Below are 69932 nucleotides of genomic sequence, written 5' to 3'. Positions count from 1 at the left end.
TCCTGAGAGAACTTTCAACAACAAGCAATATGAATCTCAGGTTAGGGCTACAGATTTCCACTTGTCTCTCAGATTAGATCAGAACAAGAGTTGTGCGTGTAGCACAGTGCTTACCCTACTGTACTAAAAGTAAAATAGGAAATAAAACACTGACAGAGGAATATTAGGAGGAGAAATTTTCAGTGCCAAATATCTCCGTCTGTTTTCTAGCTTAGTAGGTGATAATAACATATAGCACGTGGTAACAACATAGAAACAAACCTGGTCAACAGGCCGGATAACACGCCTAAAAGAAACTTCTGCTTCATTCCTTTGAAACTCTTGTTCTATGATAGGATCTCCTCTTTGGATCTGATTTGTCACCAGGAAGAACAATGACATTAGCACAAGAACAGGAAGTACAAAGCACATTAGTATACATTAGTTCAAAGCAAGTGATTCTTTCCTCTCTTACAATTAGTGGAACTCATAAGGTAACATTCTGGAGGTGCCTGACAAACCAGAGACTTATTCCCTTCTAGGGAGTGATTATTGAAACCCTTGTGCAAGTCAAAGTAAAATAATGTCTTCTGAGGCCTGAGTTTCAATCAGATCTCAGCCCTAATGAAACACAATTTGCTTTGCATAGCCAGGATCAGCTGTGATCTGTAAATGTCTGTCATATTTCCTAATGGTGCCAGCTCTTTAATCTGTTTATGTGTGAAACAGTTTAAAACTGATACCACTTCACTTCTTTGAGACTCCCTCAAAGTGTGCAAGCATGCTGGACAAACACCAGTGCTTCTTTTCATTGCACCTCTTCCATCCCAGTTTGATTTCCAGGATATCCTTATGTCTTAAACAAAAGACCTTAGAGTTATTTTGGACAGTGAAACTCTCAGGGACTGAAGTTTCAATTAGTTCAGGGGAAGACAGATCACTTAAAGGTCTCCAGGACACTCACTCACAGGCTGTGTAACATAGAAGCCACTTGAGTAAATGGTGACACTCAGGTAACAAACTGACATCATGGGCAAAAATATAACACTCTCAGAAAGTCACCGGGGCAACTGTGAAACCAGGCAGAGATCTCCACAGCCCCTATGGCCAACAGGTAAGGAAACAAATGTTTCTAAACAAAATTAAAATGCATCTAATTCAGTGAGACAACACTAACAATTTAACTTGTCTTTACTGACTTCCTCCTTTGTTAGTATTACTGTTTGAATTAATTCACAGTCTAATTCAGTAAGTCAAGCCTTTACCCTATCTAGAAATAACTTTACTGCCATAAACTACTCCTTGGAAGTCAGTGGTATGTCAGAAGCTACTTGAATGTCCAGGAAGCAGGATAAGAGGGACTGTCCCTGAAGGTTGTGCTGCACTGGGAGAAATACTTCCTGCCACCAAGTATTGCTGCAGTCACCTCCATGGAAGATGACTCATAGTCTGGGGTGACTGGAAGAAACCAAAGAGAGGGAGGGTGAAGGTGTAGAAGAACAACTTCATTAATTATCTCCCCATGGATCTTCATGAGAATACTGACTGGGTTTAGCTCTTTGACTGTGAGAAATTCATGGTATCAGCTCTCCAGAGAGTTTCCATATAAACAGAAGGTTGATGCAGCCATGGTGCTGACAGGATTATGCTCCAGTGTCACATTAGGATGTGGCTGGGTGGCTGGGTTCAAATCTACCAGGCTGGGCAACTGCCTCATTACACTTCCGTTTATAACTTACCCTTTCTGTCTGTCTACCTCCAAGACAAAACCAACTCAGAAACAATGCCACACAGGCAAAACAAAGATATAACTGCAGTAAGAAGTAGAGCTAGTACAAGTTTGCATTGATGTATGAAGAAAAACTGAAGACATAGAGAGGTTGATACAATTCACTAACACAATGCAGAACCTGAAAGTATACAATTGATTTTCAATTTACTAAAACACCAGCACAGACTAACCTTGTAGTGCTCTTCCTCCCTCTGTCGGTTCTCAATAACCTCTCTTTTAAATTCCACAGAGACTGGATCTTTGCCTTTATGAACTTGCCTGCATTTACAGTGGAAACAAGAAAAATGCTTTACTTAATACACAGTTTGCTTTATGTAAAGGCTTACAGACTTACTCTCCTCTTCTGAAGTTGTGTAGGGTAGAGGTCCATAATGTTCAGCATAAGGGCAGATCTGTGGATTGCAAATGAAACCACAGTGTGCTTACACACACAGCTATGTGCTTGGGTTTATGCCATATGATGTATGTGTGTAATTCTATTCAGCCCATTACACATTTCAGCCTTGGCTTATTGTCAACCATGATAAAAGCCTCCTTTGCTCTTAAGGGAAGAAGATAAGATGGCTTGAGAACAAGGTAAGGTGAACAAGGTGGTCCAGTAGGTTTAATCTGAATGCAATTGTAACATAATCAAAGACCTCATTGGGTACTACTATGGATTACTGCTGAGATTACTCTTCGGCAGAAGAGAAAAAAATGGAAGTAAACCAAGAGTAATTTGGCTGTAAAACAAACCTATTGGACATGAAGGGGCAGCAGCACACACCAGTGGTTGTTGCATACATCCTTCAGAGAGGCTTTCCTAAAGCAAACCCTAGCACTGTTAATGTGATTAACTAACACTTACCACTTCAGGTGATTTGCTTTCTCTTCCTGAATATTTTCTTTCACTTTTAGTAGAAATGCAGCTTCCTTCATCTGCCTTGTTTTCAATCCACCACTGCCTTGGCAAAGGGCTGTAGGAATATCAGAAAGCCATACCACACCTCAAACGAGACTGAGTTTTTAACTGAGAAATCTATCCATTACGATAACTGAAGTCACTGACACATAAAGCTGAGGTGAGATTTCTTACCGAAACTAGTCATATCACCTCAGCAATACTGAAGCTGACTTCTTCATCAGAAACCTACAAAGAATACTAAGACTAAGTTTATGTTGTGTAATCCCATTACCTGCTTTCAAGTCCTTACTCCTCAATTTGCCTGGTTCCTGATTCAAAACAGTAGCTACAGCATATGGATTTGACAAATCTGTAGGGAATCTGAGGTTCTGGTATTCAATTTCCTATGAGATATAAATTAATAGGAAGAAACAGAAACAAGAAATGTTTTCAGCCTGGAAAAAGTACTTGTAGTTATTATCTCTTCACACCTTTACTTTTTGAATTGGCCTTGTCTGTGCTTGGCTGAATCGGTCTCTTTTCCATATCACAGATTTTCTCAAAGATGCAGCTTTTTTCTCTGGACAACTTCTTTGTTTGTCAAAACGTTCTTTCCTAGGTGTCAGAAGGACAAATATTGCTTTTATAAGTACTCAATATGTGGCATATACATATAGTATAGGCATTTACCACCCCTTTAGATATACAAGGAGACTGGAAATTTCTCTCTCAAATTCCAACTGGAATGAAAATTTCTAATCTTCAGAGTTCAATAAAAAATAATTAAGTACAGTCCAAAAGACTTTATTGCTCAAAAGCCTCTGCATCTTGCAAGGTCTCAGCAATAAGTATAACACAGATAACAGAAGGTGTTATCAGTTATCATAACAGCTGTTATCATAACAGAGGCTGAGGATGCTCAATGCTTCCTTAAGGGTATGTAACTTCTCATTATTTTAATTCTGGTACAGTTTCACTTCATCCAGATTAAGGGCATTTTGAGAGAATGATATAAGAGAAAGGGACACATATTAACAGTTTAATTACATTAGTGCATTTTAAGTCTCCATGGATACAAATGCTAAAACTGATTACAGCAAAATGGCACAAAATCCTATTAGATAGATTTTAGTGCTGGGCACAAAGACTCAAAGATGAGTTAGTCACACCTACACTAAGCCCAGATGTGGTGCTGAGGTTCCTGTGAACACGCATACGTAGGGTTTTGAGTGAAACTGTGAAATCCGTAGCTGCATTGTCATTTGTGCTGTTCCATACTCAAGAGGGGAATATTTCACAGTCACTTCTACTTTCCCATTACCTGGAATGATTCCTGTGATTAGAAGAGAAAAACATTAAGAGTCTATCTAACGTGAGCCGATTTAAGTATGGTGAAGTTGATTCTGGACTGTTTTTTAGACAATGGTACTGTCTGAATGCATGGCAGTAGGCCTGGAAAATATTTCAGGTCTCAAAGTGTCTTTCATGAACTATTGCCAGATAATAGGATGTATTTTGCAATAGCAGAGAGATTTGACAGTAAGACTACAACATTTCCTACTGTTGTGAAAATGATTGCCTGTTTATATGTAGAAATTCTTCACTTACATCTGCCACTTAAGTCTCTGGCACCTCCTGCTTTCAGGAGCAAAGCGTTATAAACATATTCCTCTGTCCTCTTCCAAGTTGGAGGAATCATCTGGATTTTATGCATTATCTATCTCTACTTGATCTTATTTCCTTATCACCTATTCCATTATTTTTTCAATCACTTTAACCACCTTTCATATCCCTAAACATTCAGAACAAGCCCAGTATACAGGCCCTGATGCTCCTCAGCATTTCTGCCAGGAGTTTATTCAGCTTGTCAGAAATACTACTTTCCCTTCTCTGTAAAGTGACCATTGCCTGATTTTCTGCATTCTGTTAGTTTCACTGTTTTTAGCTGGTTTTGTGTGTGTGTGTAATTGGTGAATAACTGACAATGTCAGAGAACAATGGCTTGAGTGAGAGTTGAAACTTCTTAATGCTTTTCAGTTGGCCTTCAGCACCTCAGAGTTTCTAGCTGCCAAAGTTTCTGACTTAATTTTTACTGAGTTGCTGTTTTTTCTCTGTGACATTTTAGTTCCTTTCCTCCTAAGGACTAAGCCACCTTAGAAGGAATTAATTCCAGCCTCTTTGTCTATGACCATGCAAAAAACCAAAAACTTCCTGATGAATTTTACTCAATTGTAGGTCTGTTTCTTTCCTCCCTTGATATATCAAAACTTCTTTAAGCACAAAGTAAGGATATTATCCTGAAAGATTAATTCAAACTAAGACAGTAGCAGAGTTCATCTTTGTGAGGCACACATTTGATAGAATCCCATTACTATCACTGAAGAACAAAAATCCATCTGACAAGACAGAGCAAATTCATGTCATCGTACATACAGGAACTATAGTAACTTTTACTGAAGTGCACAAATAGCCAAAGTTTAAATTCCAATGTCACAAATAGCACTAAGTGCCAGGTTTATTGAAGTTTTTCTTTCTTTAGACACTTCTGTATTTTTGTGGAATTGACCAGACTGTGTAAGTGAATTATGTGTAAGCATCCAGGTCTCATCCAACTTACACGTTAAGCACTTCCACGCTTCTGCTGGCACCTGGCAAGTGTAACAGTGATAGCAACTGACCTGCAGATAGGTCCATCTGTCTCAAGGCAGAGCTCTCTCCAGCATTAGGCATGAAAATGGCTGAGCATACTGTAGCCAAAAGGCCCTACCTCCTGTAAAGCCTGTGCACAGAGGTCTAGACTGAATTTATTATCCACTGCTGTCTCATGAAACACCTGCAGCGATGTGTTTTGTGCCCATCATTGTAACAGTTCCTAAAGCAACAAAGTTCTATCAAATTCCTCCAGACCACTAGGGAAGAAAAACAGGCAGGGTTATGTTTCATAGAGCAGGGGTCACCTTTTATTTACTCTGTGTTTCCAATCAAGTAACATGATGCATATCTAGTCCCCAAAAACACACAGCTTTTCCTTTAATGGGGCAGGAGACAGACAGTCCTTAGGGAAAGGTGTGACAAGGAGGTGAAAGCTGGGCTTCCTGCCTCTCTCCTTTCCAAAGGCCAGACCGGCAAAAAGAGAAGACAAAGGCCGGATGAACTGTTAGGGATGTCCCATATTTTGCCAGAGGTCTGTAGCTGGGCAGTGACAAAAGAAATCTACCAGCCAAAGAAGGTTGTTTGCCCTGAGGCTGCATAGGATTAATATTTATCAGCCTGTGTTTACCTGGAAACACTCTGAGGCAAAGGTTTTTTCTGTACAGCATTGAATAAATTGTCAGAACGAACTACACTTAATAAATATGGATTTAACATTTAGATTTTTAAATAAGTTAAATCTACCAAACATTGGATGAACGCTGAAGGCTCTGTGAGGCTGAATAAAATCAATGTGGAATTCAAAGTCTATTGGACAGCTGCAGTGCAATGGGATAACACACTCCTTGCTGAAAAGAGAGAATGGAAGAAAGAAATTAATGAAACTGCATTTGATCATCAATTACAAGGTGGAGAAATTGTTACACACAACATGAACTGAATTTATCTGTGTTCAGAGGGATGGGTTACTTTTTAATGAGAAATAATCATTACTCATTCCAAAATATCAAAATATTTCAGATCTTTAACTCAGTGAGGAGATGGGAGCTAAATCTTGATTTGAAAGCTGGATATTTTACATCTTGACTTACTTTCTCCTGTCAGTATAGAATCTGATTAGAGAAAAAATGATAACATTTCTATTTTAGAACTTATTTATGTGTATCCTCAAATTCTTACAATATCCAACATCCAGCAATATCCAACAAGTGCAAACAATGCAAACTAGAGCAACAACAAGTACAGCACCAGAAGTCAGCCTTCTCCTGTGGCTCTCTTTGTGGAAGATAAGAAAAGACAGTGCTGTCTTCAAAAGTGTTGAAAAATCCAACATATCAGAATGACTGAACTTTAACCACTGCAGAAATAATGATGCCGTGGCCTGATTTTCATAAAAGCCCTTTATATCTCATGCAGGTTGTGTGAGGGGCAGTAGCACCCATCTCTTTGAAGCTGACTTGCTTTTCTATGCATCTATTCTCATTTATGACACTGAAGTACAAAAGTATTGGTGCAACACCATCCATCAGCCTACAAATCCAATTTACCCAGGCTTATTTCTGTTTTTTGTGAACTGTCTGGCAGAAATCCTATCCTGCTGATTAGCAAAGAACTCATGTTATACACAGTGTTCCTTTGGACAACACAGTTTCAAATGCTTAAGGAAATAAACAATAGCAAAGGCCTTTTTTTTTTTTCTCTGCCTTAATATGACCTGCTCATGAAGAAGATGTAACAGGACACTGGGAAGTAATTTGTTTTAAGGTATAGTGCAGCTTCTATAGAAATCAAAAGGTATTAGAAACAAGAAAATTACACTGCCTGTTGCCTTACAGACCTGTGCCTAAGGAGAATATAATAAGGGTGGTAGAATGTAGGTCTTATCCTACACTTACAGAAGTAAAAGGAAATCTTTCAATTGACCTCAGTGACTATGGATTAAGCCCATAGTCCCTTGAGTTCTGTATCAAGTATCTCAGTAGCAAGTATCTGTAGCAAGTATCTCAGAGAGCTTTCATCTTTAATAGCCTAATGATGAAAAATACTGGTAAAAGTTTTAAATCATCAGTTTTGTCTTCAGAAACTCTTCAAAATTCCCTCAGAGCATCCTGAGCATCCCTGCTGTGTATTTTGTGCTCTCCTCTCTGTATTCTGTGAGTATGAAACTGCTTTATACTTCAGCACTTGTTCATTGTACAATGTTGGGGTTGTTTTTACTGCAGAATTTTGCATTGCCCTTGTATGTGCTTCACCTATTCATATTTCTGTGCTTCAGTAAAATTCATGAGTTACTTCCAACTCACAGGATGAGGTAAAACCCAGCTGCTAAGACCTTAAGTTCCTAGCATTCACTCAAATCTTTACACTAACAGAAATCACCATTATTACATGTAGCATAGTCAATATACTACAGAACTACACTCTAATCAACAGGATTTCTCTCCTCCTTTTTCCCTTCCCAGTTCCTATTAACAATTGCTACCAAGTAATCTATGAGAACAGTCAGTAGAACATCTATGCAACAGACAGACTAAGATGAAGTCTATACCATTTAGAGCTCCACATCAGAAAATCACTTTAAACATCTTTAAAGCACAGAAGAAAATCTAATGATTGATCAATTTCTGGACTGAGGTTAGCTATTTGCTGTGAGTTACATCTGCCACTAGCAGCTCATACCTTCATTTCCAGAACCTTGAAAGGAAGATCCATTTACTTAGGACTTATTAATGCTAAAAAGACAAAGCACTTGGGAATGTACAGATTATGAACAGCAGCCATATTTCTTCACTAAAAGGTAAATGAAGTGAGCCAGCACCAATTTAGACTGAAATCCCAGTTCCATCTATGTATATATTTACTTTGTGCACCATTTGCCTTCCTGAGAATGTGCACTTGAAACAGCTCACACATGGAACTATTTTGCAGTCCAGGGGGTAGTTGACTTCATTAAAGCCTTCAAGACATGAAGCTGTACAAAGAAAAATGAGATTTTTTGGGTTTTGTGCATGAATCATATGTCTGTTTTTAACTCACCTCTTACCAACTGGTACATCAGACAGATTTATAAATGAAGGAAATTCTACAACATTCACAGCAGGGTAAGCATGCAGAGGAACAAGTAATGTATCTTCTCCCTGAAAAGGAGGCAAATACTTATTTCCTACAATGAATAAATGTTATGGAAAGAAAAAATAATCTGTAGCAGTTGGCCAGTAAGTGGGCATAGAACATCTCCAAAATTATCACTGTGTTGCACCTCAGGATATAGATATTCTACCCTCTTTCAGTATCCATCTGTCTTTCCATACTTTCAGCAACTATCTAGAGCTCCTCCAAGCCTGCTCAGCCAAGACATTATATCAGTGTGGCACAAAGACTGATCTACTGGCAAAGAATAACAGAATAAGGAAGATTTTGTATCCACAGCTTTAGGATGTTTACAGAGAGAAAAAAATTAAATGCTTAAAACTAAATACTCCAATCCAGACTTTCTGGGAATAAACCTATGTGGTTCTAGAAGAGTGATTGTACCTTTAGTATCATTGTACGATTTATCATTATCATCATGTCCTAAGAGTTGTTTCATTTCACTACAACTGTAAATACATTATATCATAAATCCTCACCTGACAGTGAATTCGGATGCAGTCATAGTAATATCTCCACTCATCAGGACAAAAATCAACAGTAACTGTATAGGACAAGCCAGGGACAAGCCGGTGCTAGAAAATGACCCAAAATATGACAGAACACATGAAAAGCCACTTACATGACACAAAAGCAGTGCTGTATGCAAAGAACAGGGTGAAGGCTTTCTGGTACTTACTGTTTTGTTGTATTTGATCTGAAAATACTTTGTCTGGGGTGGTATTATGTGAAGGTTGATTACATTGTCAGAAATATTTATCAGCTTCTGTAGAACAAAAGAAAACCAAAACTGCAAAATACTTTCCAATATAAGAGGTCAACTGAGCATTCCAACTGTACTTTTGATGAGTCTGTTGATAACAAAGAAGCTGTGCTAACAAAGAAGAACAAGGAAGTAGTAATTTTTACTTTAGCAGAAATAATTCTGAATATGCTCTGAAATTAAAAGAAAACTGATGCAAACCTTCCAGCCTGTGTTTCTATTCTTTGGAATTGAGTCACAATTCCTTGCCTAAGGACAAGAGTTAGTCTTGCTAAAGAGGATGCTGCTGTTGAATCAAATTCTGATTCTGTTTTGCTCATGTGCAAAATGAACAAAAAGTGAAAGAATCTATTGGCTTCACTATTACAGGAGTCTGAAACAAAAGAAGTTATGTAATATTCCATGGTTTTGCTTTGGATCTCAAAGCCATAAACCTTTGGATGGTGACAGTTCAGCCTGTAAAGCCTCCTGCATCTTTTTAACTTTCATTATATCTGGAGAATCTAGTCTACCATCATCACCCAATCTCTGCCTCAAAACACTTACCAAAAGGGTGAAGAAAAGGAAATACCCAAACTATTCACAAGGGAAGATAATAAAATCTATGCACTGAGTTTCTTTCCTTAGATTAAATTGCTCTTGGCAGAAGGCCAGAGGTGTTTTCAGAATTTTCCCACCAGTGAACACGTTTGCAAACACAGTGACAGTCCAAGAACCTTTTGAAAACAATCTCTCACACAGTCAAAGCATGAATGCTTCATTCACTATGTGCAAGTCCCACATCACTAACACTGCTCACAGACACAGCAAACAGCAAGGTAAAACGAGACTGTAAAGGACATTGATGCACACAGGATGGTACTCATCGGGTTTTTACCGCAGAGCCACTGATTTTAAGTGCTGCTTTTTAGAGCACTCCATAGAGCAAAAGGCCTTATGACCACAAGCAGTCTACTCAGCTTCTGTTATCCTTTTATGAGCCCCAAGAGGATCCCTGCCCTGACACTTACCAGCGTCTGTTGGTGATGTTTTCCAACTTCATACCCTCCATAGTGTAACACAGCAGGCTCAGCCTGTGCAACTCTGCTCCTCTGAAGTTCTGAATAAATCTCTACAGAGATAATAAAACAGGAAAAGTAGACCAGGTGAAACACACACAGTGATTGTTGCTTACATTAAGTATATTTACCTTATACCCAATGTACTATAGAGACAAAAACGAGACTGAAGTGGTTTCTCCTGTTAAGCAGGTGTGACTTTTTAAATGGAAAGCTAAGCCAGCATCTAATACCCCAGCAGATCCATGATCCCGTCACCAATTTATCTCTTCACATCGCAGCTTCAACAAGTCAACCCAAAACTTTAAGGTCAGAACCACCACTCTTTCCTTCCCCACAATCTCTCCAACGGTTTGGGGATACTGGAAGATGCGATTTAAGCAGCAGGATGGGGGTTCTGTCTGTGAGTTGTGAAAAAAAAATAAGAGTGAAGTACCTCCTAGGTTTGCTCCAAGGCTGGGGAACAGTCAGAGAACAGAAACTTACTCGATTCCAGCAGGTGATGGGGGACTTCACGTCTTTTTTGAGGTTCCTCCACTAGGCTGCCCAGAAGGACACTGGATATTCTCTGGAAGGGTTTCTCAGTGACTGTGAGTTCTGTGGGGGCCAACTGAACCACATCCATATTAGGACAGAAACAGAGTCCAAATGGGATTAAAATTCCTCAGCACCTAGGGGTGGGAAAAAAATAACACGATGATCAAAATGTCTTCCCTTGAACTGGTAGCATCTGCTCCCTAAAATGGACAAAAACATTTAGAAGAGGGGTTAATTTTTTCCTTTCCTACTGAAGTAGGTTACTGTGTGCGTGCTAAATACAAGAACAGAGTGATTCCAGGAAATCCAGGAAACCTTGCTCCAACCACAAGCCCTAGCACTTTGGACGTGTTTATCTGTTCCAGGGCTTACTGGGGACATTTGGCTCTCAGCATCATGTAAAACATCTCTCTCTTCCTTCACATCCCTCAGCACAGAGAAGGAAAGTTGTGATAATTCCACTATCCAAACTGATTCCTGCAAAGATGTTCTTCCCACCTCTCCTGAGTGTTTGAGTTGTTAACTTGCAGATTTGGTTTTAATTTTTAAATATTAATATGAGAGATAAGAAAGTTGGTATTTGAATCTTTCCTTTTTTATAGCATCATTGAGGTTATTTGTTTAGTGAAGATAACTGTAAACCCAGAAGGCCATGAGTATTATAGATCCTGTTTTAAGCACAGTCACCGGAACGTAAACTTCCCTAATGACATGTGCAAATATTACACAATAAGGACACCAGACACAATCCATCCACAGAAATTATCTTCATAAATAAAGCACACAGCACTTGGCTTTCCTATGAACCAGCGAACTGCCTGGAGAAAAAGACAAGGTACTTTTGAGAAAAGTGCAGCATTCAAAAGCCATGTTAGCTTTTTCAGTCCTCAAGAAAGGAGTTGAAACTCCTTAATTTTGTATTTTCTCTTCATTAATGTGAAGGTGATTGCACAGTTCAGGATGGTACCACATTAGTTAGTACCTGGAGGGATATTGCATTTGTTTTGTCATTTTAACACTCTCATAATAGCTTGAATGACTTTAAAGGGCTCCAAGTCAAATTTAGCACTGATCGATGAAAGTTTGAGGGGAAAAAAGGCAGAGGGTAGCACCAAAGTGATACCCAGTATACCTGGATCAGTGCTTCTGAGGACTGAAGAGGTCTACTTCCTCCATTACACTTTATGGCCTCAACTCTGGTATTTATCTGGTTTTCTAGTCTGCTTTAGATCTTTTGGGCAGGAATTGAGAGGTGCTTCAAGCTCCTAAATTGCTGTTTTGATTTATGGCTTTGTGCAGTATTGAATAATAAATAAGCAAGAAGCTTAAAATAATGTGCTACCAGAACTCTGGCCTCAGTAATATTTTCCACTCCGTGGTTCCAAATACAAATTTTCCACTTGCAACGGACAGTCTGTAAGGGGATCTATATTATTGTGCACAACAGTAAATTTCTGCCATTCTCCTTCTCTTGGTCAGCATTCCCCACAAGCAATGCAAGTTTTGAAAAACTGTAGACCAATTTTTATTAGCACAGGATCCCTGGTGTAATCTTATCAGTTATTTGAAGTGACACTATAATTATCACTCACTTCTGTGGTACTCCTCAAAGGGCTAATACAAAATGAATGTTTATGTGCCAAGGTATCACAGAATCACAGAATGGTCAGGGTTGGAAGGGACTTAGAATGTGTCTTAGAACCATAGAATGACAGAGTTGGAAGGGACCTTTAGAGATCGTCTAGTCCAACCCCCCATGCTAAAGCAGGTCCACCTCGATCAGGTCACACAGGAACACATTCATTCTGGTGGGTTCTCAAAATCTCCAGAGAAGGAAGACTCCATACCCTCCCTGGGCAGCCTGTGCCAGGGCTCCAGCACTCTGACAGTGAAACAGTTTTTCCTTACGTTTAAGTGGAACATTTTGTGTTCCAGCTTTTGTCCATTACCCCTAGTTCTATCACTGTACACTACAGAAAAAAAGTGTCACCCCACCCTCTTGACATACACCTTTTAATTGTTAAGTATTAATGAGATGCCCCCTCAGTTTCCTCTTCTCCAGGCTGAATAGACCTGGAACCTGCAGCCTTTCCTGATCATCTTGGTGGCCCTCCAATGGACTCTCTCTAGAAGTTCCCTGTCCCTCTTGAGCTGGGAAGCCCAAAACTGGACAAAGGACTCCAGCTGAGGTCTCACCAGGGCAGAGTAGAGCGGGAGAAGAATCTCCCTTGACCTGCTGCCCATGCTTTTCTTGATGCCCCCCAGGATAGGCCACGAGGGCATATTGCTAGCTCATGTTCAGTTTATTACCATCCGGGACTCCCAGGTCTCCCTCTGCTCTCCAGCATGTCACCCCCAGCCTGTACTGGTGCATGGGGTTTTCCTCCCCAGATGCAGGACTCTGCACTTGACCTTGTTGAACCTCATGAGGTTCCTCTCTGCCCAACTCTCAAGTCGGTCAATATCTCACTGAAAGGCAGCACAGCCTTCTGCTGAAGAACTCACAGGCTGTGAGATTCTGGTCTCTTGCAGGCAATGAAAGAGCGCATCCCCAGTCCCCTCAAGCCAGGAGATCCTGTCAATGTTTCTGTCAGCACTCGGGCTTCCTCATCCTTTTGCTCTCACAGAGCTCCTAGCACACAGCACCGCCTGGAAGGGATGTGGTTTAACAGTATTCCATACTGCGTGAGATTTGCAAAAGCATCGACGTACTCTGGAAGCACCGGAAAGTGCTCTTTCAAGGTCCAGTCTGTATGATGAGGCTAGCAAGAGTTTCTTAGCAGGCAGATGGGCTTATAGCTCCACAACACCTACCGCTGCCGGTGCTGCATTCCCCACAGCCTCCAGCCAGGCCAGAGGGGAGCTTTCGGCCACTGCGAACGCTGTGTTGCGATGCAGGCTGAGATAACCCCTTCCCCTCGGCCCACGCGTCCCCCCGGTCCGGAGGGAGCCCCGGCCGGCCCCGCTTCTCCGCTCACGGCAGGGCCCAGTGCTCCCGCCACCCCGCAGCGCGGCCCTGTCCGCCACTCACCTCAGCGCGGCGCGGCCCGGGCCGGTTGCTGGGCAACGGGGCAGCGCGGCTGGGCCGCACCACTCGCGGCGGGGGGGCCCGGTTCTCGGGCGGCCCGCCGTGCTGGGGCCGCGGGTTGTCCTGAGCCGCGGTTCAAGGCTCTGGCGGCACAAGTATAAAAGAGAGGAAAAAAACCCACACTTTTTTTTTCTTTCTTTCTTTCTTCTTTTTTTTTTGGTCACAAACATGCGTCGTTTTCAGTGTCCACAGGTTGGCCGCAGCCGCCGCAGAGGCCCTTTTTCCTCTTTAATAACACTGTTAACACACAAGTTGTTCTTCCTTGATAAGGCTCAAATAAAGGTTTTGCTTTGAGGTGAAATGAGGTGACGGGAAGCCAGCGTGAGCGTAGAGTGTCTCTGTACAGAGCCCGTGTTTGCTTAAAACAGATACTGAAAGTTTTATTACAGTTTTTCCAAAGAGACCACCTCCTTCACCGCTTCCTACATATTCTCACTTTCCATTATTAAAGAGCAGTCCTTTACAACACAACCCTGAAAACATTTTTCAGCTTACTGCTCCATTTTTTTCTTTTTCACTTTTACCTGCATGAATGATAGGACGAGAGGAAATGAGCTCAAGTTTCATCACGGGAGGTTTAGATCGGACATTAGGAAGAACTTTTTCACTGAGAGGGTTGTTAAGCACTGGCACAGCTGCCCAGGGAGGTGGTGGAGTCACCATCCCTGGAGATATTCAAAAGACACATAGATATGGGATATGGTTTAGTTTACTGATGGGCTTGGCAATGTTAGGTTAGTGGCTGGACTTGATGATCTTAAAGGTCTTTTCCAAACATAATGATTCTGTGTGTACAGGGCAGGAGGGAAACCACAATTTGCTGAGGGTTTTTTGTTTTGTTTAGTGTTTTTCTCCTTCAGAGTGGTGATCTGAACAGATTAATGAGACTGAGAAATGCTGAATTAAACAGAGCAGTGTTGCAGCCTTGGGTAGACACAATTTCTTTTACTGAAGAATAAACAGGCTGCCCAGGGAGATTGTGGACTCTCCTTCCTTGGAGGTCTTCAAGACCCACCTGGACATGTTCCTTTGTGACCTGATCTATGTGGACCTGCTTCTGCATAGGGAGTTGGACTAGACGATCTCTAAAGGTCCCTTCCAACTCTGTCATTCTATGGTTCTAAGACACATTGGCATCCATTGTAAGCATTGTCCCAAATCTGTAATCTGTACAGATTCCCAACAGAATCAGTGGAGGAGCCAAATAGAAAGATTAACATCTGGGAAATCGGAACTGATTTCCTGCATTAGGTATCATGAAAACACATTTGAAAGTATTGGCTGCCCCAACTCCTTCTGCCATGGGTGTATGATGTTTGTCTTGGGTGTGAATGTGTGTTTGGGACAAACTATTCATAACGTTGCTGTTTTTTTAATGATATCTTAAGTATAGGCTTAATATAGAAAGCCAGAACTTTTTTTTTTTCCTTACATATTATAAGAGTAAAATTCTTCTTTTTCAGCTTTTCTAACATAGAGGTAAAATATGACCAAAAGTAGTGCAACACTTGGTTTGAATTAAAAAAAAAAGGAAGGAAGAGAAACTTCAGATCATAAAATTTAGCTCCCTGAATGTAATTAGCATATTTGGAAAAATGTAATTGTTGATTAGGAAAGAGTGACACCTAGACCCTTGACAGGCAGGGAAGAGACAGCCAGTGATGACAGCATTCAAGCTGGATTTAGGAGAAAGCTCAGGATTAGGTCCTACACCACTTTTGTGTGAGCTTCACCAGCTCACCACTCCACCATTTCACAGAACATTTTCTGTCAGAGCTGCTCCTTGTCTCACCTCTGTATGTGCCTCAATGTGTTACATCGTTCTACATGAATGTGATGTACCTAAAACACCTCCTGCCTGCCAAACATCCTTTATTGGAGTAAACAGACTAAGGCAGACAGTTTATTCTCTCCCTGACAAGCTGGGGAGATGGTTTAAATTCATTTAAATGAAATACTTGCAGAATGGATGCTGGAGAGCCCTCACAGGGAGCTGGCCTGCTGAAATCCACTCCCCAGAGCAAGGGGAGATGTCTCTGCAAAATACTCCAATTTTTGTGTATCATGGTTTGGCACTGAAAATAAACTTGGTAGTTCCAGAGCTTAAACACAGTATCCCATACTGAACTTGTTTAGGTCTATGGGTTTGCTGAGTGTTTGTTCCTGTTTCCAAGAAAAGGGCTGTGGGAACATAGTACAGCAAATAGCATGTTAACATATTTCTCCTCCCACAGAAACTCTATTTGCATGTATATCTGTCTGTTTGGACAGTGATAGTTGAGTGTAAACCAAAATCCATCTCTGCTTCCACGTCAGAGGAGCTGAATATGAAGCACCTCTGGAAAAGCACTCTGTAAGGTTTCCTGAGAGGTAGCAAATCAATGGAAAAGGTAGGTGAAAAGAGGGGATTATCAGCCAACAAATCTGCAGGTTCCTTTGGGAAGGCTAGTATTCATAAATATTGAAAAATAGGTAATTTTCAGCTCAATTTAATCTCTGTATTCCAAATATCCGATCAACGATGCGTGGCCTGATTGTCAAGCTATATAGAGGCATCGTAAACATTTTAATTATTTAGCAAAAGAAGGCAAAAGAATGTTATTAGACTGAAGCACTAATGGAAATTTTAAGTATTATTAAATAAATATTTAACACCAAAGTCAGTTAGTGTTTGATAAATAAACAATCCTACAATCAGAGTAATATAAAGCCAAGTAATTTCTTTTATTTACTCCTAAAGTTACAATTAAAAGTCTTCCAAGATCAGATGAACAAATGCTGCTGTTTTGCTTCTGGATTAGATTATAGACTTGAAAGAAATTGCATCAGTGACAAATTTACAATGGATATCCTGAGTTGGAATGAAGGTAGATGCTCACAGCCAAGTGCAATGCTACATTCTTTAATTAAACACTTCATTCTGGGATATGTGAAGTCTTGGTAATAATTCTCTGTAGTTTGTTGCTGCTCTTGGGTTTCACAGCCCGCTCTGTCTATCCCACTGCACTGATATCTGTGTTGCAAGTCATGCAATGGTTTGCACAGGTGGGAAGTTTCCAGGTTTTATTTGGCACCTGACTTCTTTAAACACTCAGCTTGCAGATGAATCAAACAGCAGAGTTGCAAGATACTAGGCTCTTCGTTCATACCCTTGCTGTTAAATCCAATGTTGTCTCTCTGAAATTCATGGGCAACCATTTTCTATTTCAGAAAATGCCCCACAATTAGAACTATGTCCAGGAGCAAAGCTCCCTCAATTACACAAACACAAGCAAGAGTGGTGTCTTTCAGGGGAAGTTGTTACAATATGCATAGAATAATAAAATATTCCTTCAGCCAAAGGAAGAGAGAGAATGACTTGGCACCCCACTGAGATGATGCAGCATTGACAATGTGGTTTCTTCAGACTACTATATTGACACTGTCTGGCTGCCACTCAGATCTCCTTTTAACTATTTGTTTAATCCTCTGACCAACTGCAGCCAAACTGTTGGAAAAGCAGAGCTCTTCAAGAAATGAAAGTTGCTACAAATTTAGTGTAAACAGGGGTATGGAAGACTGAAACATTTGCAGATACTGCTGCTTACCCGACTTCTGCTCTGGGGATGTGGGGAGAGATGAGGATGGTGTGTAGGGAAATAGAGCGTTGCAATTCAGCTGTCCTAAGGAGCACATGGAGTTACTGTGGGAGAGTGAGCATGGGAAAGGGCAACACTCACTAGAAAACCCAGGTCCCTTCATTGTGTTGCTCAGCAGATGACCTGCTTAATGCAATAGTTGAATTTTCTGTGCATGGGTAACAAGACAAATAGTTTATTGCCGTAGTTATTGACTTTACTGGCAGATCTGGAGCACACCCACAGTAGATAGGTCAGCAAACCCTGAATTTCAGGCAGCCTCCCATCACATTTATCTGTCTGGGATGATAGGTGATAGTAAATTGGAAAATATGGTAAAAGATGTTTTGAGGCACTTTACCAAGCTGAGGACTTTGGTGCTTTGAGAAAGGGCAGTAGTGCATAATGCAAACTTTGGCTCTTTTTAGAGCCTGTATTCAATATTGTGCTACAAGTGGACTTGGCAAGAAAGGGTTTGGAGTGCCTGTCTTGGCAGCTGGGAACATTTGCCCACGGTAAGCACATAGACCATTTGCAATAGTTTTGCCACAGAAACAGAACCTGGGAAAACAAAGAATGTACATCCCACCAACAAGGTACCACAGAGATCCAAATGTAATGATATCTTGCAACATATAGTATTGGGATGAAATGCACACTGGCTGTTTCTCTGGATACTGGATGAGAGAGTGAAGTCCAGGGAGCATTTAGAGTCCTCTTTGGAGGGGATGGGAAGAGTAGATCCCCCGTCTGCCCTTTCTTGAGTACCCACCTCAGGTTTGAGGTTGCCCTCAGCTCCAGCAGCTGTGCTTTCCTAGGCATGGGGGGAGGCATGAGGTGACAGCTCTCCTGCAGCAGGCTTTGCCAGCCTCCTGATTTCTGGCTCTCAGGGATGTGTGCTCACTGCAGGAGGCATGTGCAGAGCTGTCAGGAGCAGAAGCAGTGCAGACAGCCTGCATCACATTCCTCCAACCCTGTTTCTCAGCAGGGCACTTATTCCAGGGCTGTATTTCCCCTTGATTGATTACATCTGTCATTGTAGGACAACATCTTACATGAGAGTCCTGCTTGGTCCCTTATCATGGGAGCATGAGGAATGATCATTCCTCAGCGACACCCATCGATAACAGTGAATAACAGCTGTGAGGGGAGGCAGACGATAGTAGGAACATGCTCAACAGAGGTGCTGTTATTCTTGGGACAGGAGGCTTCTGCAGAGGAGGAGGAGAACTCTCGGAGAGTGGACGGGGAAGAGTGGGGGGAGTCTGTCATTGCTGGTGCTCTCTGGGGCTCAGCAGCTGGAGAGAAACATTGGCTAAGGATGGTCAAAGCTGGGAAGGAAAAAAAGTGTGGAGTGAGAAGGATGAAGTGAAAGGAACTAGGAGCCACAGTGGAGAAGATACAGACAGCCCAGTGACCTCTGGTGTGTGAGGGATGAAGGAAACGGACTGTGATTGACTATGTGGACCATCTGGGTGATCATCTTCTGGATTTCAACCACCCTGGTAGGTGCTCAGAGCTATTTATTCACAATTGCATGGAAGCACAAGTTGTCTGAGTAGGTGCACCTCTATTCCATCAAGTCGTGGTATCTTAGTTTTAAAAAGTCTGTGTAGAAGCTGGTTTATTTAATGTTATTCTTGCTTTTGCTGCTTCCTGCACTAATTGACAGTAGCCAGGTGGCTAGATGGTAGATGCCTCGGTTTCCCCACCTATATAAAGCCAGTGGCATGCCTCACTTTCCCCATTGCTATAAAAAGACAGCAGTCTTTAGTAACCTGCTTTGGTAAACAGCGGATTCTGTGATGAAGGAGGGAAGATTTGATGCCATTTAGTGAAGCTTTACTGGTTTACACCAGCCAGCAATCCTCCTAAGAGGGAATGCCCACCACTACCAAAGCCTCCTGTGATTCAAATTGAAGGCACGCAAAGTGATGTTTGATCCACAAAGTTTGGTTTCTTTCTTTTAGTTTTCTCACTTTACTGGGAATGTACACGGCAGATTGTCGGTGCTGAGCTCCCAGAGCTCAGACAGCTCAGGAGGGACAGCTGAACCTGGGCTGCAATGAATGGGAAAATCAGTTTCTATATGGTTCAAACTTTCAGAAAACTTGAGCTCTGCCTAGACGTTTTAACTGCGGAGTGAATGCAATCTGCAAAGTTGGGTTTTTTTCTTTCTGATAATCTTCTGCAATAAAAATAATGACTATGATGATTTGCTTGTTATTTTAGTTTGTTATTCCTACATATTACCTAAAGGACTCTGTAAATAGATGTCATTGCTCAGGGTGCCACTGAGAGCACCTCCTTCCTCTTGTTTCATTTCTAATCCTTAAAAATACCTATTTTGATTTTGCCAGGCATCTTTTGTTCTTCTTTAAATCCTCTCATTAAACTAAAGCCACTTACTTTCAAATTAAATGGCTGAGAATTGTGTGGCTGCAAATATCACTTATATGAAATAGCATTTAGATTGATTCATTTCCCAGGTTAAAAATCATAGTCGGCTGTTGCTTTCGATACCACAAGCTGCAGCTTTCTGCCCGTTTTGGACATCTAGTTACCACAGCTGTTTCTGTTTGGAACGGTTTTGGGATCTTGCATTTTCTTTAAACAAAATATAAAGATGTCTTGCTCCTCTCATGAAAATCTGACATCTTGGGAGCTGTTTCAGGGAACTGGTTAGGAAGAGATGAAGAAACTGCATGTAGACAAGCCCATTTTCCTCGATTTCGTGGGGCGGGGGCGGGCTGTTTGCTTTCGGCTGTGGAGGGTGAACGCGAGTGAGCCTGAGCGCAGTCAGTAGCAGAGAGGCATTATCTGACTGTGGCGCGGGAAGTGGGAATTTATGTTGCTCGGCAGACAGCTGTGCCAGACCTGCAGTGGCCAGGTCGGATGCCAATGTTGACAAAGACAGCCAGAGCAACAGTGTTCGTGGAAAACAAGTGCTTTAAAACAGCACCCGCAGGCTCTCTGCTTTCCCTGACTTTAAAATCCTGTAACACCCATGTCTATTACTGGGCAGCGGTATCAATCTCAACAGCAGAATAAGGTGGACATAACTTAGCAGGGTAAAACAGTAATTGTCAGGCATGAACTACACCATGCTCCTGCTTGAGGAATGCATTTTATGTAAGAAAATCAGGGTAGCTTTCACAGCTGAACGTGTTAAAAGCATTCATCCTCACTCTATCCATAAAGATATTCTGCAGGCTTTAAATCTCTGAAACAAAAGCGTTCTTAGGACCTATAGTTCTTAAAAGAAACAACAAGATATATATGCTTATTCAAGATGAAGAATGCTCCTGTGTTTGAGATCATTACTAATGTTAGCATTTAGTTTTACTCACGCTCAGTGTCATCTAGAACAACCCGTGTGCAAACCAGACCGCTTCTGGTGGCCACTTCAAATGCTCAGCACCAATGTTGCTTTTGAATGTATTTTCAAGGTAACTTTTGGACAGAGGTACTACAGAAAAAGTATGTTCTAGGTCTTTACTTGTAAACTCTGAAACTGTACTAAATTGCTTTACTATTGGTAATCAAATAGGTAACAATAGAAAGTGATAAATAATTAACGGTTTAAAAACCTGACAATATTTAGAGATTATCAAATTCAACCTTCAGCTAACAACTGAAACTACTAAATCCAATTGCATTTCTTTAAGCATGTTCCTCCAGTTAGACAGTTCTATTTTTTCACAGATTAAATGGATTTTTATGGTTTTCTTTTCAAGTATTACATGAGTTAAAAAGGCATTTAAATCCTGGCATCAGAGGATCGTTTATTTCCTCTGAATTCTTTGCATGTATGGCTCCAGAAAATTAATTACATTATGCAAAATAAACAGGTTTTGGTTTATTTATTTTATGACACACAAAGAGAAAGGAGAGATGCTCGAAGTTAAACACAACATGACAATTAGATGAGGCATGCTACTTTGCTGAAAAGATCAAGCTTTATTCAGAAGTACAATACCCAGAATACTTCCAGCCAAAATGAGTGGGAATATAGTTGCTGCTATCTGTTAGGTTAAAATTTAATTGCAGAGAAGTATTACTTCTCGTTATGAGGTTTTCAGTAATCATTCTCTCTCCTAAATCTAATCTGAAAGTGATCAGCAATGCTACAAGACTGATTAGGTTGAGTAATAATATGACATTGCCATTATTTTTTTCTACACAAAGCTTATAAAAAGATCTCTGATGCTTTTCAAATAAGACAGCCTGATGATTTGCTTTTAATCTTTTAAGTATGTGTTTGTATATACATCTTTTCATATATATATGTGTATGTACATATAAGTACCATAGTGGGAATTCATAAAGATTATTGGTTTTCTTCATGAGGGTTAAATTATCTCATTTGTTACAATAACAATCCACTTATATTCAATGTTTTCATTCTTGGCATCAATAGAAACTGGCAAAACCAGTAAAAGTACAATTTTACTGCAAGGCATCACTGGGACCTTGTCCTGCAAATCATTTTGCAATGATTTTTAATACACACTGTGTGAATGGTCAGTAGCTGTTACATTCATTTTGATCAGCTACATATAACATAAACTACACGTTTAATTGCTGTGTTTGGATTGAGTTAGGACTAACATTTCTACACTGCCATGTGAGAAAGGAGAATGGGGCAAGTCAGGAAGGTGAGAAAATTATCTCAGGACAAATTTCTTCCAAAAATCTGGGTGAGACTGTGCTTCCAGGTTGGGTCCTGCAGCTTCCAGATCAGCAGCAATGAAACAGGTCATGTGAATGCAACCAGGAGAAATATTTGAATCCCTTATGCCCAGGAAAATTACCTGCCAGGTTTATGGCTTAACACTGCCAGGGACTAATAATTAATTCCCTGTTGCTCTAGGAGAGGCCAGAAGTACCCTGGATGTTTCTGTGGTCTTCTGGAACAGCATGCTGCTCATGCACTTAATTTAGCAGAATAACGTGTTCATTTTTCTCAATAATAGTAATGTCAGCAAACAGGAGAAGGCAGAAACTCAGACTGTGTTTGCCTGCTGCTCCTATTAAAAATGAGACTTAGGGAAATTGACTGTGTTTCAAGAAATTGACTGTATTTGAAGGAAATATTGCCTGCAATCAGTTGATAGGGTTGCATGGGAAATGTGAGCATAAGAAGGGTAAATCCTGTCAAGGGGACATAAGTGTTATGAGGAAAATTGATTCCATTGCTTTTAAAATTGACAGAGCAGAGCTGTCCCTCCAGTCTGTGACCTCCTGAGTGTCCTGAAAAGGGAAGAAGAAAGATGTGCTGAGGCTCTCTTCCTGGAGGCAAAGAATACAACACCTGAAAACGATCTACTCCTGAGCTCAGGTAAAGGTTGAATGAATATGCCTGATAAAAAACTGCTCTCGAGTGAGCTGAGTGGCCTCAAAATCAGATACCTCCACATTCCCTCCCACAAGATGCATGCATCACATATGCATCTCTCATTTAGGAGCAAAAAAACCAAGTAAGATCTATTATAAGGCTCCTAGAGTGAGATTTTTGACCTTGCTATCACAATAAGAGTTGAAAGAGCCTTTTAACTCAGCTGCTCAACTGCAGTCCTCACAACTAGGGAGCACATCGGCAACAAAAGCTTACAAATTGCAAAGGAATGGAATTCTTCTCACCTTGGACAAGGACATTTTTACATATTCATCCCAGTAAATGCAAATTTACTTAACTACCATTGCTATCAAAATCAATGAATATCAGCAGCCAACATTTAAATCACGTGGCTTGAAGGTCCTCATTGCTTCTTCCTTGCTTGAACTTACTGTCACATAACAGAGCTCCTGTATTTCAGAGAGAATTTATGGTTGCATATTGGTCTGGGGAACTCTTGCAGTTCTGAGTTCTCATCATGTAGACAGCTTTCACAGGTGAGCAAGTGCACTCATGTGAAAGAGGGCTCAGAGAAAAAACTGCAAGCAATTATTGAAGCTTGCCTATGAGCTGTTAGCTCCTCCAGACAGCAGCTGGGTCAAGCATCTCACAGAGCACATTGGATGGAGGCAAGAGATGCCTCTGCATTTTCTCTGCACCAGAGCACTAAAGATACACACAAGTTAAACTTCCCAGGACCGTGCAGGTGTGGATTAACACTAGTATTGCAGTGCTGTTTTATAGGTGGTCTCATTTTACCTCAATCAAATAGTAGCTCCTCAGCAGAGACTTGAAATAGTTTTAAGTTGGATCCAGATCAAAAATTCCCCTGAGGCCTTTAGTTACAGGAAATTTTAAAACAGCGTGATTCTACCCTCTGTGCCACTCGCCTCAAATCTACAGAGAGAGAATTTACAAGTAAAGGATTGTGTTAAATCTTTGAGAAAGCATTCCCAACAGTTGTCACAATTCTTGTTAACTCTACAAGTTGGATCAAACACAGCACACTGCCATGGGCTCAGGACTACTCATGTAGCAGGATGCCTTAAGCTGAAAGTGGCCAAGGTGACTAAGCCCCTCTCTGTATAACTGCAAATACAACTCCTGGCAGTGAATCTCATAAAAATAAACAAGGGTAAAATATACATCTTTCCCCAAGTATTAGTTTCTGAAGAGAGAGATCAGGAATTTCCTTCTGATGGGTCTTTACTCAAGAAGGGTTTGTTACCTCATTAAATTATGGAGTAATGATTTTTATTCTGGTAAATAATTGCTTGTATTCTGCAAACATCTCCAGCCTTTGGTTATCTGCATGTCTAAGGTCCATGTGAAGTAAATCCCATACAGGGACTTTAGTTTGAAGAACAGAGAAATAAAGCTTGGAGTATTTGGTGCTTGTCCTTGGCAGATCTCACAGGGAGAAAGGAAGCCAGCTTTTCAGGGTTTAGGTTGCCCTGCATACCACATCCTTCCTTCATCTCCTCAGAAGTTTTGTCTGGTGTGGGCAGGCAGCATCAAGTGGAGTGGCAGGAAGAGGGGCAAAGCAAGGGACAAGCGTCCACAGTGCTGTCTTCACTGCAGTGCTCACAGCCCTGTGAAAATGGTATAAACACAGAGGATTAGTTGTGGGTGAATCAGACATGAAGTACCCGAGCAGTAGGTATTTCTTATCCTCCTGCAGTATAAGTAAGAAGTGGCTCTATTTTTCCTCTGTCCTTGTGGTGCCAGTAGCTTGAAGGTACTTTAGGTAGGTAAAAGTGGGTGGCACTGGCTTTCTTCCCCCCAGACCTGGCAAGAAGGCCTCCTGTAGGAGAAAGGGCTTGGCTGGTTTTTGTGTTCTCTTCCCTAAAGGAGACCATCCCAACAGCATTTTCTGTGCATTGAGTCTGATTTGGGGGCTTTATGCCAGTAGTGTTGGCATGAAGGTTTGATAACCCAAATGTTGCAGCACAGCTAGGCATAAATATCACCCAAGGTGACATTTCATTTGCAATTAATTGCTTTGAAGTAAATGGTTACCAAGTCATGTAAACATTGGCACAGGGAGGACGCTAGAGCTGAGGTGCCCTGGCTGCAGAAAGCTCTATATTTCTAGGCACTAGGACTGTTGTGCAGGAGGAAATCAATACATTTCTGTAAATGTAAATATTTTCATTAGGCTACTGAAAGCTGTCTTTAGGAAGCACAAAACATTGGAGGAGAGCACTCAGCACTTCCTCCCTCCTGCTTTCAGGAAGCATACAGGGCATTTGGTACACACCAGGACCTGCCAAGTGTAGGGTGGTCCTGGTATGCTCCAGTGGCCTCTTTTTTTCCCCATCATATTACAAAATCCACAGAGGAGCTTTGGTAAAACCACTGACAGTGAGTGGATGCAAAAGAGAATCAACCTGAATGATTTCAGCATGTGGCCACAGAAGAGCAAAATAAGACCAGAATTACAGTTGCTCTGTGGCACAAGGGGCATCAGCTATAGGTGTTTTCTATTAACACTCTGCACCACAGACCAAAATTCATCCATGCCAGCTTCAAGCACCTAAACAAAATGTCTAAGTTGAGATCACCATCATACTGTGCTCCTTTGACTGTTGTCTCCCTGGTGCATCATTACCAGCCCTGCCAGAAGGCAAAGCAGCCAAGCTGAATATGCAGCCGGAGAAGTCTGCCTCACACTCTGACTGTAGGAGGGGACCACAACAAGCCCATCCTTAACAGAAGCAGCTCCTGCACCTAATGGAAGGAAATGAGGTGAATCTGGGCACTTTCAGTCAGTCCTTGCAGCTAATGAAGGCTTCAGGTGGCAGAAGGTGCAGGGAAAGCAGCAGCCACAGTCTCTATTCCTGAAGAGAGCCCAGTGGGACTCTAGGTTCAATGGTTGCTCTGAGATTCTCCAGCAGACATGTCACACTATCAGAGGCCTGACCTTGGAAAGAGTAACACTACAGGCAGATTTTGCCAGACTATTGGTGTGTATCCATGTTTTGCCTCAGCCTTTAAATGTGATAACCTTGCTTTTACAGTCCCAGAGACTCGGCAAAGTTTTGCTGTCCTGCAGCAGAAAAGCCATTGAGACCTGCAGCCAAGCCTAGTGAGTGGTCTGTTGGCATTACTCACTCCAGCAACATCTTGGTATAATGAACATCTTGGCATTTATGAAAAAGATAAACAAGCAGAGAAGTATTTATGGTGATACAAGGATGATACTGGTATTGTTCCTCTCTGCCCTTTCCCCAGTATCCTTCCAAAGCTGTTTAAACTCCTAGTCAAGTTGTATCTTTTTCTGTTTACAAAAGTATTATATGAGGAAAATATCAGGGTGACTCAAAGTGGAAGCTTTGGAAAGACCAAAAAGTGGACTAAAAAATTCATGTCTGGTTTCCTTCATCTTTCCAGGGCCATCTGATAGTTACCAGAAGACAGATGGATAGGCAAGGGCTGGATGCAAAATTCACAATGGCCCACATTGCTTATTATCCAGCTAGTAGAGACCAGTGAAGTCCAGGACCAGAATGGGATAGGCTTGGAGTTTACTGGGGCTGGATTGAAGAAAGCAGGACTTGTCTTGTCCTATGCAGGTCTTGAGAGGTCTCTGCAGGACTTGCTCTGTCTCATCCAGCTTGCTTTTCAGAGTACTGAGCATCTTCATTCCTGTAGCTGCCTTGTGGGATGTCACACAGTGTTTCATTGCTTGGAGATGTTTCATAGTGTTTCATTGCTGGAGTAAGTTTCGTGGTGCTTTGTACCTGGGAGATGGTGGATGGTGTTTTATTGTTGCTCCCCAGGCAGATGTGTTGGAATGTGGGATAACATGAACTGCTGGCCTTCGTCTGCTGTGGGACAGATCGTCAGTGCTCACTGCCCTGAATTCTTCCAGATGCTGACTGGGAAAAAAGGTAACACTAAAAACATACTCTTCTTGCCCAGGTGGTTTTTTAATTGTTATTTTATTTTTAAATGGGTTCTTTACAAAGATGTCACTATCAGATCTGAACTTGAAGGGAAATTGTGTCCTTACTTCTTTTAAAGACCAGTGGTCACTCAGCAGCTCCATTTCTAAGACTGAACTAAACATGGGAAAGCCTGAAATAAAGTAGCAAGAAGTTTTAAGTGTTTATATTTAATTAGCCAGGTGAAGAAAAGTGCAGGAAGGAAAAGCTATCCCAAAAATCAGTCTTTTAAACATGGTTTCTAAACAGAAAGAGTTTTCTCTACTCAGGATCTGTGTTTATGTACTCCTGCCCATCTTTCCCCTTCTAATAACTCTTAGAGCAAGGGACTGATCTCAGCTGAGCCTAAGGGGGACAAAACTTCACACAGCATTAAGTTCATACAAGTTTTGGCAAATTGGCCATGTGAGTAGGGGGGAAGGGGAAATCTGCACTGAGGGTTCATCCCTTGGCTGGGATAGGATCCACACAAATGGCCCAAAGTCATGGGAACTCAGATTTTCTAAAGAGTACACTTAATGCTCTTTAAACAAAATCAGACATGAGCCATTCAGATGAAGAGAAATATCTGTGCTACCTTCTGTACGTACAAACTTCCTCAAAAAGAGATGAGCTCAAGCAACATTTATTGTTCATTTTCTGTGATTCTAAGCTAGAAATTTATTCCCAGTATGCTACAGTAATCATGAGCAGCTAAGTAGGAGTTTCTGCCTGCTTTCTGGTCATTTCCACTTTTCAGCAAAGCCCAAGAAATGTGCTTACATTTCTCTTTAGTGAGTTAATGATTCAAATCGGAAGAGGGTTTTGCATTCTTCAGTTGCAGGACACAGATTAATGAGGCCCAGTACTTTCAGAAAAGCAGACAGATTAATTTTATGGAGGGAGGAATTGTATTAGATTGTCTAATAAGGATTAGATAAATCAGAGGAGAAGCACTTAGTGCTCTTTAAATAAAATCAGACATGAGCCATTCAGATTAAGACAAATACCCGTGCTGCTTTCTGGACACACAAACAGTGGCTGCCCATTAAATCCTATAATCTGGTTGAAAGACAGAGGATAAACTACACAAAGACACAGATCGCTGAAGAAACCATCTGTCTGGCATGTTCTCACAAATCTTTAGCATAGTGATACCCGCCCTTAAATGCATTCAATGAAGTCCCTGCCGCTCCAGCCACTAGAGGGAACTGCTCCTTGCCTCCAGCCTTCCAACCGGGGACAAAACCAGGAATTCGTACATCCAAAGGTCATCATTACATCTCAAAGGTGCATTGCATTATCTTGCAGACAGACTAACAGCTTTAGACTTTAGCTGCCCTCCTTATCGGGAAGCTGAGAGCTGAGCTATTTCTGATAAGCAGTAATCAGAGTGACAGTGTTCAAAACAGAAACCCAAGACATGGTCGGTTGGCATTTGCATCTTATTTTGGTCTCTGCATCTGGCATTTTAGGTCAAAGTCAGCAATAGTTTATTCTCATTCTCATAGCCACATTCTTCTCTGATTTTATACTGTGGTTGGCTTGTGACTCATGCATTTTAATTACTGCTACAGTCGTTGCCCTGTTTAAAGCAATTTTGCAAAAGAAAACCAGAGATCTGTTTGCTTGAAAAAAACAGCAAAAGTTTTCTCTCCTCACCACTGACCAAGCAGATGGGCAGCCACAAATGCCAAAGATCCATGTGTTAAGGGATGCAGAGAGCTCTGAACACCTGGTCCCTGTGCTGTTGAGCTTTGTGCTGACATCTAGGCTTGCATTTGCTGCTCAGATTGTCTGGCCCCTTCCCACATAACAGACCAAAGAAACAAAATAATTTGAATCCAAGTGACATAATCAAAGTTCACATCCAGACCTGCACACTGTGTCTCAGGCAAGAAGTTTGGAAAGGTATGATGGCTTTGGGAACTCAGGGGCAGAGGAGAAAGCCACATCAGATGTCTCCAGTTCCAGTCATGCCTTTAGCCAGTGTTCCCCATCACCTAGGTGACTCCAAAAACCTCCAAGGCATCATGAAACACCAAGCACCAATCCTTAGTCAGACTGCAGACCCTGAGTTTGCTCAAGTGGGGTATATTTGGTGTGTGTTACCTGTTAGCAGGTAGCACTGTTAAAAATCTTGCTTAGGTCAACAATATAGTATGCATTGCATAATCTGTCATGCTTTGCGTGTAGCCCAATTGCATGCACACACCAACACAGGCCTTTGCCTCTTCTTGCCTGATGTGCTTTGACAACCTCAGCCAAAAACCAGATACAGGCACGTTTACAAGCACAACATTCTGCCTCGAGTTAAGTACATGTGTCTTAATAATTGAGGCTGAAGTAGCGAATTTGCCACCATTTCACTCCCTTACTGAGTGCCAAAGCAGGTTGGGGAGAATGGTTTGAGAGAGCTGTCTCTCTCCTGCTGTTGCTGCACTGCAGCAGAACATAGAAAACCTGGTTTAAAAAGCAGGCTGACCCTTTCAAAGATGCTAAGCTGGAACATGAGGTTCATAAAAGCATCCAAATAACAGCCTGATTAGTGACACACACAGAGCTCTTCCCACTTGGAGGTCTCAGCATCCTTGCTGTGCCTTGCAGGTTCACAGAGGTGAGTTCAAATCAAGTGCAGGCATGCTGTCAGGTCATTAGAATTATTCCAAAGGTAGTAGGAGCCCTGACTGTCCTGACAGTCCCAGCAAAGCTCCAAAATGCAGAAACTAGGGCCAAACAGTGCTGTGTACGCATCTCCCTCCATTCCCTGAACACTGTGGAGACGTTTTGCTGGGACTAGCTGCCCTGGAGTCACCATGGTTAAATGTGTGGGCAAAAGTAGATTTTTATGGTTCCTTCTGACAAGGCTTCTACTAAGAAGGGCTGCTGGTTTCAGGTCCTCCATTACTGCAGCAAAGCCAGGATTTCACTCCACGTTTCTAAAGTGTGGCTCCTACCTGACAGAGCAATGCTATTAGGACAGCAGGCAGCGATTTGACTTCTTTGTAGAAGTTTCTCTTCTCCTCAGTGCATAACCTTCATGCTTGCTACAGTAATTTTCTTCCAAAGAGATTATAAGGTGTGTGTAAGGTGTTTAGGACTTCACACTTCCACTTTAGTGGCAAAAATGAATATGAACCTATTCAACTCTGTGCAGTTTGCTGGGAATCCATCTCACTCAGCTGTAGGAGTCTAAAAGTCAGGCATCCCAGCAGAAGTGGGTCAGACAAACTGCCCTCTACAGATGTCTGTCTCAAAATAAGATGAATTCTGCAAATGCCTCTTTTTCCCCAACTGACTAGAAAGACAGCCACAAGGGATACAGTTGGACTCAAGCATTTAGCTTTCACAAGTCTCACTTAAGAGAGGGGATTCCCATCCTAGCCTTTAATTTTCAAGTAAGCAAGGAAATCAATGGCATAAGATAATGCCCAGACTTGTCTGTGGGGACAAACCTTTCGGTTTTCATTTAAATGTCACCAAAAATCTGTGACCATCTAAAGTTTTGTGTTTGTCTTCAGACCATGACAAACCACAGTGAGGAGGTGGGGAGCATTCAGGAAAGTGTCAGGTTTGCATGAAGTGTAACTCTGATTGAACAAGTCATGTGTTTGCTGATCTTGGAATAGTGGCCAAGAAACACCAGATGTACTGAACACTATTATTTGTGTTGCAATTAACAAAAACACATCCATCACAGTCATCCCCTGAGTGGGCAAACAACATTATGATCCATGCAAATACACTGGGCAAGTATCAACACAACCAGCTCAGCTGTGTTTCACCTCCAGCTATGCGGAGATCACTGCCTGGGGGGAAATATTCTCTTTGCTCTTGGAGCAACTCTAGAAGTTAAAGACTGACAAAGATACAATTGGAAACAATCACACCTGCTTTTGTCTTTTTTTTGTTGTTACCACACAGGTTTTGTCTACCGAAACTGTACGAGTGAGGGGTGGTCAGACCCATACCCAAGACCCGATATTGCGTGTGGCTACAATGTCAATGACACAACCAACGAGGCAAGAGTGAGTCTGAGGGCATGTGGCCACAGACCTGCTGCTTTGGGGCCCGGGGGGAGGAATAGGTCAAGGACAGATTGTATGATATTGTGATTTAACTCAGGTGGGATTATTGTTACAGGTGTTTTTCAGCATAAATGCTACCTACAAACAGTCAGAATAGTTCAAATACCTCCAATAGTCAGTTCAGGGTAAAACTTCAGTAGCTGATATGACAAGAAACTATATTTGTTTACATAGGAGGAGATACTATTCTCTTGGTGTGGGCTGATTTGACCAGATAGTCAAATATAAAGATGTGAATGTCTGTTCCCCTGCAGCGTTCCTATTTCATGACTCTGAAGACCATGTACACCATTGGATACTGCACCTCCCTCGTGACGCTGACGATCGCCTTAGTGGTCCTGGTCTCTTTTAGGTGAGGAGAAGCATCTCTGGTTTGCATTTGGCCAGGACTTTTGGTCATCTCAGTTGACACAGATCCTTCCATTTGCTTTCAGGGCAAGTTAAAACTTGAAGTATTTCTAAAAACCTTCACAGAAATAAGTGACAAAAGTGATCTCTGAGTCTTGTCTCCCAGAAGGTGTCAGGGCTGCTCCTCACATTGTGCACTCCTGTCCTTGTAAAAACAGAGGTGTTTTGCAGGCTGGCATTTGCATCACCTCCCTGCTGAGGTCTTCCCATGACTTCAGCATCCCTTGGACAGAGTGTATTTCCCCCTGCTGTTCTTTTCCCCACTTGTGGCTAAAACTTGGCTCTAAGTGCCACTGAACTGACTTCTGGGAAAGTGTTTCAAGTTTACAGCAGTAATCTGACAGTCAGCTTATTTTCATACATCCTTGTAACCTGGAATTTGTACCTTGCTGCTTATTCAGTGAAATTAATTTCCCTGACAGTGAGTCTCAGGGTGGCACCTCCAGGCAGAAGAAACCCCAGCTACTTTGCACACTCCTCTTCAGGCTGCACAGCCTCTGGATCTGGGTTGTACAGAGATTTAGTACAGGCAAACCAAGAAAAATTCACCTAGGTATGGATAAACACCTTGGGTTCCTGTTACTTCAGAAAAGAGGAAGGGAAGTCTAGACTGAGCACATTTGCGTGAAATTGTAATTCTTCTGGCAACATTCAGCTTCTTTTAGTACCTGAGTAGAGCAGAAGTGGCTTCAACATTTTCAGGTCTTCTCTAAGACATCCCCCTTGGGAAATGCATTAGTCTTCCTTTCACAGACAGAAAAACAACGTTCTTAATTTGTCAATTGAGCATTAATAAGGATTGAAATATGCTGTTTACAGCCACAAGCTACCAATGTTTGCTAGGAATGTAATTTCACAGGTTCTTTCTGTTTTTGTAACAGAAGGCTTCGCTGCACAAGGAACTATATCCACATGCATCTCTTCACATCCTTCATTTTGCGAGCCTCATCCAACTTCATCAAGGATGCTGTTTTGTTTTCCTCAGAAGACACAAATTACTGTGGGGCATACACGGTAACCCTCTGCCTTCCAGCTTGCTCCCTGTTTGCAGCAGGATCCCAGAAGTAGTTAGTGTGCAGGGAAGGAAATCTCTGTCTCAGCTTGCCATTCAGCATGAGGGGTTATGGGAAAGGAACCAATCACTTGTGTGTTGGTTGTTCTTGGCTGAGATATCCCCATGTGGGGGGATTCTGCATGGGTGATGGTGGCATGAAGACACAAAAGCAGCCCAGGTTAGAGTATACACATAGAAACCCAGGCATTGCTCCTCCTGGCTACAGATGCCTTTACAAATGTTGGAGCAGAGGACATCCAGGTCTGTCTGAAGCAGGAATCTGCATTTATCATCTTTACTGCATTGGACAGATGGCCACAGAAGACAGCAGTTCAGCACATTGACCCAGAAATGTCTAACCATGGGTTTCTCGAGCCTAGCATAGGACACAACCAGGGTAGAGATTCTTACATGGATTTTAGGTCCTGGTGGACGGGGCTGGCAGGAAAAGTACCAGAACACATTAAATATTGCTGACATACTATAGTGTGAGACCTGACAGTAAGACATGGATTTGCACATAGAGAGCCTGGAAAAATGAAACTCCCAAGTTTTGAATTGGTTTTTGCTATTTCTTTGTATTGGCAGCAAAATATCTTGTAAAGGGGGGAGGGGTGGAGCAGTGGGCATTGAAGATGATGTTCAATGCTTTAAAGCAAAAGACAAGTATTAAAGAGGGAAAGAAAAACACACATACACAAAGGCTTTTTGTTTTACACCCCTCCCCCCATGTTTTCCTGGACTTGTGTTGCTGAACAAAAACATTTAGAGCAAATTTTACCTTGTCTTCATTGGCCCTTTTTCTTGGGTAAAAAAACCCTGACAAATACATTCATGTGTTTAAGGTGATAGTAGTGCTGCTGATACCAATAACTTAGTAATAGTGAGACTCCTCTAAGTGAGACAGTAACCCAAAGCCATGCATCCATGACACATTTGGCTCTTGCTAATGAGGCAGTTGATTAATAAATTTACAAGTGCCAGTCCTGCTTTTTTTTCATGTGAATGCCTATCTTAAGGCCATCTGTTTAGTCCCCTAATCACTATGAAATGTCTGTTTTACAAGATTTATGTACAGCTCTCTCTCTGTGTTAGAAGGTAGATACAAACCCAGGCAGAAGCTAATCTTTCTCTCTTTCCTCAGGTTGGGTGTAAGCTCACCATGGTCTTCTTTCAGTATTGCATCATGTCCAACTACAGCTGGCTCCTCGTGGAGGGACTGTACCTCCACACTCTCCTGGTCATTTCTTTCTTCTCAGAAAGGAAGTTCCTCTGGAGGTTCATCACCCTCGGATGGGGTATTGGTTCTCCTTTTAGTAACTGTGGGTTTCTTTTGCCTTTGGGATGGACTTGTGGAGCAGTAATCAGCTTTTCCAATTGCAGGTGCCCCAGCAGTATTTGTGGCTGCATGGGCGACTGCCCGGCAACTCCATGAAAATATTGGGTAAGCTGGGGAGGTGGGGGGGGGGAAGGTGTTACTTTGAGGGTGCATGCAGCCCCCACACAGGCTGCTCCACAGGGTCCTGCTCACTTCTAACTGCTGGCAGCCAAGCAAACCAGCCACCACACAGCTGTGGTGTGAGCCTGGATCCCAGCGTAGGCGGGAGGTCCAGCTCAGCAACTTCAGAGAGAGCCTCAAATTTCCTTTGAGCGTTTCCAAGGGTGGGAGGTAGACTTCAAGTATGAATTCAGAGCACAATGTTTACAGCATCTGTATTTGACTTATCAGTGGGACTTTGTTCCTTTCTCTTCTCCCAGCCACAATTTTGAACAGTGGTTGTACTTTAAGGGCAGGTTGTACTTTTGTCCAGTGCAGGTGAACAGTTTTCTGTCAGAAATGTTGTAGCACTAAGTGAAAACAGCAAAACTAGTTTTGTGGAAGGAAAAAGGGGCCTGTTTGAAGTGCAAAACAGACTAAACCGCTTTGAAAAGACACCAGTGTTTTGATAACTGACTGCACCTTCTCTTCTATTTTTACAGGTGTTGGGACATTAACACTAATGCCAATACCTGGTGGATCATTAGAGGCCCCATAGTTTTGTCTATTTTTGTAAGTCTTTTCTGGGACAAGCAGATTCAAACTGTATTTTCAATTACTCTGAAGTCAGAGATCTATTCAACATGCTTTAGAAGTGTGTTAATGAACTGATCTTAGACGTGTGCCTAAAATGGCGTGACACATGAATTACCGCTTAAGCAACTTCTGCTCAGCAGGATTTAGTCAGTAACTAATGCCCTGAAGCTAAGTTCACAAGGAAAGCTAGAGTGTCCTCCCAAGAAGCAAGAGCTTAAAGAAGATCAGGTTTCCACATCCTGTTGATTTCATATGAACTTGGCTGGCTTGTGAAAGCTTGTTTTGGACTGTTTCAAGGAAGGATCCGGAGGAGAAACCAAGTGGCTGTAGTACATTTCAGTACAATCGCCTTTGTGTGTCCCACTCAATGCCCTTCTCAGCAAAGGCAAAAACAACTTGCCTTACATGACCATTAGCTTTTGTTCTCAGGAATGAAAGCAGCTCACAGGCTGCATGCATTGTATGTTAGTGAACTGCAATTATACTGTCACTGGCATTATACTGGCATTGCTCACTGAAAAGGCACAGCCATTGAAATTCAGTGTGAACCCGTCCAGTATGATGACAAGGAAGGACAGTTTGGTACATGTAATACCTAGTATCTGTGATCTGAGTATTTACTGGTGCTCACCTTCAGAAATTTAGGTACCATGGGGCTGGAGCTGCTTCTTGTAGATAGTTGTCCTGCCCAGCATGTGTGTTCTGGGGCAGACTGCTTTGCAATGATGTATCTGAAGCCCTAGCACAGAAACACACAAGCTGCTAAAAGTAACCTGCTGGCACCCCAAGTGAGAGCCAGAGAGTTGGTCGAGGTTTTTGTGTTGCAAAACACAAACTGCAACACTTGCCCCCTCTCTTGGAAACCCAAGCAGCAGAGATGGTAGGTTAAAGTTCTGCTCTCATTTACCACAGAGCAAATCCTTCATTCCCACAAGACAAGAAGGTTACACAAGTGATTTGGGATCAATTTAACAGGCCACAGCATTTATCTTTCTTAACGCAACAACCCTTAGGTTCCAGGAGCCACTCAGCAGTTTTTAAATGCCAACAAGGCTCAGGTATTCTGCAAGGCAAAAAGCACAGTCTTCGTTTATCTTTTGACAGCCACCACCCACTATGCCCTTCCAAGTTTCCTCAGAATCCTGACCACATCTAGCTTAGCCACTTAAGGCTCTGCCTCTTTACCCAAAAGAGCCTTTTCTCAAGCGCAGAGCCACAGACAAACAAGCAGGCAGTCCTTCGGGATGATTCAGATTTAATCTCTTAATTCCTCACAGCACACAGTCCTTAGCAGTTCAAAGGGCAGAAAATCAATGCCGATAAACTCCTTTGTGCTCCTAGGCTAACATTCATTGCTGTGCTGCCCCCAGGCTGTCCTTCCCAGCAGGAATCCTGATGGCCCCCCTTCCCCGTGGTTTTTATCACCAAAAAGTCCTGCTCAGCCTACAGTACTACTCATGCCTGGCCTAACAGGTTAAAGAACCCACAGAATTCCCCTGACCTGAACCTCAGCATCCCCCAAATATTGAAGTCTTTCCTTCATGTTCACCACCCCGAGCTCTTTGCAGCTCTGCACTTCTCCTCCCTCCTCCTCAAGCTTCCAGCCCTCTCCAGACAATCTCACCAGCCCAGACCATCCAGCCACAGGGTCCTGCTCCAGCACCCACAGTCACATCCAGGTACAGGGTGTTGCAAAAGGGGGGCTGTGGGTGCAGGAGGAGGGAAGGGTGATGCTGTGGGTGAAGCCAGGAGCCTGATGCAAAGGGCAGATAAACCCAAGGTCATTTCTCAGTGCTACAGGCTGGCCCTGGGAGAGAGGCACACTCAGGCCAGCTCTGCCTCCCTTGCAACTCCTGCTCTTTGCCTGAGGGTCAAATGAGCAAACAGTTATTGCTTCATCTTGACTCAAACTGAGCAGTAGATCAGCATTTTCATCTGATATCCACCTCTGAAGAGAGGGAAAACACAAAACAAAGAACTTGAGTGTTGAGTCTCTCCTATCCCCACTTGTAAGTGCTTTGCCTCAGTCATCCCTTAATGATCTCTCCCATCAATTAGGGATACAAAATTGTGAGGCAGACCTGGCACAGGCTGCCCAGGGAGGGGGTGAAGTCTCCTTCTCTGGAGGTTTTCAGAACCCGTCTGGACATGTTCCTGTGTGACCCGATGTAGGTGAATCTGCTTTGGCAGGAGGTTGGACTGGATGATCTCTAGAGGTCCCTTCCAACCCTACCATTCTGTGATTCTATGATCCCAAACCACACTGTGTGTTTTGGCAGAGAGTAAACGGCATTTGCAGTCCTAGTTAGCAAGCAGTAGCTCCAGAGCTGCCTCTTTGCTGGATCTTACCGATGTCCCTGATCTCCCTGCCCTTGGGTGATCTGCCCAGATAAGAAACCCTGACCATCCCCATAACTCAAGTTGCAACAAACGAGTGGGGGAAAGCAGCCAGCACCCAAGGCCAGGGTGGCTGGGCAGGCTGGAAAGGCAGGGACTGCAAGGAAGACAAGGACATGGGCAGGCCAGCCCCAGTCCCTCTGTTCTGCCTGGTAAACCAAAACACCCCAAACCAGCTCTGCTGATTCCTGGCAGTTACATAAGTGGTGACTGTGCATTTGCTTCTGGCATTTGGTGGTTGGTTTGTTGTTTTTTTTCCACGTCCCTCCTTTTGGTTTGTTTTTTTTCAGATTAATTTCATTCTTTTTGTCAACATTTTAAGAATCCTGATGAGGAAGCTGAGCTCCCCTGAAGGACGGGGCAGTGATTTCAACCAGTACAAGTATGTCCCCTACATCATGACTTTATGGCATCATAAACCACTTGAGCTCCTCTTTCTCCTTCTACACCGGCTTTTCCCTCTGTTTTCATTCTCAGGAGACTTGCAAAGTCAACACTCCTCCTCATCCCTCTCTTTGGGGTCCACTACATCATCTTTGCTTTTTTCCCTGAAGATGCAAGCAGTGGCACAGTGGAAATTCAGCTTTTTTTTGAATTGGCTCTTGGATCATTCCAGGTAATATTTGACAAGCTATTATTTCTTTAAAACAAGAAAAAGAGATATAACTCTGCAACAGAACAGAGTGCTAATGGCAAAACCAAGGTTGTCTGATTTCCCTTGAGACGTCTCATCCCCACTCAAAAGCTGAAACTGCAGTTCTAATTCTCTGACCATGGTTCTTTTATCTTTCAGGGCTTTGTCGTGGCTGTACTTTATTGTTTTCTGAATGGTGAGGTGAGTATTGTGTATGTAACATTCTTTTTTATTGCCCAAGCATGCCTAATTAATCTGTGGGATACATTCTTCAACGAATTACACCTTTTATCTGAGGATTTTCTACCCAACTACCTGAAATACCTCCTAGACCTGGCAAACCTCAGGAAATGTATGCCAGCTGCAAACTTTACCTCTCAACTATACTGCAGCCCTTTTGTAAATCAGATAGTGTTATTACTGTCTGGGAATGGAGGGTGGGAGCACCATCCTGCACACAGTCACACTGACAATCAACTGGTGCTGATGTACACCCTTGTTATCTGCCATACCATGCCTGTTTTGCTTGTTTGATCCTTGGGAAGGAATTTATCAAAAGCTGCATCCAATCCAGTTTATTAAACTCTCATAAGCTAAAGCTTTTGGAAGAGGGCCTGTTTCCTTTGTTGTATGATAACACACAGGCCTCTGGGATAGAACTTGCACTTTGAGGTGAGGTAAAATGTTATCCAAACCTGGGAGATCTTGAGGTTATTGGAAGGTAAAAAAAATTCCCACATTATTCATGCCTAAGGTTGGAAGAAAGAGTCACTTTTAAGTAGAAGAGAGGTTTGAAATGCTTTGATTCTTTAACAGAGTTCAGGAAAAGTTGTTTTGAGAAGAAAATCTGCTTTTTTATTTACCTCAGAGTGGCAAAATGTCCCTTTTTTATATATATAAATAAAATAGAAATCTTGGAAAAATCTGAACCAAACCCAATTTCACCTGCAACTAAACAGAAAAATATATTACCAGAAGATCATGTGGTTGCAACAACAGTATCACTAGAAGAGACAAGAAACAGGTCCTACCCTAACTCACCCCTTAAAGTGGGGGTTAAATACATAAATCCAAACCTTGGCAAAGGTAACCCTGCTCTCCTTTTCCTGTTCTATTGCTCTCTGCAACACAGGGCTCCAAGATAAACTAGGTGAAATAAGTATTTTGTGACCTTTCTACCTAGGTTCAGCTGGAAGTTCAGAGAAAATGGAGGCAGTGGCATTTAAGCAAACACTTGCATCATCTCAGCACCTCAGCGAGTAACGGAGGAAGTGGCTTAACTCAAGAGATGCAGATGGTGAGGTCGAGCCCACCAGAGCACAGGAGAGCAACCCTCCAAAGATCAAGCTTGCTTTAACACTGTACACCTGGAGGATACCTCCATGCTCAGATACACATGGTTAAGTCCCATGGACCGTGCTGGGAGTCCTGTGTACATATCCAAAAGCGGGACTTGGCTGTAGATCAACAGTTCTTGAAGCACATCTGCTCATTTATATCCTGTGTAGCAGTGGATTATTTTGCAAGGCAAAATGGGACAAAACATTATGCTCTTCCTTGGGTTTCTGGTCACAGACATTTGTGTTTCGTTCCACAGTGATATTTTTCAGCTGCTATTTCTACCTTAAATGTGACCTTTGATTTCCAGTGTGTATCTCCAACATGTTCCAGGCTAAGCCAAGCTGGTGAGTTTTAGATGTTCTCAATTTCTCCTGCTATTGAAGCTGGGAAGACATTCCATTTGCTCAATGGCAGTTGTGAGCCATCCTTTAACACAAACCATGAGGTTGAAAGGCAAAACCAATTAATCCCTAAAATTTACTGATTCAAAGTCTCTCTGTTGTGGTGACAGATGTTGGACACTGAGAACATAAAGCACAGCTGAGCTGTTTCCACTCTGGCTGTACATCCGTTGCTCAGGTATGCTCCAGTGACAGTGGTGGGTTCAGTTTTCTTCCTTTGCCTCTTCAAACAGTGGAGACCTCAGAAATAACAGAGGTCCAATTTGGATCTTTCTATCTTTTTGGAATGCCAAAAAAAGGAGCTATTCTAGCATATTCCAAGGATTGGCAAGAAACTTTAGTAAGATGGCTTTTGCCAGTCTGTACCTCTGAGACTTATCCAATTAGTCTTTGAAGGGAAGCAATGAAAGCCTTTGAGATGTTTAAAACTCAGTTAAACCGGGCAGCATGAGGTATCTTGTGAAAAACACCACCATAGTGGCTAGCAAAAAAACTCTTTAGAGTGTGCAATCACTCAGCATGCTGAAATCTGCAAGACTGCACTCTGTAATACACTGTTGCAAGGTGTCTGAGCTTCTATTGCAGCTTTATGTTCATGAGGATAAAACTGTTAAACAAAAGGATTAAAAAAAATGATCTGACAAATGTGATCAAACGTCCTACTTGATTTTGTGTCTGCCTTTCCACAGTTGGGGCAACTCTTGCCTGGGCAAAGATGGCTGAATAGAGAGTGAGTGGCTTTTATCACATTTCTCCCTCTCCTGATCACCCTACAAGACAATGGCAAAACGTGCATGGTATGTCAAATGCTGATGAAGCAGCATTCCCCAACCCATCTGGCAAAACCGCTCCAACAGCCTTTGTTCACACCAAACTCTCATGGCAGACTTCTGCCACTTCACCAGAAGGGAAACGTGCAGAGAAATTAAATAGAGGCTTTCAAAGTAAAATTACCTGTGCAGAAGCAAGTTTTTGAGTGCTATTAGCATGGCTTCAAACACTGAGATTCTGGAACAGGGAGGGGGGGTTAGCAGGAGGGTTTTGTGCTCTCTCTGGCCTCGTTGGCTTTGCCTGCTGATGCAAGTCACCCAGCAGCAGGAGAGCTGAATCTCTTTAAAACCATGAAAACAACAACAAATAAAAATCAAACAGAAAGCAAACAAAGTAAGTGTTTCCAGGAATTAATTTGAAGCTTATGCTTTTGGAAATTGCAAGGTTTTGAATCAAATTTGTCCTTTAAAACTTAAAAGCCAAAGCAAGTGGAAGGAAGAGTAGAAGGGGGATCAGTCCCATGACAGAAAGTGAAAACTCCTTCATGCAGGTTTGAGTGAAAGATTTCACCTCTTGCTGCCAAGTAGAGGCTCCAACCTTCTTAGGGGTTCACTCTGTCCCTGTGCATTTAGCAAGTCAGGTACTTACAAAAAGATACAACCATTAGCCTAATTTTCTCTCTGGACTACAAAGATCACCAAGAAAAATGAAACAACTTCCAAGGGCAACTTCCAAGTTCCCCGTCTGAGAATGAAACACTTATCAGTCAAGACAAAACAGATGTTTGTTTTAAATGCAAATGCAAGCATAAATGAAGAAATATCGATTCAGAGACACAATAACATGTAATTAATCAGATCTGATGCAATTATTGACTCTCCCACAAGCCAGTGTAAGAGCTCAATCTCACAGTCTGTAGGTAGGACCAGCACAAGGTCGGGTGGAGCTCAGGCTGAGCATGATATGTCTTTGTATAGGAGTTTTGGTGAAATAGGGGTGAACCACATGCCCCAAAATAAAACACTCTGTGGGCTTTTTTTTTTTGTATTAAAAAAAATATATAGCATAAGTTATTGTTTAACTTGATCATTTTGGTTTTGACTTGTCTGTAATAACCACAGAAAGGAAGCATTTCCCGGTTCTGTACTACAAGTTTGCTTCAGGCATTGAGGGATGGCCTGGTTTGTATGAAGAACTGAGGCTCCATGAAAAGCCTCAGATATCAGCTGGCATTTCCAGTCCTGGCAAGCATGTAGCCCCAGGCATTTTGGTGCTGTGACCTGCCTGGAGAAAGCTGCTGCCAAACACCACTGCAGTGGGATAGGTTCTCATTTCACTCACCTTCTTTCTGCACAGGCGATGCAAAAGCATTCTGCCCTCCTGAGGATCTCTCTTGATTAACTGCACTGACATCACTAAAGAGGTACTTAGTTCTGGGAATGTTGACATGTTTACAAGCAGATGAAGAGGAACAGGGAAGTAAATCTCAGCAAGCAATGAAAAAAGTGGGAGGTGAACTAGTGAAAGACACAAGCTGCCAGCAGCAGTAGCCTGAGACAACTGACACAGGCTCAACACAAGCTCTCTACATTCAGAACTCCCTCTCTCTGAATCCCTCCTCGGTATTCAGTGTAAAGCATTCATTTGTTATCAGTACATAAGACTATCATTCTTCAGCCAAGTAGTTATCAGGGTCACTGGTGACAGCCTCTGGCTATTCACACTAGGTGCCCTGAGAAGGTAGTTGCAGCTCTGCAGGCAGCAGCTCCTGCAGCCTGAACATCAGCAGTTTAAGACCCAAGGCTGAATTTAAGATGAAGTAATTAATGGATTTTCTCTCTCAACACAGCAACAAGGAAGTACCCAGCAAAAAAGCAGTATTGCTGTGCAGTGAGCATTCACATTGTGCAACACCTTCCCGGGCATCAGAAAGCTGAACTGTTTCTGAATGGGGTGTTGCCAGTTCCCAGGGGTTGGATCCCAGTGAAATGCCTCAGGAATGCAGCCAACATCCCTTCTAGGCTGCCCCCAGGGAAGATTTTCTTTTTTCCCCTCATCCAAAAAGGTGGTCCTTCTTAAGTGTGCAAGCTGATATGAAAGGTTTAGAATAAAGGCGATTGCCTACTCACCATAGGGCACAGCAGAAGGAAAGAGAAGGCAGATGAGGACAGTCATCTTCCCGTAATCACCTTTCCCTAGCTCACAAAAGCAAACAAAGCTTAACCCCCAAAGTAGGTGACCCTCCCAAGCACAGCTGATGAAGTTACTGCAGACTTAAGATCAAAAGACTGGTATCAGCCCAAGACATCTCTAGCCAGCATGCCCCAGACCGTTATTTCCTTATTCTTACCTGCAAGCAATGGTTTGTGCACAAGTTTCTAATTAAAGCTGGTAACTGAGCAAGCCTAAACAGCTCATTAACAAAAGGTGATGTTCACTACCCTGCTTTTGAGATATATTAAACCATCAGAGACAGGCCAATGACCTCTCCCATCAGAAGGAAAACACCAGGTGCTAATTAACTTGAGCTTACATAAACTAATTGTGTCAAAGCTGGAAATCTGTTTTCCTGACATTTAACTAAACTTGTTCATACAGTAAGCTTGGGAGGAAAAAAAAAAAAGCATAAATACATTTGTACTCGAGATATTGCTTCTGCAGGCCATATAAGCAGAGCTGAGGAAAAGAGCAAAGATGCTCCAGACATAGGGTGTGGTGTGGGAAAGGGGAGGTGAAGGACACAGGAAAGAGCTCTTTAGCTGGTAAACAGAGCAAATATAACAGCAGGAAATCATTAAGCTCCTACAAGGTTATCTCTTCTAATTCCCATGAAGCAGGACAGCTGACTGCCCCTTCTTGTTTTGCAAGACAAAAAAATCCAGTGCTGGCTGCTTGGGCTGATGTGGACACAGAAGGGAGAGGGGAATGTGCAGTGGTGCATCAGCCTTCTTGGTCAGAGCTCACCCAAGTGCCTATCAGTTTCTTCCTCAGTCTGGCTGGGTAAACAGAAGTGGTGCTTGGGAGATTACATAAACCTCACTCATCCCCTTAAATCTACCCCCCAGCATGTAAATATGAAAAGAAAGAATTACAATTATCTTATTTCAAAGAAATTTATTTAACAAACTTCAGAAACGTTGCTTAACACTTCTCCAGGCTTCAGAAAAGTTACCCACTGCTGCAGAGGCTGTCCTGTGTCTCCTGGACAGTCAGCCCCATTTTGTAATATGTAGCCATCAAAACACATCTTCTTCCAGTATAAGTCAAGCAGTACTATACAAAGCCAGCTGGAAAACCAAATATAGTTACTGTGTTTTCCCTAGAGGATTCCCTGTCCCCAAAAGGCCTCTTCTTCAGCTAGCAGAGGGCAATCTAAAACTTCACAACTTCATTCACAACTGCACCAAGTCTTGAGTGAACTCAGTGGCCATTTCCCCACTGCCTCCCTCTAATCTGAGCAAGAGGCACCAGCCTGGGGCTCCAGCTGGCTACAGCTGCCTTCCCCCAGTGAAAGGGTTAGGGGCACAGCCTCCCACTAACAAAGAGTACCTGCAGAATTGATTTCCAGTTTCTGCCATCACCAAAAAGGCACTCTGAATTTCTAGTCAAGCCATGGACACCCTTGACTTCATATAGGAGAACTGCACACCTGGCATGGGCACCCCTAGGCACCACAATTGATTTTTTGGGTTAATTAAGGCACTAACACCAAAGTGCAACAGTTTGGGAATAAACCTTGCAGATTCTCTCTGTGATAAGTGGCTCTGCTAAAGCCAACGGTAGTGTTTGCAGAAGCATCTACAAGATCAGTCCACTAGCATGTTTTCAACAGTGCAATTCAGCAAATTAAAAGCACCTTCACCAAGAGAGACACAGTCACAGTGGAGTTTTCCAGAGGCAGCTTAAGGGCATGAGTCCTTGAGAGTTGGTCAAGAAACCAAACTCTGGGCATTGCAAGAACTTCAAGAGTTGGCTGGGCAGCTCTGTGCATTATGTTGGCAGAAAGATGGTCACATTCATGTGCAAAAGCACAACTGACACTGTCCAGAGCAAGCCTGGTTTGAGACAGCATCACAAAACAGGCTTAGGTGCTAGAGTTACAGAAATCTGAGAGGGAATGGAGACAGTCCTCATGAAGGCAAGCAAGTCCACAGGAGCACTCTGGGTAAGCATGGATGTATGCTCAAGCAGGACTTAAGACTGTCTCATCATGGCTCACCTACACAGCCTTATCAGCCTTTGTACTGTTGTGCTTTTCAGGTGAAAAATTGTGTCAAACTTGTAGCCCAAGAAAGGAGAACCTTGCCCAACAGCTATCGGACAAGCTGCAGAGATGAAACATACAAGAAACATTTGCTGTGAAACAAAAACACAAGTGGCTTTACCAGTGGATACAAAACAAACATTAAACCTGAAACATTCTGAATACATTTTTATCTGTGGGCAACCAAGTCCTATATTTGGGCAGGAAGGACACACATGTAGGGCTATCAACCTCCTGAGGTCTCCTGCTCAGGTCATTTCTCTTTTTTACACCACAGGGTACTTCAAAGCTGCAGCTATTTTGGAGACCTTGACTCAGGCATTACCAGGAAGACCACCAGCCTTAACATAATTTGGGCCAAGTCTCTGTGGCAGATTAGAGCTGCCCCCATCAGCTTTGGCAGTCTTGGGCAACTTCTCCTCCCAGGCCTATTGTTAATCAGGGGGGAGAAAAGGACTTGGTCTGGCCACAAGGATCTAGAGCTTTCTCCTCCCAGAAGAAATGGTAGACAAGACTCTCAGCTACAGGATGAGCTTGAGCTGACTTCTCACTGTCCCAGGGGGAAATCCTGACAACCAAACATGCCCCAGAAGGTCCAGTGGCCTCAGCATAGTCTGCCCAGCCACAACATCCACCTACAGCCCGTGCAGAGCTTGTCCCTCTTGCCCCTAAGATACAAAAAAGAAGCTAGGAAGACCAATGCCCCATTACAGTGAATTGTGCAAGGGCTGTGAGGGAGCAGCTTGCGTGGTCAATTGGCACGTGCCCTACACAGGTGGCAGAGAAGCAGTGACAGTGGGCAGAGGCCACTACTGCCCGAGGAAGGCATCACAACCCTTCCCTGCATACCTGCATCACCCAGCACCTGCTCTTGGCCCCAAGACAGCTGTATGTCCCTGTGCTTCTGTCAGAAGTGTCCCAGAAAAACTCAAAGGAAGGGTACAGGGAACATGCTAGCAGAAAACAAAATGGGTGACCAGATCAAGGTCTGTGTGGCTTCTCTTCTGAAGGAGATGGAGGAGCGAGATACAGTGAAGATTCTCAATATTCCATGTCAGAGAGCATGGTCAGGCATAAATCATCTGTCCCTGAGACAGAGACAAACAAAAGTTGTGTCACACTCTTCACAGGCTCCAGAGTATGAGGAAAAGCATAGCAACACCAAAACCATGACAGCACAGGCTTTGTGTAAGCCTCAAAATAACCCACATGTGTAGACTGCAGTCTGCCACCCCTCTGCATGTTTCATGGGATGTCCTCTTCCTCAATCCCAATCTCTGCTCTTCTCATGTCACGCAGCCTCTGTGCTGACTGGTGGGTGGTTATGTCTTCTACAGGCACCAGGGCTGACGCACCCTTGCCCTCCTTGCACACGATTTAAGACACGGTGTCCTTTTCAAACTTCATTCCACTCCCTTTTTTTCCAGTCTAATTGGCAAAGCTGATTACACAAAGGCGGAGGTGCACCCTTTGCACCTAGATTTTGCCTACCCCACTCCTGGGGTGCGTGAGGCTGTTGATGTGAAGTCCACTGATCCCGTTCAGGAAGAAGAGAAAGGCGGCAACGAATTCACACCAGTACGTCAGTGTGAAGCCCATGAAGCTGAGTTGATCCTTCAGGAGGATGGAGAAGCTCAGAACCCCGGTGGCCGACAGCAAGAAGGAGCTGAGGATGAGAAGGGAGCCCATCGACCACTTCCGCCTTGCGTTGGCATCCTCACAGACTTGGGACACCATCAGCAGCTCCAGGCCGAATATGGCCACCACGACAGCAAAGGACACCATGCTTCTGATGGGAATCATCCCAACACTCAGCCCTTCCACCTTGGCCAGGCTGAGGTCCGTGACGCACTTGAGGACGCTGCCGTTGCCAACGCTGCAGAGGTGCCACAGTCCAAAGAGCTGCCCCCTCGCAAAGAGCCAGCGGCCATCGCAGACAGAGATAGACGACAGGACCACTGCTATGGCCACGCACAGGATGATTAGGCTCCTGATAAGTGTCTCAAAGAAGGATTTCTGAGGTCTCCGGTGTGCCAGTAGCCTCTGGGCCTTAAAAGAGAGTAGAAGCAAAAAGCCCCTGAGTTAACCACTAATGAAGGGTGAAACAAAACCAGGGAGACAGAGCTGTGGGACTCCAGCACTTGAAAATATTTGCTTGGGTACATCAGACCCCTTCTTGCAGGGGAAGGCGAGAAATTTGTTACAGGCTGTACCCAGGAGAAAGGAAGGGTGGGTGAAGCCCAGTTCCCGGGCTGCATAAACAATGCTCCCACGTCAAGGCCCAGGTTCAGGATCACAAAGGCTCTGGGCTGAGCAGGATCCCTGCCCCGCAGTCCCCGTGGCACAGCCTCCTACTGTGGCAGGGCTAGGGGAAAGCCCCAGCCTCTGGGAGGATGGAAGCAGAGGCCGGGAGGCGGCAGGAGCAGGGCGCTGGGCACACAACTACCAGCACCGCACCCCTTTTCCCACAGCCCTCCCGGGCTGCAGCCAACCCGGCTCTCCTCCTCCTCCTCTTGCCAGCAGCAGCGGTCCGGACCCGGCTCCTCACCCCCGCGGCACGGCTCGGCTCCGCTGGGGCGGGGGATCTCCGGCTGCAGCCCCCACGTGTGCCCCTCTCCTCCAAACCTCCCAAAAGTCCCATAATTTTACCCTAAAGCCAAGCCAAGCACCTCGCAGCCGCCTCCAACTCTGCAGGGCAAGCGGCGGTGCTCAGGTGCGGCGGCAAGCGCGGCTGCAGCCCGGCTGGTAGGGACGGGAGAGCCGCGGAGCAGGCGGTGGAGGGGCTCCGGCCGGCCAGCTCCGGGAAGGATCGGAGCGACTTCGGCCACCCAGTGCCAGGGACTAGCCGAAGCGACAGCCTCCCGGCGGGGCGATGCATAGCCCTCGGCCCGGATCCTGCCCCGCACCCCGGCCCGGCGGCGGGAGCCACATACCTGCGCCCCGATGGCGGTCATGCTGCCGGCGGCGCGGGAAGGCTGCAGACGCGGGCGGGCTCCGGCCGCGGCCTTTTATCCCCCGGAGGGCGGCGGGCAGCGCGCCCGCCCCCACCCGCCACGCCCGGGGCCGGGCGCCTCCGGGCCCCCCCGCGGCTGACTCAGCGGCACGGCCAGACTGGCGGAGCGGAGCTGGACCGGGCCGAGCCGAGTCGAGCCGAGCCGAGCCGTGCCGAGCCGAGCGGGGCGCAGCTGCTCCGCTCCCACCGCCGGCTCGGCGTAGCGGTGAAAGGCAGCGCTGCCCCAGCCCAGGGCACAGCCTTGGCCATGCCCGGGTAGAGCACGACCGTCCCGGAGAGGCGTCTCGGGCGGCAGCGGCTCCTCCCGGCGCACCGCGGGTTCTCGCTTCCCGTGCGCCCGGCCACCACTGGCTCTCCGAGAGCTCGGTTTGTTTCTCGAGGTTTGTTTGTGGCCCGATGTCAGGTCGTCATGGGATGGGGAATGATCCCGCATCCCTTTGAGAGGCTGTTGCAAAGGACATCTCCCCACACACCCCGCACCGCTGCACGTTGCGGTGATGCCCACCCACAGAAACGCCCGCGGGTACGGTAACGCCCGTCCTGCCCTTCCCCTGCAGCTGCCCTGTGGTATCTGCTCCCGCTGTTTGTGTTTCCGAAGCCACTGGGACACGGGCTCTCCTCCATGCCCGGCCTCTCACCTTGGGCCCTGTATGTGCTCTTATCTGGTACCAGCGTACTGAACCCTATGTACCGTGAGCAGAACCTGTACCATCAGCAGAAACGTCTCTGCTCATAAAGTTTTATGCCCTTGCTCTTTTTCCCACTGCCGTTTTGCTGTCCTCTAATGAATTACTGATTGCTTTACTTTTTTTTGTAGGGCTCCAAAACCCAAGGAAGTTGGGTTTTGCTGTGTCATCAGAAACTCTGGTTTCACCGCCAAATTCTGGTTTTGACTCCAGCAGAGCAATTTGCAGGGACTCCACAGGCTTCCGTGGACAGACCCACAGGTTGTTGTTCCTGGGCCCCCCTTCTAGGCAGCCAGGGGCAGAATTCCACCATTCCTTTTCCAGCCGAGAGGAGCTGAGGGATCTCCTTCTCCACCATGGGCTGGTGGGAGTTACTGTAACTTTACCTTTCTTCCACTTGCCATTTCTGAACAAATCAGTTGTCTGTAGAAACTGTGTCATTAATCTTTACACAGCTTTAAAGGCATATCTACCTGCTATGCTTTGGTTGAGGGTGTTTTCTGGAACACTGTTTCTACCAAGAGGGAGTATTTTCAACAATACCTTTACCTTAGTTTTCATGCTTTGCATTTTAGTGCTAAATTTTGACCTTTCTCTCCTCCTGCAGAATCTTTTGTTTCATTGTTTCTCTTCAAAGCCTTCTACATGATTAGATTATATTTCTATCAAACACTGGACTGGGATTTTCCACTTTTGCAACACAGCACATTTTTGCAAGGTCTGTTGTTAAAACTTCTTTTGTGGGTTTGTGGTCTGCAACATTTCTTGTTTTCTGAAGACGTTATCCAAGCCAGCAGACCTGATGCTTGCCACATGCCTTTCATTTGAGGGTCATCAGATGACAGAATAGCTCTATGAACACCCGGGGCTATTTATTCCACAGGTTAAACAGCATTTCCCTATAGCAGAGTTTGGACTGGTTACATGCATTTGCTGCTACACTTTTCCACTTCTAAGTTCCAGATTTAACAATATTTCTATATCTTTGGCTCAAAAAGAATAAGCAGGTCTTGTTTCACATGCTACATGGACTGAACGAACGTTGCTTGCACGTAACCGTGCTAAGCAAGTGCAGGCTCTGGCCAGACAAAATACACCAACTCTTATCTGGCAAAAACCTTCACATGACTTGTGCTTTCTGCAATGTGGGCTCAATCCTGCACAGCATGACACAATTTGGCCCCCAATTAGCAAAATTATTAAGCATAGATCTGCCTTTGAAAGCTGTGGGTCATCCTCACAAATGCAGCATCTTTGAAAAAAGATTTTTAATGGTGATTTTATTTTAGAAATTAATATATAAAAACATTTAGAGTCTGTTTGAATTGTATCCTACTGACCAAGAGAAGGGGTTTTTTCTGTATAAGCCCATGGGAAGGCTCACGTGCACAAAAATCACGTGCATGAAAAGCTTTGCCAAATGAGGAACTTTAAGTGCTTACTTTTGAAACCAAAACTGCTGCCTGTCATACTTGCATCCTTTAGACATGCCCTTATCAGCCAAGCTGGTTCCTTGAGGAAAAGGGTGGGTTGGGGATGATGCTTTTGCTGCAAGTACACAATTGCTTCAATGTTTTGCACTTCATTTTGTTTTCTCAAATATAAAAATATGAACCAGAATGAAAGGTGACCTGTATCATTAATAGCAGCACTGAACTGCTACTTTCAGATTCACTCTTCCCTGAGGTCACCGAGGGGAGGGTGATTGTAACCATTGTGTAAATAGGACAGTTAGCAACAGGACAAGGGGTAATGGGATGAAGCTGGAACACAGAAAGCTCCACTTAAATAAAAGAAAAAAACTGTTTTACTTTGAGGGTGAGGGAGCCCTGGCACAGGCTGCCCAGAGGGGTTGTGGAGTCTCCTTCCTTGGAGGTCTTCAAGACCTGCCTGGACATGTTCCTATGTGACCTGACCTAGGTTGACCTGCTTCTGCAGGGGGGTTGGACTGGATGATCTCTAAAGGTCCCTTCCAGCCCCTACCATTCTAGGTTATGGGAGCTCTGTTTCTGCTGGAGATACCTTCTGGTAAAGAGGTCTGGGTTAAGGAAGCCAGCTACAACTGCGCCCCTTTTCAGTTGGAAAAATGAGTTTATTTTCATTGTCTTGTAACAAAACCAGCCAAAATATATCCCCCATCCTTTAAAGGTTAAAAAAAGACAAACCAAACAGAATTGCTTGAAGAAACGTTGTGGAAAATTCATAGAATCACAGAATGGTAGGATTGGAAGGGACCTTTAGAGATTATCTAGTCCAACCCCCCTGCAGAAGCAGCTTCACCTAGATCAGGTCACATAGGAACATGTCCAGGCGGGTCTTGAAGACCTCCAAGGAAGGAGACTCCACAACCCCTCTGGGCCTGAAGATTATTATTTTGGACAATCATATGTGAAAAGAGTGTTTTACAGTGAAAAGATCAGTGCCTTAAACCCAATAATTTCTCTTTTTTTACATTACCTACATCATAACAACACAGTAAATGACCTTTAAAGCACTTCAGATGTATTTTTGCCTCATCTGTGTTAATGTAGAGTTCTTGGGATATTGCCAGTTTCATTATTTTTGTTTAGAAAGTCCCTTTTCTCTATTGTTTCAGTGAGTATTTCACATCCTATCCCTGGAGAGAAAGTTTTCAGGGAAATGTGTTCATAAATAATGGAAATTACCAGAGACTGTTGTAAAACACAGAAATAGTTTCTTCTGGTTCATTTAAAACCATGAAAAGTTTAACACCGAGGACTGTTTCAGCTTTTCTCCTGCAAGAAGCCCACAGAAGGTACAGGACTGAAGCCTAGGAGTCACCAGGGGCTTAGGGAACATTTACCCAGAAAAGTATTTCACTTTGAGTTAAAGCAGAACACAAGTGACTGGGACAGCAGCAGCTCAGGTTCATCTAATCTTGATGTTGTTTACCCCTGTAAACACAAATATCTGTTGAATACAATTCTTTCTGAGCATATCTTTAAATTCTTGCCATGGCAACTGATCTGGCTAGACAAGTAAACATTCATTTTTGTCAGGTCCCTATTTCAAGTTGTCTTTCCAGACAGAAGTTGACCTGATCTCGGAGACAAATAGATCTTCAGTATTTTTGCAGACTGAGACTTGAGGAGATACCCAAGGGCTGTTTGAGGGGCAAAATGTTTTTTCTTTGTATCTTCCTTAAAAAGTGAGCACATAGAACATTTTCTGAGGAAGAAGGCAGAGGCTGTCTTGTGTCACTGTTCTTTTACATGTTTGGGGTTGGGTTTATTTTTCCTCTGTCTGTAGACTGAAAACCCAAGTGGAAGAAGTTGTGTTCAGCTCAGGCGGGCTTCAGCCTGGCTGTGCTGAAACAGAGCTTCCAGTGTAGGGCAAAAAGTCAGTAAGCTGTTGGTAAGCTGAAGAGGAGGCTGAGGGGAGACATGATCACTCTCTACAACTACATGAAAGGAGGTTGTAGTGAGGCAGGAGTTGGTCTGTTCTCCCCAGTAATGACTGATAGGACAAGAGGAAAGAGGCTCAAGTTGCACTAGGGGAGGTTTAGATTGGAGACTGGGAAGAACTTTTTCCCTGATAGGGTTGTTACACCCTGTCCCAGGCTGCCCAGGGAGGTGGTAGAGTCCCTATCCCTGGAGATACTGAAAAGATGTGTAGCTGATATGCTGAGGGCTGTGGTTTAGTGATGGGCTTGGCAGTGTGAGGTTAATGGTTGGACCTGATGATCTCAAAAGTCTTCTCCAACCAACCAGTTCTGATTCTGTGCTCACAACCAGCAGCTTCTGGGAGCAGAGGCACAGTGGCCCTCAGTGAGTAAGGCCCCAGGCAGCACATGAAGCACAGTGGCTTTTGGCTTGTACCAAGGCCTGTACAGCTCAGACCAACACCTTATCACAACCGCTTTTACCCGTGATTTTCCTCCCATTGCTGCAACCAAGTGGACAGCCTCATCCAAGTATGTAAGAGGGTCATTAAACATAGAAAGAGGAGAAAGCTCCTGGGGCAGATGGTTTCACTGGGGCCTTGGTCCCTCTCCTGTGCCTTTGGGGCAGATCATGATCCCTGCAGCCCTAGGCTTTCCCACTCACTGCTGGACATGGCAAAAATACCCACTGCTGGGGTATGGGATCTTCCAGGACTCCCAAGTCAAACCACACCTGCTCAGGCACTCAGAGCTGGGTTAGAAACACACTCATAATATGCCAGTTCATTACAGTGACTTTACCCCCAATCCCAATTAACTTTAAAGAAAGGGGACTTTACATAGTAGGATGGGATTAAAGAAACTCCCTTTGTATCCTGGAAATAGTTATTTTATTCACTTGAGATCAGTTTCTGGACCTACCTCAGCATCACATTGCAGAGTCTCAGCACTGGGTGCTTGCTCATTCTGCTTTGGATTCAGCCATTTTCAGGGATCTCTGGCAACAGATAGGCTGGCTTTGGACATACCTCAAACTATTTACATTGGTTCCCTGTGACAAATGGATGCTTTGAAATATACCATCAACACAGAAAAGAAACCTTCAGCCCTTTTAGCACCACTAGAAAAATTTGGGGTTTTGTTTCAATACTTCATAAGCTTGAGGAAAACTTAGTTTCTCAGCTGTCACAGGTATGTTTTTTTCCTTCAAGTAAAACCATACATCAATGCAACTAGAACCTCAGATTTTAAAATACCAACTACATTAAATCTGTGAGCTCATTTTCCAACTCAAAACTTACTCAAGTTTGCAGTGTTTGTTTGGAGGAAACAATATACCACTTCCTCAGCCTTTTGGGGAAGGCAGCACAAGTCAAGTGCCTTGCACACTTTGGTGGAGACAAACAAAGTGTCATCTTGGCTGTGTTAGGCAAATCATGTCAGTTTCTTTCTTTCCAGGCAGTGGAAGCAACTGTCTAAGGCAATTTGGGTTTGCAAACAGAACAAGCTCCTGGCTTAGAACTGACTGTGTAGAGAGATCATGTGATATTCCAGAACACCAGGGCTTTGAACTCTTCTGCATAACAATAAAATGCTTTCCATTGCAAGGGATATTGAATGATTCTGAGAACACCTCCATATGTCTTCAGGTATTCTTGAGGTAGCAAGGGGTTGCTCTAAAACTGCACTGGATGGCAGGATGGTTGTGAGAGATTAACCAGTTCTAAGAAGCATTAAGAGCATCAGATCTAGAATAATAAATGTATGTGCACTGGGACTAACCAAAAATCCAGTAGCCACAGGTGGGAATGAAAGCTCAATGACCACTGCAGCCCAGCTCCATGTCAATTCTCTGTTCCAGAATAACACAAGCAAGCTGGGTTAAATGTTCACAGATATGACAGTTTGAGAAGAAATGTGAGCTTATTCAATAAACAATGAAGACAAGACTCATGCCCAGACTGGATCAACGTTATCTGCACTTTAAATGAGCAGCTGAACGATGGCTAACTTATAGATTGGTTATATGAGTCTGACAATACTTCATACACTTGAGGGTAGGGGGAAAAAATAAATCAGATTCTCTCTTTTGTTCCATTCTACCAACTTGTATACTTCTGAGTCCATTACTGCGACACTCAGATGTGTTATATCTATGCAACACCAACTTGTCTTATCTCTAAGCAGCTTTGACAGCTTGGAAGACTGCACAGCCCTTTTTGGGTGACAGCTGTGGTATTCAGAAAGCTCTCCAAGCCAAAATACATTTTCTTTTTTGCTTCCCTCAGTTTCTAATAAATCCCACCAATCCCACAAGATGGCTCACGTGTCCAGCCACCCCAAAGTGGAATTGCCCAATACTGTTTGCTCTGAGCACTCAGGGGGCAGAGCAAATATTTTCAACAGCAGCAAATACAATTGTCACTTATTTTTAGCAGGATCATCAGGGTCAAATGAGTTCAAAGGTTAAAATACTTGCATTGAAACAAGATCGCTCCAGTTGAGGACTGAAGAATTTGGACAGAAAGACAGTTGCCCACTGTGGTCAGCCTTGGAGGGCTTTTTGGTCAAACAGAAAACTTACTTCACAGGGTTGAACAAAAATCTGTTATGGCCCTTAAGCAGCACACCAGTATTGGTTTGGTAAATCAGTGTGTTGTACCTTCACTTTTGTTTGGTAGGAGTAAGCAAAAACCATCAGACAAAAAAACCCTCAAGGAAAACAACATCCCCTTGACAGCTTATCTCTAATTGCACTGGATACCAATCAACTAGTTCCCCCGTGCAAGAGCTAATAACAGAAGCACGATAGAAGGAGCACAGCCTTATCGCAGACACGAGTTAACATTTGCTATTGCCACATCCAAAGTCCAGGCTCCGTCCTGCAAGCTCAGCAAGGCAGAGGCGAGCGCAGCGTGCCAGCTGGCCTCTGAGCCCCTGCCCGCCGGGCTGCCCTCGGCCCTTCCCCTCCACAAGCTGAGCTGCGCGGAGCAGGATGTTGCTGCCCTTTCTTTCATCTCCTACGGAGGAAACAGCAGCGACTCCCTGGGCAGGCGCCAGAACAATCCCGTTTTGCAGCGCTGCCTGGCCATCAAAGGCATCTGTTCCTCTGTCAGGAGGACCTGATTGCAGACAGAGCAACGGTTCTGAAGTTATGTTTTTGTTTGAGGTTTGCTGCTTCTGTTCTGAATCTCGAGGCTGTGTACCTTGACGGCTGGCTGTTTTTACTGCTTCATTAGTTGCATACAAGCAAAGTTACCTCTACCTACCAATCTGTCTCTAAACCACCACTGCCTCAGCATCACAACTGCCAAAGTGTTAATAATGCAACCCTGGAGCCCCAGACTCCTCACCAGCAAGCACCAGGCGCTCATTAAGTCAGCAACATTTTCAGACTGTCCAACATCCAGCATTTGCAGACCATCCTGCTGCTAAAAACTCATCCTCCCAACTAATTTCACTCCTTTCCACCACTCTCCCTGCAGTGGTACCCACAACTAATAGCTGTGCAGCCACCTTTTGTGTTGCTGCTTCTCATCACAAGCACTGCCCACAGACATCAGTACCTTTGCGCTGGTATTGCTTTTCTAAGGAAGATCAAGCTGCAAGCAGGAAGGAGGTTACTACAGTAAAGTACCCAAATAAAGACATCCAACATTCTCAGTCACTTGTAGAGACTGGCAAATAGCATTATTATTAAGTACAAGGCAACATATAAAAGTCTGGTGAAGTCCAGGGATAAGCACTGTGTACATAGTGATGATTTCCTGATGCCAGACAGGTACAAGAAAGAATAGCTCTGGGACACTTCCTTAAGTCTCTTATTTAAGCTTAATGGGGACTAGGCTACAGAATTTGCTACTTCCAGCCTACTCTTCAGGCAGAATCCAATTCCATCACTTTATCAATGAAAACTTGTGAGGACATCTGTTTTGGCAGAAAGCACATTAGCACAGCACAGCAGGCTTATGCTGCCTCAGCTCACAGCCATGAGCAGAAGGGGAAGCCTTTGCCAACGTGAGCTACAGACTGGCAGAATCCCCCAAGGAGAGCCAGCTTCACAAAATACAGCTGTGAAGAAGGGGTGGCTGTGGAATTCAGGGCTGGCAAAGAGCTAACAACACCTCTTACACCAAACATCTGCTCTTGCTCATCTTTTGCACGGTGAACATAATTAACACAATCTCAAATAACTAACAGAAGATACAGGAGGAGGCAAAAAACACTGCAAATGATTGTATTACCTAGAGGAACAAGAATAAACAACCCCTTTCCTTATGAGAACAGGGAACAAACTCTTCTTTATCCTAACACAATTTAAAGGGTGAACAAGTAGCTCCAGGAGCCTTTCCCAGTCAAAGCATCAAAGGAGTAAGGTACAAATTTTGAAAGCATGCAAGGCAAAGTTTTCTCCATTTCCCACCAGTGGCTTACAAGTTAGATATTGCACACAGCAAAGCCCAAGTAACTTAGTACAGAGCTATGTGTTTACCTAAACAGCTAGGTAATGATAGGTTTCAACCCTCTATATTTCTATAAGCCAAATGCTTATCTTAAGACTACTTGAAATCCTTCCAGATAAGGTTGGGACTTCATTCTCATATGTTCCTTGCTGGAATAGTTCACTGTTCCATTTTAGAAGCCAAGCCTCCCTTTCCAGCATCAGAAGCTTCAACAGACTACACAATAGATCAAAAGCCTACCAAAGATGGACATAAGTAGGGGTTTTGTAACAATTTTTTTGCTGTTGATCACTGTAAATCTTCCTGTTTGAACAGCTTTGCCAGCATTAAATCTGTCTCTAATGGATTCACACCTCACTGTAGCCTCAGTACACAGCAACATCAGAACTCTGTGCTCACAGCAGCACAGCACCAAGGGCATCAACAGCTCTGCTGCCTGTGGGACATTTTCTTTCAGAGGGAAGGTTTTGCATTCAGTTGGCAATCATTTGCCCTCCCTCCAGCAGCCAAACCTTGTTGGTGGAGAGCAACATCTCCAGATGAATTTTATGAAAGATGATTTGGCAAATGTCAAGTATCTGGAAGAGGCAACAAATATCAAGCACCTTGTTCTTAGCACAGCCAGCACTACACCTAGCCTCTTCACCATCATCTCTGGGGTGCTGCAGCTTTTGTGGGGTGCTACTCACCTACATGAGAACGTAGGCACAGCAGGATAAGATGCCAGCAGATTGGTTTGGGTGGCAAACACGATCACCGAGCCCCCTCTAGTGGCACAACGCCCAGAGAGGGCGGCTTATGCCTCGCAGAACAGCGTCTGACAGCACGAAAGTGACAAGCTCAGAACAATCAGAGAAAGGTTTGGGCTGGAAGAGATATTTAAAGGCCATCTGCAGTGAGAAGTTCATCTTCGACTGGATCAGACTGCTCAGAGCCCCTTCCAGCCTGACAGATGGGGCACCCACCACCTCTCTGGGCAACCTGTGCCACTGTTTCACCACCCTCATCAAATCAAAATTTCCTTATCTCTAGGTCTGATGTTGGAAAACAAGGAGAAATATAAAACTGCCACTCCAAAACTTGATGCTGTTGAATACTTGCCCCTCTGCAATTTCTACATGTTCACAGCTTTAGGATGGCCCAAACAAAACCATCACAGGGAAGTGAAACTATTTCTCCACTTATGGGGAGGAGGAAGGGGGGAGATGCTAGAGCAATAGGAGGCAGAGCTGGAGCAAAACCACATTCTTCTTAGTTCTACAGAGTGTTTCCATCCTGAGGGTCCCAGGTGGGTTGGCAGAGGGTCATTCCTGCCTGGAAAGGCAGGCTGCACAGGCAGTGATACCACAATAACCTCTAAGGGACAACCATCACAACAGCTAAAGTACCAAATGCACTTTAATGAGTTCCAGATTTTGTTCCCAGAAGGAATTTCTAATGTGTCAGTACATTAGGTGGATACACAATTCCCCCTGAACTACAGGCATGAGGAGAACCATCTACAATATGGCAAGTACTTAAAATTATGCTCAGAAACCAGTTTTCCACAGTATTAGAAATAAGGCATGTTTCAGGTGTGCACGTGGCTGCTACATCCAGTCCTCAGATGCCATATTTGCCTTTTAGTTCTTCCACTTTTGCTATGTAAGCTTTCATTGCATCTTCTTTGGATGTTCCTGAGGGACAGAGCACAGAGAGCAGTCAGGTACCTTTTAGAAGCGAAGATTCCTTTTACATGCAAGTCACCATTCCTCACTACAACACAGAGCAGCTACCAGAGAGTAAAGATAAGGTCACCTGCCTGTGAATCTCCTATTAAAGTTTTAAACAAATGTGTTCAGCAGCCAAGAGACAACAGTGTTTCAAAGCAAAGTTACATTGGTACAGGCAGCAACTAAACAGTGTATTAGTTCTATGAATGCCATTCACAGTTATCACAGGAAAGCTCTTCAGTCAACTTAGACTGCATTTAGAACACCCTAGAACACCAGAGAAATCCCATTTTCATAGGTTACACCACTTGTTTGGCTCCTCACTTAGAGCAGAGAGCCCAGTTGCATCTTCCAGTTAGGGAAGCTTTAGAAGGAACACAACTGGAGGGAGTGCTCAGTCTCTGGTGTACCTGGCAGGGACCTGGAAAACAGAGATTTAGGTTTCTGCTGCTGCTACAGTTCTTTGTGCAATATCTTGGACTTTTTGCACCTCAATTCCCTTTCACACAGATTACAGTTTTTAGGATTACTTCTGCCTTGCAGAGGTAAGCAAGAGTTTATTATCATGTCATTCTGAACCTCTAGAATTCTCGTCTTCTAAGGCAACACTATTTCTTGTTGAACCTCAAAGGCTTTTCTGACTAGCTTGCCTGTGGTTTTATATATTCCTTTCTAATTTTTTAAGCAGATATTTACCTTTCAATGCACTCCAGGCATCCCACTTTGCTTTGCCTTTGAAGTCCAGCATACCAGGGCGGTCTGAATGAGACATGATAAGTAACAGAATCAGTTTGTATTGTCTGGGTGGAGGTAATATCTATTCCTTTCCTGAAGGCTATTTAGCTCTTAACTACAATACAATGGTTCATCTTTGCATCCATTACTTACTAACCTGTAGTCAGGAGATTACCTCAAGGGAGTGTTGGAATGCTCTTGGTGGCAACAGAGATATTCCCTGTCAAGTTCCCTTAGGAGCATTTGATCAGAGGAGCACCAAAAAGTGTGATTTGGTTTTGCTGTGCTTTCTGAAGAGACTGCTGTCACTTGACAAATATCTGATTAAAGAACATTGGTGCTGAAGTAAAGCAGAAAGGCCCCAAGGTCCACTACACACAAAGACATGAAAAGAGAAGCTAGGGGCACACAGTTTACAACTCGTCATCAAGTCAACGTGTGTTTCCAACATATAGCTCTTCATTTGTTGTGTCATCTAGGGGTAGAAGTTCCAAGTTCTAACTGGCTTCATTGTGGGCTATATTGTGGCCCCATGGAGATGAAGGGATAAGATATGGATATGTATATGGCTGTTCTTCACATCAAGTCCCCGCTGGCTTTACTTTCTCTCTGTCTCCTTAAAGACAATTCTTGGTGTTAAGAAAAGGAACTGGAAAGCAGCCTGTACATTAGCCACAGAAATACCCTTGCACTGCTCACATGGCAGTGTGACCTGCAGAGCTAGTTGGCAGCTCCACTTCTGTCCAACAAAAACCCTATTAGGCCCCTCTGACACAGATTGCTTTTCTGGCCAACTCATGTTAGCTACAGCTTCACAAGCAAGCAGCAACTTACAGAAATGCTGGTGTATTAACACTTCTTGAGCACCATCTAACCTTGGCAAACATTAAGAATTCTAAGATCCAGTCACACAAAAAGAAAGGATCCAATCTTAAAAATCAAAGTTAGTTCTTTTCTCCTTCCATGCTGCCCACGTTGGAAATAAAGAGACTGCAAGTGCCTGTATGGATCACTTCCCCTACACTTCACTGCAGCTTTTAAGACACTCAACACCCAATAAACTTCACCAGTAACTAGGTCAGAAGGCCAGTGCTCCAAACAAATGACCTTTCTCCTTTCTAATTCTAGTTACTCCAGAGTTGCACAAGGTCAATAGAGACAGGCTTCATTCTCAGTGTTACTCCTAGGTGGAGCTGCCAGTAACACAAGCGTAGCAAAAGAAGTAGTGAGAATGATTTCTGCATAGTGTACTTACTGAGATATTTCTGCTACAGGCTTTCCAAGATTTGATATTTAACTGCAGAGCCTATAAAAGTTCTCTCCTGTTCTTTCACTTTGGTTTCCCAATGCTATTTTTAGCAGCCAATCCTGTTTAAACAAAATGCTTCCCACCAACTAGTGTAATTCCACACTCGTATAGCTTTGCTTGCTGTTTAAGTCACTATAACCGAGAAGTGTTTGCATTCAAGCATCATCCCTTGATGTAGGTAGCCACTTACTGGGAGAGGTCTCCAAAAATCCCAAACCCAATATTTGCACAAAGCTAACACGAGGGATTCTGAGGCAGTGGCTACACGACCGAGGCCGACTGCAGCCGGGTTTATCTGAAAACCCCAAGTTGCACAAATCTTTATCGGGTCAGCTTACACCCGCCTGCCTACAAATCCACGCCAACTCGGCATTGAGTCATTTTTTTGCCAAACGGCGGGATTGCACGAAGCGAGGAACGCAATAAGGGAGAGGCTCAGCCCGCCCCAGCGCCTCAGGCTCAGCGCACTCCCGCGCCAGCCCGCTCGCGGGGCACCGAGGCCCTACCTACCCGTGTTCACGTCGCCCACCGTTGCCTGTTTGTAGTGGCTGTAGACATCCAGCATCTCCTGGTCCGTCGGTTGGGACTTGAGCTGCTTCACCTCCTCCGCAGCCTTCTGAAACGCGGCCTAGGGGGTAGGGCAACGGGGCGGGGGTGAGCACCCGCAGCCGGCGGCAGTTGCCGCCCCCGCCAGACAGGAAGAGCGCCGTAACCACCCCCGCCGAATGGGGAAGCGGGCGGTAATCACTCCCCTGGCTCCACAACCGCTGCCCTCCCCTCAACCAAGCCCCTACCTCAGTCATGACAGCAAACCCGCTCCCGAGCCCCCGGCGTCTGCCGCGCAGTACGGGCCGCTCGCCGGCTTCACCCCTCGCCAGACCGCCCGATGGCCAATCACAGGGCCACGGCCCTCACGGAGCCAATCGGCTCTCGCGGGGGGCGGGCAGAAGCCGCGCCAAGGGCCAATGAGGAGGCGGCGCGGCATGGGCGGGCTTTGAGGCGGCCGCGGCGCTCGCCAGCGTGAGGGGTGAGCCGGGAACGGGCGCGGCCCCGCTGCGGCCCGGAGGCGCGGGGAGGGGGCGGGCACAGGGCGCCCCGCAGCCAATCCCGCGTGCGGTGGGTGGCACCGGGGGGCGTGGATTGGTGGAGATAGGGTGGGGCGGGGCGAGGAGAGCGACCCGGAAGTGTCGTCGGGGCGGTCGGTAGTAAGGCTGCGGGCCGTTAACGGTTCCGTTTGGGCGGGACGGACGGGCGAGGGGAGGACGGGCGGTCTGGAGGAGCCGTGGTGGGGCGGGCGATGCTCCGCCGCGGGCTCTGGTGCTGCTTCTGGCGGGCGGGAGCCGGGCAGGTCCGGAGGACGTTCCTTCTCGCTAGAGGTACTGAGCGTCGGCGGCTCAGGCCCGGGCAGCGCCATGAGGGCAGTACCGGCTCCCAGCCCGAGACGGGATGAGGCTGTTGGGTCCGTACAGTAAACATCCGACGTTTCTAACGGCCTGTGCTCCCAAATCTGTGTTCCTACAACGTTCCTTTATGCTGCTTAGGAGAAAGTCCACTGAATGAACGTCGTCCCCTTTTCTTTCTACAGTACTCTCCACATCTCGAGCCCGTGTAGAATACCGTCAAGAAAACAAGTCTTGAGTGTTTAATATCAGTGTAGTAATTTTCCTCATTGCTTTTCCTCATTGTTATCTTTTAGTTGTGTGTCACAACATAACACTAAAAATGGCTTCTGAGCTTAGTAAATTATTAGCCAAGGAGAGATAAAAACAAGTTGCCTGGTGATGTGGAAGGTCTGTGTCCCCATTCTGCAGAAAGAGTATTTGAGGAAAATATTGATGGTTTGCTTTGGCAGGATGCAGCTCAGGCAAATACAGCAATGACCTGGAGGATAGCTGTGTGATGAGGAGCTTAAATAATCTTCCTCCCCAGCACAAACCCAACAACAAAAACAAAAGACTCCCCCCCAAAAAGAACACAAAGGCATAAATAGGTGAGAGAATTCCTTACAAGGTTGGCAATGGTGACTGAAATGGCTGCTAAGGGATAGAAGATGCAGAGGTAGTGTTGATGTTGCAGCACTTGAACTGCAGTCTTTGCTCATTGCTGCAGCAGCCAAGGTAGTGTAGCATGTGACCAGAAAGCAAGGTTATTGAAGAATACTCAGCATCAAAAATAGAGAAGATTGCCAAAGTAGGAAGTAACTTGTTTTCCTGTGGAGAGAAAGGGCCCAAGGGGACCACATGTGAGCTCATTTGAAGAGAGGCTCTGGCTGATAAGGTGATTTCATTGTGGGTTCTGCTCTCTGTTTAAGTAGCATAAGCCCTGTAGAGCCCTTCTAGAGATCTGCTAGTATAAATTAAATTAAACTCTTTAATTATATGGTAGTATACCAAGAGAATTATTTGGATGTGTATGTCTGGCAGGTTTTTCCACTTTCTGTAGGGAGGTGGAGTGTTGCTTAGGCATTTCTTAAGGTGTTATGCCCTCTAAAACATTAGTATATTAAAGAGGTTTTGGTTTTGTTCATGTTAGTATAATTCTTTAGAGCACAAGGCTACTAACCCAGCAGTTAAAGTCTTCAGTCACAACCCAAATGACATACTTGCATTTACTCGTAACATTTTAATGTGTTTAAGATGGAATGTGGTGCTGTAGTGCACGGCCCAGGGACACACACCAGACCATTTGGTGTGCAGTATCATTACTTCTTTGGTAACCTTGGTTGATTTGAAATCTACTAGAAGTAATCAAGTCCTGAAAGAGATAATGCTCATGAATGTCACCGAATCATAGAATGGTAGGGGTTGGAAGGGACCTTTAGAGATCATCCAGTCCAACCCCCTGCAGAAGCAGGTTCACCTAGATCAGGTCACACAGGAATGTGTCCAGGTGGGTTTTGAAGACCTCTAGAGAAGGTGCCTCCACACTCTCCCTGGGCAGCCTGTGCCAGGGCTCTCTCACACAACAGTGAAATAGTTTAAACAGAACTCTTTGTGTTCCAGCTTCATCCCATTACCCTTTGTCCTATTGCTAGATACAATAGAAATAGGGGATGTCTCAACCTCCTTACATCCACCTTTTAGATATTTGTAAATATTAATGAGATCCCCCCTCAGTCTCCTACAGACTAAACAGCCTCAGTTCCTGCAGCCTTTCCTCGTAAGGAAGATGCTCCAGTCCCCTGATCATCTTGGTGGCCCTGCGCTAGACTCTCCAGCAGTTCCCTGTCCCTCTTGATCTGGGGAGCCCAGAACTGGACACAGGATGAGGCCTCACCAGGGCAGAGTAGAGGTGTCATGTTTGAATCTTTGCATGAGACCTAGTTGTACCTTGTTTTCTAGTTGTGTTTGCCCACAGAGGAAAGGCAGTAATCTCTCTCTTTAATGTTCTCCAGGTTATTCAGAAGTATTTCTCATGTCAGCAGAAGGCTCAACCGTCACAGTTCGTCTCGTTCGATCTTTCGAACACCGGAATTTCAGACCCGTGGTGTATCATGGAGTTAACTTGGATCAGACAGTGAAGCAGTTTGCTACTTTTGTGAGGAAGGGTAAGAAAATCTGGTCTTATTCATTCTTTTCAGTCAAATGTGTTACTGTCTCGGCACAAAAAAGTGGAGGGAGGCAAGTGAATGGGAATTCTGTGGCTTTGGTAGAGATATGAGGTTTGTGTTTACATCCACTGTGTGCTCTTCCCTTGGATGAGAGGTCTGGAGTTAATAGAAGTTTCCATGGTCATTGTGCCATGCTTAAATTTGGATAGACTGCTGCCCCTGCCCAAATCCCCATGTTTAGTCCAAAAGGAGGAGAGCATTGCTGTGTTTGGCTAGGTGCCTCAGGCTCCTTGAATGGTACTGCCAGGCAGCTATTCATAAATTAACAGTAGTAAATTAATAGAATTTAGAGAGCTTTTGATCCTTAGGAACTACACCAGTATGTGGAATGTGGGAATGCAAGTTTGTTTGCTGATGAGGAGAGGGTCTTGAAAACTTGGTTTTGACACTGTGATGTCCTACTGTGCATGTTTGCCTCTGAGTTTCAGTCTCCATCTTGAGCTTTGCAGTGCAGATTTACTCCTCTATGGGCTTTACATTTTAAAAAGCTGATGGAAAGGGACAGTGTGTCTAGAAGTTAGTTCATGTAGACCAAGCCCTGCGGCGACTCAGCAGTCAGGGTGTTACCCTAACCTTGCAGGTGTGTTTCTCCACACCTAAATGGAGACATTCAAAGGATGCAGAGTAACATCACTTGATGTTTTTGTGTGAAGTCAGCTTAAACAAGTCCTGAGCTGTTAACAGCTGATAACATTAGAGCAACTCCTAGGACATTGCACTGGGCCTCACAAGTGTATTGTGTTTTCAGCAATTTGCATGCTTCTAGGCAGTGGTGGGCATGGCAAGATTTGAGGATGCTTTTAGAAAACTGCAAGTACTTTCAGGACATATGCTACAGCTGCTGTTATGAAGAAGGAAATACAAAACAATGCTAAGAAACTTGCTTCTGATGTGTGCAGTCTTGCAACTCACAATCACAGAACGGCTGGGGTTAGAAGGGACCTCTAGAGATCATCTAGTCCAACCTCCCTGCTAAAGCAGGTCCATTTGAGACAAAATTAGTGTCTTGAACAAGACTTTTGGGAACCTCACTCCACAGATGGCTAGTACTGTTCCTGGTACAAAAGCTGTGTTCCTTCTTGTCTTGTACTGTTTTGAAGGGGCAATTAGAGGTAGTTTGTTAAACTCCTGATGAAATGATGGTTTTGGTTTCCTTGCTGCTGAGCACCTGCAGGTATCTGTGCCTTCTGAGGCCCTAGTTGAATCCCCGAGTGTCACTGGGAACACTGGCAGCACAGGGAAGGTGTTATTGTTCTTGAAGTGGCTTATGTGCTGGCCCTGCAGGTGACTAAAGAGTTAATTTTATACAGTTTGGCTTCATTTTTTTTCATCTGACTCTCAGGGCTCTATTTACAGAGCAGTTCAGTTGTGAAAGACAATTGTCAGTTGTTTGTATAAGGTAGAGAGGTGCTGTGCAAACCATTAACAGGATGTTCCTGGCAGATTTCTGGAGGATCAGAAATACCTGATGGTGCTCTAATTGCCCCAATTCACCATCCTGTGGGGCCTTTTGTTCAGAGGGACTTCAAGCTCAATTGAACTTAATCACAGATGGCATAACCATAGAATCTGAGACAAGGCTTGTGGTTTAGTATTTTATGCTCAAGGAAGACTCCCATGTGGCAGATTTATATTGATTTAAAGAGTGTCTAGAACACATACATAGCACAATAATGGAAAATGAAATATTGGAAAGAAAAGAAGGACAACTTTAACTTGGTGGTTTTATTTTAATAGATGTGTCTTCAAGAACAGGACTTCCTCCTCCTTTTAAAAATTACAAGTATGGTAGGTGGTTCTGGTTTTTTTCCTTTCTTGTTTTAATTCCTGTAAAATGCAGACATAGTATTTTATACCAGGTTTTATGCATTTTAAAAGATAATGGCTCTAGAATACTCATGCTGGTGGCAGTGCCTGCCTACATTTGCAACTCTATGCAACTCTTACTGCTGGGGTTATGCCCCTGAGATCAGATCTGCAGAACTTGACCATTATTTTGAAGTTCTGGATAAATCTTGGAATTAGGCTGCATGTTATGCATTATTTGCTAATTGGTACTGATGGTTTTTGATATTAATGTTTTAGTACTTTTAGAAGGGCCTTTAAACTCCATTTTTTACTCTAGTGAGCAGGTGGTGAGCTCAGATTCCTTGGAATTGCAGTTCTCTGTGCTTATGTATTTCAGGGTCTACTAATTGTCAATAATCTACTAATTGTGGAGTCAGAAAAGATGGGGAAGCAGGAGGTGAAGGCAGTAAATAGAAAATGCTCAAGAATTACATACTTAAATAATTTACACAATCTAAGAGAAGCAGGGGAACTTTGCTCAAAATAGATATGAAAGCTCTTAAATACAAGCTGACAGAACGAAACAGCCTGGTGTGAAATGTAGGCTGACTTTATCCTCTAATGTAAAGCTGTGTAAATATTTCCTTTTGGTGAAGATGGGCATGAACATGTGCAATTTATCTGTTTGGGACAGAATATACTCTCAAAATAGACTAGATTACTTCCTTTCTTGGAATTTATTAACTCAGATGTCAGCAACTTGTCTTTTCCTAAACTTGGCAATTCTGAAAGCCCCCTTGGAGTTTTGATGCAAGTGATCCTGTCTCCCATGTTCTTGGAATTAGCAAACTCCATCCTCTACAGTGGTTTAAAGAATTGACTGAGGAACCCATTTAATTCCTGTGAATGGTAGTGGGCTCTGTTTGCCATTAAAAAAACCCAACCCAAGCATTAGGTTCTGTGTTCTTGCTGGTGGTGAAACAGTTATTGCAAAAGGAAAGCAGAAAAAGAAGGATTAGGGCTTATGATAGGTCAGTGGCAAAGACTTGAACATTACTATTATTTTCAATATATTACTTAAGGTCTTAAAATCTGGGTAACTGTAAGATTGAATTTGGAGGTGCCCTTCCTCTCTCTAACATCTGTGGCTTTGCCTAGGTGAGAGGGTCCTATTTAGAACTCATGCTGTCAGTTGTGTTCCTGGTGTTGCCTATCCCTGCTGACAGTTCTTTCATCACTTAGAGCATCAGGTTTTTTTTTTCCCAAGGCATATGTTGCGACTGAACACCTGATTGTGCTGTGTGGGTCTGAGCATAGTGTGGGTGAAAAACACTGCAGGACTTTCAAACCTGTTACACCAGTTAGTGGAGGCCTGCTTCTAGCGAGATGGTGCTAGCTGTGTGGAAATTTTCACAGAGGAAAGTTCCTCACCTTCCCCTCAGGCTGGGAATCATCCAGATTCCTGTTTTTGGCATCTCTTGTGTGCTCTGCTGTCTGTCTTGCGTTTTGGTGATGAAAGAGCAATGAGACATGTGCATGAGTAGTGCTAGTAAGAGTCAGATTTTTCCTTCTGCTTTGTTTGGCAATGCCAGAAATCTCAGTTGGACCTGGCTGTCTCTCACCTCGCCTCTTTCAGCTTCCTCCTCTCCAGAATTCAGCACTACTCTGTTCTCTCAACATTGTGGATAATGCCATCACGTTTTTCCTCTTGGATTAGTGCTCTAACTCCCATCCAAAGCTTATGGCTTTCATTTTCTTTTCATTTCTGTGCACACATCATTCTTTTCCTTGGTCTAGAACCCTTCTCAGTTAATGTCATCTTCCTCCCCTATTGTTACCATCTTTTCACTGAGATTGGCAGCCTGGGTGCTAACTTGTCTCGTAAGTTGCCTCCCAATTTGTTTGCTATTTCTCCATGAATGTGGAGCAATATGATAGATGCTTCACAGAATCAGCCTTAGAAAGCCATCCAAGTGATCAGTTGTCGTGGAAAATCTATTACCAGGAAAGGAAAGATAAAAATTTGGGACTATGGTTGGGTGGGACTAAAATGGAGATGAAACGGCAAAGGCTGTGAAGAGGACATAAGGCTTTAGCTAAGATGAGAATAAGCTGCAGTTTCATCTCTGTAACAGAGCTGGAGAAGCCATTTAATAGCTCAGCTGAAGACACGATAAACTGCTAGATGCTCATGGTGAAGTTGTGAGCAAGTAACATTGAGACAATAGTTCAGAGAATGACTGGGCAAAGACCAGGGAAAAGGGAATGTGACAAAGCAGATGGAGAAGCTTAAAACTAATAGGAAGAGGCTGGTGTGTATTTCCTGTGCTGGAAAGGCTTCATGAGTGCATTATATTTTTACTGTGATTGCTTGGTCATTTTGCATTGCTCCTATGCAAGCTGGCTCCTGGTAATTGCAGTTCAATATGTGTCTTGCTTCTAACGTTGCAATTCCTAGAGCATGCTAAGGCTGCCTTCTCAGTCATCTCTGCAGTGAGAACACAGAGAGGGTTTTACTTTAGGTAATGTTTTAAATAAACTGTTACAAATGGGCCAGAGTGGCATGGAAGTAAACTTCTAAATGGGAATGTGATCTCTGTTATTCTCACTATCTGAATATTTGCTCTTGGTAGTTGGAAAGCTGGTTTAGCCTATATTTACTTTTCTTGCATCCTTCTCTTACTGGAGTATTTCAACACGTAGCATTCAGTTAATGCACAAAACCAAACTAGAACAGAAAATGAGCAGGGAAGCACAACTGATTTTTGCTTCTTTGCTGGGAAAAGGGATTGATGTGTTACCCTGAGTTTGTTCAAACACTGAGGCTATGTTGGATTTCTATTTTTCTTTTTTTCTTTTCATTTTTAATGCTGAGGGAACATCTGACTTCCATTCACTTTGCATCTTTGCACTTATCTGATTTCTTTAGTGGGCACTATTTTGCCACTCTTTTTCTCTTCTATTAACAAAGCTCTGCTCACAGTGTCAGATGGAAGTGGTATTTCTGGGTGGGTTTTTTTTTGTATAGCATAGTTCCTTAAAGTACCACAGTGCACAAACATTAAAAAGCGGAGAGGCTGTACATGTTCATGGCAAATGCACTTGCTTATTACAGTTGCTACCATGAGTTCTTTCTTTGTGAGAAGGAAACTTCCAAGGAAGGATCTGAAGTGGTCAGGTTACTGTGTCTTAATCACTTGTTGCCAATCAACTGAAAGGTAGTAACTGACAGTGCCTAAATGCTGTTTGTCCTTCTCCAATTGCATGTGTAAAACCTGTTAGGTTAAAACACTCTAACTGGCATTTAAATGGATGTGTTTTGACTGGCAATTGTGATGGTCATTAGTTAGTGATTGTAATTCAGCCAGCAGACAGAAGCCCAACAGGATGTGGTACCTTAATGTAGGATTGACTGCTTTAAGGCTGTGGCTGCAGGGCTGGGAGTTTAAGATGCTTTCCTACTAATTAAAGATTTTGAACCTTACCCCTGTTGTTTGTCTCTCTTTCCCCAAGTATAACTTTCAATGTTACCTGCCTATTGAGCCTTATTTGAGGAAAACACTGTATTTTCTTTCAGATACAATGAAGATTATTCACCAAGCGCACAAATCTAAGGTAACGTTATTAGTGGAATTCTTCCCCTTTCACATGCCTTAACGCAGACAGGTCTCTGCAGAGGCAGTAAATTCTTATCTTTGTTTTCTGTTTCTCTGATTTATAGACTGGTGAACTTGTAGTGAGTTTGGAAGATGATGACAAACTGATTTTGAAAGAAGACAGCACGCTGGAAGCAGCGGGAGTAGGTAGGAGCTCACTCCCCCCGTATTGACTGAAGGTGCCATTCATGGCAGTTGTCATTAAACTGATAACTGCCTGGTGATGTTTGGATAGCCTGCTGAAAAGTAAATGCTATTCCTGATGCTCTTTACACTACTTGATAATTATTCAGGGAAGAAGGGGGGAATGATGTACATTCAAATCATTGGTCTGAGGGCAGCAGGTATCTGCACTCCAAATGTTCAGAATGCAAATTGTGATTTTTAGAGGGTCTGCTTGTAATTCTGCTGAGAGTAATTTTAAATGATTGACAGATAGGTTATTAGTACCGTGTCTGCTTAGTCTTATCAGTAACATTTAAACTGATGTTTTGGTTAGAAATGTAAGTAGTGGAACCAGCATGGAATAATGAAATAAGATTAGATTTGTTTAATGTGCTGCATACAGTGCGATAGCCAGATTGCTTGGGAAAGCCAGAGCAGTATCACTTAGAGAATGTGCTGAATGTAGCAAAGAGTTGGAACTTGACCTGATTTCTCACGTTTTGACAGGGGACTACATATAGGGCATGTCTTTTGGTAATGTAAAGAAATGTCTGTCATGATAAAATTGATGGTCCCTGGATGTCCTTTGGGCTTCTCATAAATGTGGCTGAATGACTTTGTGGCAGCAGGGTAGTTAAGGGATGTAGTTGCATTCCACCTTGATATGGACATTTGCTCATTTAAATCTGATTTGCCTATCTGGGACACAGAACTGCCTGCCCTCTAAGTGCAGGGGATTCACAGAGAAAGCTCCCTCCTGTTCCTGATGCCCTCTGATTGCTCCCCGGCTAGTGAATGGGATTTCTTTCCCATAGGTTTCTCAGCTCTTTAACTTCCTGCCATTTACTTTCTGGTTTAAGTGACTGGGGATGTCTCTTTAATGTCTTTCTCTGGGGTGCAGTGCAACTGGCCTTGGTATACCTTTCCTAAAGGTCTTTGGGCGTACCTACAATATAGTTGTAGTTATTATCTGGCTGTTTGTACCAAACCAGGTCTTTTTATCTGAAAGGGGGAAAAAAGGTTCCTCAGGAAGGAGGATTACTGGCACTCAAGACTTACAGATCTGTAATTTAGTTAGCAGAGTATTCATCTAAGCATAATTTTTATCTACCGAAGG

The 69932-nt window shown here is 43.8% G+C and overlaps 5 protein-coding genes across 9 annotated transcripts in view; 2 read left to right on the top strand and 3 right to left on the bottom strand.

Moving 5' to 3' along the window:
- Positions 1–10902, bottom strand: part of CFAP221 (cilia and flagella associated protein 221) — a 23616-nt gene extending 12714 nt beyond the window's left edge. The window contains exons 1-12 of the mRNA XM_062005043.1: positions 10764–10902; positions 10230–10330; positions 9136–9222; positions 8936–9031; positions 8343–8443; positions 6051–6154; positions 3828–3987; positions 3146–3269; positions 2947–3058; positions 2619–2727; positions 1942–2029; positions 262–351 (exon numbers count right to left, since the gene is read on the bottom strand). Of these exons, the coding sequence (XP_061861027.1) occupies positions 262–351; positions 1942–2029; positions 2619–2727; positions 2947–3058; positions 3146–3269; positions 3828–3987; positions 6051–6154; positions 8343–8443; positions 8936–9031; positions 9136–9222; positions 10230–10330; positions 10764–10902 (1311 nt within the window). The remainder of the gene's footprint in view (positions 1–261; positions 352–1941; positions 2030–2618; positions 2728–2946; positions 3059–3145; positions 3270–3827; positions 3988–6050; positions 6155–8342; positions 8444–8935; positions 9032–9135; positions 9223–10229; positions 10331–10763) is intronic.
- A 7900-nt stretch (positions 10903–18802) lies between these two features.
- SCTR (secretin receptor) lies at positions 18803–38855 on the top strand. Its single transcript, XM_062004760.1, has 13 exons — positions 18803–19024; positions 22734–22860; positions 26700–26810; positions 30768–30871; positions 31186–31283; positions 32221–32353; positions 33538–33691; positions 33777–33837; positions 34374–34443; positions 37155–37246; positions 37342–37480; positions 37658–37699; positions 38682–38855. Exons 1-13 carry the CDS (start codon positions 18980–18982, stop codon positions 38853–38855), a joined length of 1350 nt encoding a protein of 449 aa, XP_061860744.1. The 5' UTR covers positions 18803–18979.
- Positions 38856–43105: 4250 nt separating this feature from the next.
- TMEM37 (transmembrane protein 37) lies at positions 43106–47291 on the bottom strand. Its single transcript, XM_062005155.1, has 2 exons — positions 47209–47291; positions 43106–46324 (listed from the first exon to the last, which is right to left on the bottom strand). Exons 1-2 carry the CDS (start codon positions 47227–47229, stop codon positions 45752–45754), a joined length of 594 nt encoding a protein of 197 aa, XP_061861139.1. The 5' UTR covers positions 47230–47291; the 3' UTR covers positions 43106–45751.
- A 9929-nt stretch (positions 47292–57220) lies between these two features.
- On the bottom strand, positions 57221–60500 carry DBI (diazepam binding inhibitor, acyl-CoA binding protein). The gene is made up of 4 exons (XM_062004766.1): positions 60391–60500; positions 60107–60224; positions 58249–58311; positions 57221–57516 (listed from the first exon to the last, which is right to left on the bottom strand). Exons 1-4 carry the CDS (start codon positions 60397–60399, stop codon positions 57443–57445), a joined length of 264 nt encoding a protein of 87 aa, XP_061860750.1. The 5' UTR covers positions 60400–60500; the 3' UTR covers positions 57221–57442.
- A 265-nt stretch (positions 60501–60765) lies between these two features.
- The window catches only part of C11H2orf76 (chromosome 11 C2orf76 homolog), a 12070-nt gene continuing 2903 nt past the window's right edge, over positions 60766–69932 (top strand). The window contains exons 1-5 of one of the 5 annotated variants that reach the window (XM_062004903.1): positions 60766–60798; positions 62991–63143; positions 64944–64994; positions 68572–68609; positions 68716–68797. In XM_062004903.1, coding sequence (XP_061860887.1) covers positions 63011–63143; positions 64944–64994; positions 68572–68609; positions 68716–68797 — 304 coding nt within the window. In that variant the 5' untranslated portion in view covers positions 60766–60798; positions 62991–63010. Of the gene's footprint in view, positions 60802–62690; positions 62888–62990; positions 63144–64943; positions 64995–68571; positions 68610–68715; positions 68798–69932 lie in introns of those variants that run through there. The other 4 variants (XM_062004902.1, XM_062004904.1, XM_062004901.1 and 1 more) reach the window with 4 other exon arrangements.

The sequence above is a fragment of the Colius striatus genome, chromosome 11 (genome assembly GCF_028858725.1).
Source record: "Colius striatus isolate bColStr4 chromosome 11, bColStr4.1.hap1, whole genome shotgun sequence".
Lineage (NCBI taxonomy): Eukaryota > Metazoa > Chordata > Aves > Coliiformes > Coliidae > Colius > Colius striatus.
Note: the sequence above shows the minus strand (reverse complement) of the source record. Positions and strands in the feature narration are given on the sequence as shown.

Excerpts from the sequence above, each read along its gene's own strand:
- SCTR (XM_062004760.1), top strand. The coding sequence starts at position 18,980 with ATGTGGACCATCTGGGTGATCATCTTCTGGATTTCAACCACCCTG. Across the intron at positions 34,444-37,154 it reads CCATAGTTTTGTCTATTTTT|ATTAATTTCATTCTTTTTGT; the intron begins GTAAGTCTTTTC and ends GTTTTTTTTCAG. Across the intron at positions 37,247-37,341 it reads AGTGATTTCAACCAGTACAA|GAGACTTGCAAAGTCAACAC; the intron begins GTATGTCCCCTA and ends TTTCATTCTCAG.
- TMEM37 (XM_062005155.1), bottom strand. The coding sequence starts at position 47,229 with ATGACCGCCATCGGGGCGCAG. Across the intron at positions 46,325-47,208 it reads TGACCGCCATCGGGGCGCAG|GCCCAGAGGCTACTGGCACA; the intron begins GTATGTGGCTCC and ends CTCTCTTTTAAG.
- DBI (XM_062004766.1), bottom strand. Across the intron at positions 58,312-60,106 it reads GGTGGGCGACGTGAACACGG|ACCGCCCTGGTATGCTGGAC; the intron begins GTAGGTAGGGCC and ends TGTCTCATTCAG. Across the intron at positions 57,517-58,248 it reads TGCCTGGAGTGCATTGAAAG|GAACATCCAAAGAAGATGCA; the intron begins GTAAATATCTGC and ends TCTGTCCCTCAG.